This window comes from Spinacia oleracea, chromosome 4 (genome assembly GCF_020520425.1).
Source record: "Spinacia oleracea cultivar Varoflay chromosome 4, BTI_SOV_V1, whole genome shotgun sequence".
Taxonomy (NCBI): Eukaryota; Viridiplantae; Streptophyta; class Magnoliopsida; order Caryophyllales; family Amaranthaceae; genus Spinacia; species Spinacia oleracea.
The window spans coordinates 135,796,931-135,869,019 of record NC_079490.1 but is presented as its reverse complement, the minus strand read 5'-3'; the positions used below and the strand labels follow the sequence as shown (position 1 = coordinate 135,869,019).

At 39.9% G+C, this 72,089-nt stretch overlaps 2 protein-coding genes and 1 long non-coding RNA gene across 3 annotated transcripts; all 3 read left to right on the top strand.

Moving 5' to 3' along the window:
- Positions 1 to 34,603: 34,603 nt before the first annotated feature.
- On the top strand, positions 34,604 to 39,692 carry LOC110778322 (triacylglycerol lipase 1). Its single transcript, XM_021982889.2, has 9 exons — positions 34,604 to 34,972; positions 35,073 to 35,186; positions 35,828 to 35,968; positions 36,533 to 36,643; positions 36,772 to 36,915; positions 37,047 to 37,087; positions 37,170 to 37,246; positions 38,817 to 38,912; positions 39,151 to 39,692. Exons 1-9 carry the CDS (start codon positions 34,772 to 34,774, stop codon positions 39,471 to 39,473), a joined length of 1,248 nt encoding a protein of 415 aa, XP_021838581.1. The 5' UTR covers positions 34,604 to 34,771; the 3' UTR covers positions 39,474 to 39,692.
- On the top strand, positions 37,253 to 38,089 carry LOC130472570 (uncharacterized). Its single transcript, XR_008933143.1, has 2 exons — positions 37,253 to 37,902; positions 38,036 to 38,089. It is a non-coding gene; the product is annotated as an uncharacterized lncRNA (long non-coding RNA).
- A 2,082-nt stretch (positions 39,693 to 41,774) lies between the features above and the next one.
- On the top strand, positions 41,775 to 52,182 carry LOC130471924 (uncharacterized). The gene is made up of 4 exons (XM_056842281.1): positions 41,775 to 42,748; positions 42,838 to 43,837; positions 43,936 to 51,704; positions 51,851 to 52,182. Exons 1-3 carry the CDS (start codon positions 41,775 to 41,777, stop codon positions 44,581 to 44,583), a joined length of 2,622 nt encoding a protein of 873 aa, XP_056698259.1. The 3' UTR covers positions 44,584 to 51,704; positions 51,851 to 52,182.
- The last annotated feature ends 19,907 nt before the right edge of the window (positions 52,183 to 72,089 follow it).

The window sequence follows — 72,089 nt, the reverse complement described above, 5'->3', positions numbered from 1 at the left end:
AACCCAGACTGTGATCTGAAATCATCTTTGTCGGTTTGGAAACTTGCGTCCGTATAGCCTTTAACAATTAATTCATCATCTCCACCATAGACCAGGAAGTCATCTTTGTGCCTTTTCAGGTACTTCAGAATGTTCTTGGCAGCAGTCCAATGCGCCTCTCCTGGGTCTGACTGGTATCTGCTTGTAGCATTGAGTGCGTACGCAACATCCGGGCGTGTACATATCATAGCATACATTATTGAACCAATCAATGATGCATATGGAATCCCATTCATTCGTCTACGCTCATCAAGTGTTTTTGGGCACTGAGTCTTGCTTAGAGTCATTCCATGAGACATGGGTAGGTAGCCTCGCTTGGAGTCCGCCATCTTGAACCTATCAAGCACCTTATTGATATAAGTGCTTTGACTAAGTCCAATCATCCTTTTAGATCTATCTCTGTAAATCTTGATGCCCAATATGTACTGTGCTTCTCCTAGATCCTTCATCGAAAAACATTTCCCAAGCCAAATCTTGATAGAGTTCAACATAGGAATGTCATTTCCGATAAGTAATATGTCGTCGACATATAATACTAGGAAAGCAATTTTGCTCCCACTGACCTTCTTGTATACACAAGATTCGTCTGCGTTCTTGATGAAACCAAAGTCACTGACTGCTTCATCAAAACGTATATTCCAGCTCCTGGATGCCTGCTTCAATCCGTAGATTGACTTCTTTAGCTTGCATACCTTTTTAGCATTCTTTGGATCCTCAAAACCTTCAAGCTGTGTCATAAACACAGTTTCTGTTAAAACGCCGTTTAAGAAAGCAGTTTTGACATCCATCTGCCATATTTCGTAATCGTAATATGCAGCGATTGCTAACATTATCCGAATAGACTTTAGCATTGCAACTGGTGAAAAGGTTTTATCGTAATCCACACCGTGGACTTGCCTGTAACCTTTTGCAACCAATCTAGCTTTGAAAACTTCAAGTTTCCCATCCTTGTCCTTTTTCAGTTTGAAAACCCATTTGCTTCCAATGGCCTGGTAGCCATCTGGCAAATCGACCAAATCCCATACTTGGTTTTCAGACATGGAGTCTAATTCAGATTGCATGGCTTCTTGCCATTGCTTGGAGCTAGGGCTCGTCATAGCTTGTTTGTAAGTCGCAGGTTCATCACTTTCAAGTAATAGAACGTCATAGCTCTCGTTCGTCAAAATACCTAAGTACCTTTCCGGTTGAGATCTATATCTTTGCGATCTACGCGGGGTAACATTTCTAGATTGACCATGATTCTCACCAGATTCTTCTAAAGATCTCTGAGTTTCATCTTGAATGTCATCTTGAGCATTCTCTAGAGTTTGTTGTTCGACTCGAATTTCTTCGAGGTCTACTTTTCTCCCACTTGTCATTTTGGAAATGTGATCTTTCTCCAAAAAGACACCATCTCGAGCAACAAACAATTTGTTCTCAGATGTATTGTAGAAGTAATACCCCTTTGTTTCCTTTGGATAGCCCACAAGGATACATTTGTCAGATTTTGGATGAAGTTTGTCTGAAATTAATCGTTTGACGTATACTTCACATCCCCAAATCTTAAGAAAAGACACATTTGGAGGCTTTCCAAACCATAATTCGTATGGAGTCTTTTCGACAGCTTTAGACGGAGCTCTATTTATAGTGAGTGCAGCTGTATTTAGTGCATGTCCCCAAAATTCTAATGGAAGTTCGGCCTGACACATCATTGACCTGACCATGTCTAGCAAGGTTCTGTTCCTCCGTTCCGACACACCGTTCCATTGTGGTGTTCCAGGAGGAGTCAATTCTGATAGAATTCCACATTCTTTCAGATGGTCATCAAATTCATAGCTCAGATATTCACCGCCTCTATCAGACCGCAGTGCCTTAATCTTCTTGCCTAATTGATTCTCTACTTCACTCTGAAATTCCTTGAATTTGTCAAAGGATTCAGACTTATGCTTCATTAGGTAGACATAACCATACCTACTGAAGTCATCAGTGAAAGTGATAAAGTAGCTGAAACCACCTCTAGCATTTGTACTCATTGGTCCACATACATCTGTATGGATTAAACCCAATAGTTCATTTGCTCTTTCTCCAACTTTAGAGAAAGGTTGCTTTGTCATTTTGCCAAGTAAACATGATTCGCATTTACCATAATCCTCTAAGTCAAATGGTTCTAGAATTCCTTCCTTTTGAAGTCTTTCTAAGCGTTTCAAGTTTATATGGCCTAATCGACAATGCCACAGATAGGTGAGATCTGAATCATTCTTTTTGGCCTTTTTGGTATTTATGTTATATACTTGTTTGTCGTGATCTAATAAATAAAGTCCATTGACTAATCTAGCAGATCTATAAAACATCTCTTTAAAATAAAACGAACAACTATTGTCTTTTATTAAAAAGGAAAATCCCTTAGCATCTAAGCAAGAAACTGAAATGATGTTTTTAGTAAGACTTGGAACATGGAAACATTCTTCCAGTTCCAAAACTTGCCCGGAGGGCAACGACAAATAGTAAGTTCCTACAGCTAATGCAGCAATCCGTGCTCCATTTCCCACTCGTAGGTCGACTTCACCCTTGCTTAACTTTCTACTTCTTCTTAGTCCCTGTGGATTGGAACATAAGTGTGAGCCACAACCTGTATCTAATACCCAAGAAGTTGAATTAGCAAGTATACAGTCTATAACGAAAATACCTGAAGATGGAACGACTGTTCCGTTCTTCTGATCTTCCTTTAGCTTCAAGCAATCTCTCTTCCAATGCCCCTTCTTCTTGCAGTAGAAGCATTCGGATTCAGAAGTGGGTTGACTGACCTTCCTCTTTACAGATTTGGCGCCAGTTTGCTTAGTTGGGCTGGCCTTGTTGCCACCTTTCTTAGCATTCCTCTTCTTTCCAGATTTCTTGAACTTGCCCCCACGCACCATAAGCACATCCTGCTTATCACTTTTGAGCGTCTTTTCAGCGGTCTTCAGCATACCGTGAAGCTCAGTGAGCGTTTTGTCCAGACTATTCATACTGTAGTTCAGTTTGAACTGATCATACCCGCTATGAAGAGAATGGAGGATGGTGTCTATAGCCATTTCCTGAGAAAATTGCTGATCCAGCCGACTCATATTCTCAATGAGTCCAATCATTTTGAGAACATGTGGACTTACGGGCTCGCCTTTCTTAAGCTTGGTCTCAAGAATTTGCCTATGAGTCTCGAATCTTTCGACTCGAGCCAGATCTTGGAACATGTTCTTCAACTCACTGATGATTGTGAAAGCATCTGAGTTGATGAACGTTTTCTGTAGATCCGCACTCATGGTGGCGAGCATTAGACATTTCACATCCTTGTTGGCATCAATCCAACGATTGAGGGCTGCCTGAGTGACCCCGTCGCCCGTGGCTTCGGGCATCGCCTCTTCTAGGACGTACTCCTTTCCTTCCTGCATAAGAACTATTTGCAAGTTCCTTTGCCAGTCAAGGAAGTTTTTCCCGTTCAACCTCTCCTTTTCGAGAATTGATCGAATGTTGAATGAATTGTTGTTTGCCATATTAAAAACTACAATTGAAAAGAATAAACAAATAAATAACCATTCACAGTTTCTCTTAATAAACTTAAATTCTAGCATACATGCATAATTCAATGTTTATTAAGAATTTTATTCAAGTTATGTGTTCCGGCAGGTGTGAATAAAATGATTCCAAGATCCTAAAATCATTGAAGAACTAAGCACAGTTTGTCGACTTAATCCTAAAACATCTTAGGTAAGCAAAAGCCTTTTGCTAATAGTCTAGAAACTATTCTTGGTTGATAGGTAAGTCTAAGAACTTATTAGGTAAACCTATCGATTTTGCCACGACATAAAAGGACTCCTTACTTATATCGTTGAGTTTCACCAAAACTAACATGTACTCACAATTATTTGTGTACCTTGCCCCTTTAGGACCAATAAGTAACACCTCGCTGAGCGAAAACTATTACTAGATTGATGTAAAGGATATCCAAGCAAGTGTATATTTTGGCATGGCACCTTATAACTCAATTTTTTTAAGTTTGGAACTTAAGGCTCTTACTATGTTGGTTAGATTTTAAGTGAACTAAAATCCTTAATCATGCAACATAATCAAGCTTTTGATCTCATGCATTTTAAGACATATTTAAAAGCAATAAATAACTTAAAACATGCATAAGATAAATGTGATCTAGTATGGCCCGACTTCATCTTGAAGCTTTGACTTCAAAGTCCGTCTTGAAAATCTCCGTGGGAGGCACCATTTTCTTCAAATAGGATAAGCTATAACTAATTACAACTATTTGATGGTACGCAGACCATATTTGAATTGAAAAATAACTTTGGTACTTTAGACCAATTACATTCAAATTAATGGTACGCAGACCATATTTTCTATCCTATTTGGGCCATACTAGTCACTTCATAACCTGCAAAACAGTACATATACAATATATACCATTCACCCATTCATTATCATGAATGGCCCACATAGCTGGTTAGTAAAACACATTATGCATCACGTAAACATTTGCAGCAATTAATCAAGGGCACTAATAATCTACCAATTATTCAGTCCTTATTAATTCTAATCAAGTTGTTTTAACCTTAAGGATTTGTAGACCTAATCAAGAGTTTTATGACTAAAAGGGCTCCCACTTAAACCAATAAATTCATATGCTTTACTAATTTTAAACATAAAAATGTATTTCAAGTCTAACCGGAAACATACAAATTTAATTAAAATTTAAAGCTCATATAAATTTATAATTGAATCCAAAAAGTTTAATTTAATTTCAGTCGTATTTAAATTAATTCATGATTTTAATTTTAGTAAAATAATTAGAATAAATAAAATTTATTATAATTACAATATTCAAAATGAAAATCCAAGAAAATAATTTAAATTATTAATTTTAAAATTAATTAAAATTACGTAAACTGAAAAATTTCAAATTAAACATTCAAAACGATCTAATCGCAACGCAAACACCCTACGCATCGCACACCCATGGGCCGCACGCACACAGCCATCGCTGGCCATGTGCGCGCAGCCCATGCGCTCGTCGCATAGCTGCTGCATCTCCCATCGCAAGCCATCGCACAAGTGGTGCTCGCTGCGCGCGCGCCAGCGCTCGACGCACGCGAGGCATCGCTCGCTGTGCGCGCTCACCAGCGCTTGCTGCGCGCGCTCCAGCGCTTGATGCACGCGAGCCATCGCTCGCTGTGCGCGAGCAATTGCGCGCTGCGCGCGATCAGCGCTGGGCGCAGCGCTCGTGGCACGCGAGCTTGCGCTCGCTGCGCGCGAGGCAGTGCGCGTTGTGGCGCAGCTCGCTTGCTGCCCACACGCGACTGCCATGCCTTGCCTTCGCCCATGCCCATTCATCCATAGCTCGTGGCACACGACACAAGGCAGGGTTGCTGCCTTGTGCTCGTGCACCATGCCCTTGCTCATTGCATTCGTGCCGCACGGGCGACGAGCTCCCTTGCTCGTCGTCGCATGCCCGCACTATACAACACCCCTTAAGGGTAACACGAAGCGTCCATTGGTTTGTGCGTGCAAGTTATATGAACGAATCGCATAAAAATTTAAAATTTTTATTTAAAATTAATGACAAATTAATAAATAATATTAATTTCATAATTTTAGGGCGAAAAATCGAAAATTTATTATTCAATTGATTTCCGATTATCATGGATTCAAGCCTAGGTCATAAAATTTAAAATTTATCATAAATTTACAATTTTTATGGTGGTTTTTAATCATAGGTTTCTAATTAAATTATAATTAATTATGAAAATCAAATTAATTCTAAATTATTCTAATTTTCAACAAATTAATCATAATTACAAATTAGATTGCATAATTAACAAGGCTAGGCATTCAAACTTGTTAAACATATACAGTAGGTCAATCAAAAATTCAAGATTTATCAACAAGAATCGCAAATATTTAATTTAACATTTTAAATTTACGAAATTTTGCATTCGAAAAACTAAAACCTTCGAAAAGTCATAGTTAGGCTTCGAATTTGAGAATTCTGGGTTCGGCAGAAAAACACTATTTTTGTCAAAATTTTAGAATGCCTTTTACATGCGGAATTGACACAAAAATCACTCGATTTGGATGAGTAACGAAGAAACTGCCGAAAAACTGCGTACGTATAATTAAATAAACGCAATTTGCAATTAATTAACAATTACGAAAATTAATCACCCCTTTTAATTCTTGCAAATTTGTAATATTTAACCATGTTCATGCAATTTAGATTATGAAAATAATAAGAGGCTCGTGATACCACTGTTAGGTTATGATACATATGACAATTCATAAATCATGCAGAAACAACCATTAAGCCAGGAATACATATTATTTACACATAATCATATAGCATAGTTTAGATGCATACTCTTTGTTGCGTGCCTTCCCTAGCTGCGCCCGAACCGAACAAGAACAAGTCTTTAGGACTCCAAGTGTCGTCCCTCCGTAGATAGTCCACAGCACGTCCGGATCCGCCTTAAGATTGACCAACTAGAATCGCCCTTAAGGTACTAAAATTTTCGGCACTCTTAGGTAAGAAATATGACTGAATTTTTCTCTCAAAAACTCACTTTGAATACTTGAATTAATCTCTCAAAATATGTGACCCTAGGCACGTATTTATAGAGTTATGGAAAGGGAATTGGAATCCTAGTAGGATACGAATTAATTAAACTTAGAATCCTATAAGAACTCTAATTAATTAATTTATCCTTTTAGGAATAGGAATTTAATCATATACCAAATCCTAATAGCTTTAGGAATCGTGCATGAACACAAACACACACACACACGGCAGCCACGAGGGCCGCCCATGCGCGTGCGTGCGAGCAGCAGCCCACGCCACGAGGCCCACGCAGCCGTGGCGTTGGCGCGCGCTGGGCCTGCCTTGCGGTGGGCCTGGGCGCTGCCTTGGCTGGGCTTGTGGCGCGCGTTTGGCTTGCTGGGCGATGGCCCGACTTCGTGTTGGGCCTTCGTCCGGCAGGCCTCGTCCGATGCTAATTCGTACGATACGCTTCCGATTAAATTCCTGGTTCCGGAATTCATTTCCGATACGAACAATATTTAATATTTCCGATTCCGGAATCAATTTCCGTTTCGAACAAATATTTAATATTTCCGTTTCCGGAATTATTTTCCGATTCCGATAATATTTCCGATTCTGACAATATTTCCGTTTCCGGCAATATTTTCGATTCTGGCAATATTTCCATTTCCGATAATATTTTCCGATACGTACCATGTTTCCGTTTCCGGCAACATCTACGACTTGGATAATATTTATATTTCCGATACGATCCATATTTCCGTTTCCGGCAATATCATCGTTTCCGGAGTATTCATTTCTTGCCTGTGACGATCTCAGCTCCCACTGAAACCAAGATCCGTCGATTCCGAATATCCATAGATGGAGTATCTAATGCCATTAAATACTTGATCCGTTTACGTACTATTTGTGTGACCCTACGGGTTCAGTCAAGAGTAAGCTGTGGATTAATATCATTAATTTCACTTGAACTGAAGCGGCCTCTAGCTAGGCATTCAGTTCACTTGATCTCACTGAATTATTAACTTGTTAATTAATACTGAACCGCATTTATTAGACTTAACATAGAATGCATACTTGGACCAAGGGCATTATTTCCTTCAGCAACAAGGCCAGCCCAACTAAGAAAACTGGCGCCAAATCTGTAAAGAGGAAGGTCAGTCAACCCACTTCTGAATCCGAATGCTTCTACTGCAAGAAGAAGGGGCATTGGAAGAGAGATTGCTTGAAGCTAAAGGAAGATCAGAAGAACGGAACAGTCGTTCCATCTTCAGGTATTTTCGTTATAGACTGTATACTTGCTAATTCAACTTCTTGGGTATTAGATACAGGTTGTGGCTCACACTTATGTTCCAATCCACAGGGACTAAGAAGAAGTAGAAAGTTAAGCAAGGGTGAAGTCGACCTACGAGTGGGAAATGGAGCACAGATTGCTGCATTAGCTGTAGGAACTTATTATTTGTCGTTGCCCTCCGGGCTAGTTTTGGAACTGGAAGAGTGTTTCCATGTTCCAAGTCTTACTAAAAACATCATTTCAGTTTCTTGCTTAGATGCTAAGGGATTTTCCTTTTTAATAAAAGACAATAGTTGTTCGTTTTATTTTAAAGAGATGTTTTATGGATCTGCTAGATTAGTCAATGGACTTTATTTATTAGATCACGACAAACAAGTATATAACATAAATACCAAAAAGGCCAAAAAGGATGATTCAGATCTCACCTATCTGTGACATTGTCGATTAGGCCATATAAACTTGAAACGCTTAGAAAGACTTCAAAAGGAAGGAATTCTAGAACCATTTGACTTAGAGGATTATGGTAAATGCGAATCATGTTTACTTGGCAAAATGACAAAGCAACCTTTCTCTAAAGTTGGAGAAAGAGCAAATGAACTATTGGGTTTAATCCATACAGATGTATGTGGACCAATGAGTACAAATGCTAGAGGTGGTTTCAGCTACTTTATCACTTTCACTGATGACTTCAGTAGATATGGTTATGTCTACCTAATGAAGCATAAGTCTGAATCCTTTGACAAATTCAAGGAATTTCAGAGTGAAGTAGAGAATCAATTAGGAAAGAAGATTAAGGCACTGCGGTCTGATAGAGGCGGTGAATATATGAGCTATGAATTTGATGACCATCTGAAAGAATGTGGAATTCTATCAGAATTGACTCCTCCTGGAACACCACAATGGAACGGTGTGTCGGAACGGAGGAACATAACCTTGCTAGACATGGTCAGGTCAATGATGGGTCAGGCCAAACTTCCATTAGAATTTTGGGGACATGCACTAAATACAGCTGCACTCACTATAAATAGAGCTCCGTCTAAAGCTGTCGAAAAGACTCCATATGAATTATGGTTTGGAAAGCCTCCAAATGTGTCTTTTCTGAAGATTTGGGATGTGAAATATACGTCAAACGATTAATTTCAGACAAACTTCATCCAAAATCTGACAAATGTATCCTTGTGGGCTATCCAAAGGAAACAAAGGGGTATTACTTCTACAATACATCTGAGAACAAGGTGTTTGTTGCTCGAGATGGTGTCTTTTTGGAGAAAGATCACATTTCCAAAATGACAAGTGGGAGAAAAGTAGACCTCGAAGAAATTCGAGTCGAACAACAAACTCTAGAGAATGCTCAAGATGACATTCAGGATGAAACTCAGAGATCTTTAGAAGAATCTGGTGAGAATCATGGTCAATCTAGAAATGTTACCCCGCGTAGATCGCAAAGATGTAGATCTCAACCAGAAAGGTACTTAGGTATTTTGACGAACGAGAGCTATGACGTTCTATTACTTGAAAGTGATGAACCTGCGACTTACAAACAAGCTATGACGAGCCCTAGCTCCAAGCAATGGCAAGAAGCCATGCAATCCGAATTAGACTCCATGTCTGAAAACCAAGTATGGGATTTGGTCGATTTTCCAGATGGCTACCAAGCCATTGGAAGCAAATGGGTTTTCAAACTGAAAAAGGACAAGGATGGGAAACTTGAAGTTTTCAAAGCTAGATTGGTTGCAAAAGGTTACAGGCAAGTCCACGGTGTGGATTACGATGAAACCTTTTCACCAGTTGCAATGCTAAAGTCTATTCGGATAATGTTAGCAATCGCTGCATATTACGATTACGAAATATGGCAGATGGATGTCAAAACTGCTTTCTTAAACGGCGTTTTAACAGAAACTGTGTTTATAACACAGCCTGAAGGTTTTGAGGATCCAAAGAATGCTAAAAAGGTATGCAAGCTAAAGAAGTCAATCTACGGATTGAAGCAGGCATCCAGGAGCTGGAATATACGTTTTGATGAAGCAGTCAGTGACTTTGGTTTCATCAAGAACGCAGACGAATCTTGTGTATACAAGAAGGTCAGTGGGAGCAAAATTGCTTTCCTAGTATTATATGTCGACGACATATTACTTATCGGAAATGACATTCCTATGTTGAACTCTGTCAAGATTTGGCTTGGGAAATGTTTTTCGATGAAAGATCTAGGAGAAGCACAGTACATATTGGGCATCAAGATTTACAGAGATAGATCTAAAAAGATGATTGGACTTAGTCAAAGCACTTATATCAATAAGGTGCTTGATAGGTTCAAGATGGCGGACTCCAAGCGAGGCTACCTACCCATGTCTCATGGAATAACTCTAAGCAAGACTCAGTGCCCAAAAACACTTAATGAGCATAGACGAATGAATGGGATTCCATATGCATCATTGATTGGTTCAATAATGTATGCTATGATATGTACACGCCCGGATGTTGCGTACGCACTTAGTGCTACGAGCAGATACCAGTCAGACCCAGGAGAGGCACATTGGACTGCTGCCAAGAATATTCTGAAGTACCTGAAAAGGCACAAGGATGACTTCCTGGTCTATGGTGGAGATGATGAATTAATTGTTAAAGGCTATACGGACGCAAGTTTCCAAACCGACAAAGCTGATTTCAGATCACAGTCTGGGTTTGTCTTCTGCCTTAACGGGGGTGCAGTAAGCTGGAAAAGTGCTAAGCAAAGCACCATTGCGGATTCTACAACTGAAGCGGAGTACATTGCTGCACATGAAGCAGCAAAGGAAGCTATATGGCTAATGAAGTTCATAGGCGAATTTGGTGTAGTCCCCTCCATTAAAGGACCAATAGCCCTGTATTGTGATAATAACGGAGCTATTGCACAGGCAAAGGAGCCTAGACACCACCAGAGAGTCAAGCATGTACTTCGTAGATCTCACCTTCTACGAGAGTTCGTTGAAAGAAAAGAAGTCGAGATAAACAAGATTGGAACTGATGACAACATATCAGATCCATTGACTAAACCTCTGCCGCAGGCGAAGCACAACTCGCACACTGCAGCTATGTGAATCAAGCATATTGGAGAATGGCTTTGATGTCCCTGTTTAATGTTTTAAAGTTTTAGAGTTTAAATCTTTGTAAAACATTATTGGTTAATCATTCACAATAAATGAAAAGAATTCATTTTTCCATTTAATTAGTGGTTTATTAAATGATGAGTCCCTTCAATTTGACGATATATTCAAGATAGACTGTCAGGACCAGTCCTGTGACTAAGAAATGTCTATCAAGTGAACTTGAATTTCAAAGGTTGAAAATGGTCCCTAGTCGGAGTTTTCTATAAAATTGGACGCATAGAAAACGTTAGACGATTAGAATGCAAGATGACTAGTAGTTCTGTTTCTTGAACTATGTGGACATGGCAATGTCATAATCATTTGCATAGATACTTACTTTGGGAAGACTAGTATCGGACAAGACCTATGAAACTTTACTGTAAGAGATGAAAATCTGTCATAAGTAAATTTCATTAAAATTATTAGACACTAAATCCTCAATACCTGAGTGATTTGAGATTACTTGTTTGAGAACTGGTTGCTTTGACGTTGACCAACCGTCGCACCGTAAAAGGAGGCTATAAAGGCAACGCTCAGGTAATCACCTATCAAACGAAGTCTAATCTCAAGATCGCAAGATTGGGATTGTCCTCCCATAAATCGGGATGAGATGCTTAAAAGTTGTACAAGGCCACTCGGAGAGCTAGAAACTGTGAAATGCATGGCCGTGCTCGGATGAATCATAGGCTATGATTATCTGTTTATTTGATCAGTTGAACTCTGAAACCGAGGAACACCTTTGGACATAATAAGGATGACAACTCTTACCTTATGTTCAAGAGCAAGCATCGAGCGACAAAGGAATTAGGAAATGCACACTTGTCCCTGGGAGACTGAAGGAAATAATGCCCTTGGTCCAAGTATGCATTCTATGTTAAGTCTAATAAATGCGGTTCAGTATTAATTAACAAGTTAATAATTCAGTGAGATCAAGTGAGCTGAATGCCTAGCTAGAGGCCGCTTCAGTTCAAGTGGAATTAATGATATTAATCCACAGCTTACTCTTGAATGAACCCGTAGGGTCACACAAATAGTACGTAAACGGATCAAGTAATTAATGGCATTAAATACTCCATCTATGGATATTCGGAATCGACGGATCTTGGTTTCAGTGGGAGCTGAGATCGTCACAGGCAAGAAATGAATACTCCGGAAACGATGATATTGCCGGAAACGGAAATATGGATCGTATCGGAAATATAAATATTATCCAAGTCGTAGATGTTGCCGGGAACGGAAACATGGTACGTATCGGAAAATATTATCGGAAATGGAAATATTGCCGGAATCGGAAATATTGCCGGAAACGGAAATATTGTCAGAAACGGAAATATTATCGGAATCGGAAAATAATTCCGGAAACGGAAATATTAAAATATTTGTTCGAAACGGAAATTAATTCCGGAATCGGAAATATTAAATGTTGTTCGTATCGGAAATGAATTCCGGAATCGGGAATTTAATCGGAAGCGTATCGTACGAATTAGCATCGGACGAGGCCCGCTAGACGAAGGCCCAGCACGAAGCCAGGCCATCGCCCAGCGAGCCGCACGCAGCAACGCACGCCTCGACCAGGCCCAGCCAAGGGCGCGCGCGCGCACGCAGCACCGCACATGGGCTGTGCGCTTGTCGTGGGCCGCAAGGCCTGCGCGGGTGCACGGCTTGTACGATGCGTGTGCGGGAAATCCTAATTCTATTAGGATTCGTGCGAAGATTAAAATCCTAATCTTATTAGAATTGCTTTGTTATTTAGAGTCCTAATAAAGTTCTAATTAACAAATCCACATCCTAGTAGGATTACAATTCCTTTTCCATACCTCTATAAATAATGGCCTAGGGTCATTATTTATACATAAGTTTTCAAGTATTCAAAGCTAGGATTTTTAAGCAGAAAAATCAGCCATAACTCTTGCCCATTTAGCCGAAAATAAGTAGTACCTTAAGGGCGATTCTAGTTGGTCAATCTTAAGGCGGATCCAGACGTGCTGTGGACTATCTACGGAGGGACGACACTTGGAGTCCTAAAGACTTGTTCTTGTTCGGTTCGGGCGCAGCTAGGGAAGGCACGCAACAAAGAGTATGCATCTAAACTATGCTAAATGATTATGTGTAAATAATATGTTTTCCTGGCTTTATGGTTTTTCCGCATGATTTATGAATTGTCATATGTATCATAACCTAACAAGCCCAAGGTCTCACGGCGCCGCTTCGTACCACGCCCCTCCGAAGCACCCCCTTCAGAAGAAACCAGAAGGTCCGGCTGTTCAGCACCCTCCGCCGCCGAAGGGACATCCTCAGCAGCATCTGCAGCAGTGAGGTCCACGAGCACCCTCGGAGGAGTCTTCGGATCCTCCTCCAAACCAACAGCGTCAGCCCCCTCAGAAGCATGCACCTCGGCGGAGGCAATCGGAATATCATCCTCCTCCATCTCCACTTCAAGGGTGATGTCCTCAACGATCACCCCCAAAGGCTTCAGCGGCGAGGGAATGGTTGCCTCCTCGGCCAAGGGTTGGTCCACCTGCTCATTGGGCACCAACACAGCGACGCTCTTCAGCTTCTGGCCCGGAACAGGGATGAAGCGGCGCAAGTTCTCAGGAAGAACCATCTCTTTCTCTTGCCGAGCAAGATACCGTTCCCCTGCTTCAGCGAGACTAGGATCCGAGGCAACAACCTGTTGAATCCTCTCCTTAGTCAAAAAAGGTCGCTGACTCAAAAACTCGAGAACCTCGGGGCGGGGGGTTACCTTAGAGAAGTTCGAAGACTTCTTCTTCTTCCTCCTCGGAGACTTCTCCCTAGCAGCCGACTTCCCCTTCCGAGAAGCTTCGTCCTCCGAAGACTTCCGCTTTTTCAACCTCTGCGACTCCTGGAGAACACATGAAAGTAAGAATGCAAGAAAAACCCGCAGGAGAACGAAAAACGAGAAGTGGACACTCACCTCGGGAACAACGAAGGAAGGAGGAGACGAAGCAGATGAGATAACTGGGGCAGCAACTGTCGTCTCGGGACCCTGCACGAAGATAAAACGAGATGAGCCCCCACATCGGATAAAAGGCGGAATACCACACAAACAAACAGCAAGGAAGTTACCGGATCAGAAGTAGTTACCAGTTCAGGGAGAACAGTCTGTCTCGGAACCGCGTCACCAGGACGATCAGCAGACCAAGGGTCGGCCCGAACTTCGTCGATATGGGCCAAGGCGTGAGCCGAAAACCGGGCGTTCTCCAACCTCGGTTGCCGAGGGTTGCTAGCCTTGAAATCGTAAGGAGGACAGTTGGAAAGAATCTCCCCACCTTCCAACTTGTATCCCAACACCTCGGGATCAAGAGCGGCCTCACCAAATGCTGCACAAAGAAAAAGAAAAAAAGGTCAGTCACAAACCGGCCAAGGGAGAGGCGAACACCTCCGCCGAAGCACGATCTCAGCACGAGAATTCTCACCCCTATCGTAGATCCTACTGAGACCGGGAGCAGCAAGGATAGCCTCCCGAGTGATATAATGAAAATTAGGAAGCCAATGCATAGGCTCCCTAGTTCTCTTCGCTCGGAACCAATCCAACAGAGCTACGTGATCCGGATTTCCCAGATCCACGGGACCAACCCTCGACATCTCCGGGTCCACCCTCACGAACCACTTCGGCGGAAAATAGTAGTAAGGATGCTTCGGATCCACCGGCACTCGCACTAGAAGCCACTGCTTCTTCCAGTTGTGAACCGAGGAGACATAAGGAAACGCAGTTATGTACTGCGAATCCCCCTTCCGAAGCCTTTTGTTGTTGATCGACCACCAACCGTGCTCCGAGTTTTGGTTCTTCGCCAGCTCGTGTATTTCCTTGAAAACCTCGATAGAGGGAGGGTAACCGAGGAAATCGCACGTCCAGCGGTAAGAGATTATGTGACGCATGGACTTCGGCGTCAACTGAGCCAAAGAGATGTTGTACTCCTCCAACACGCGGGACACGAAGGGGTCCAAAGGGAACCTAAGCCCGTAATCAAAATGGTGGAGATACACCGCTATCCTGCCTGGAGGCGGCCTCGTCACCCGAGCATGTGGCTGAAGAGGAAGCTCGCACCAGTAGCCCAAGGCATACCGAATGCCGTATAGATCCTCGGCGAGCCGATCATAACGCTCCCGCCGAGCAGCAACCAACCACTCCCCCTCAACAGCAGTACCGTCAGGACCAGCAATCTCAGTAGGGTCGTTAAATAGAGCCGCGAGCTTACCCTCGGGATCCGCCTCCTCCCACCTCCTCGGAAAGAAAGGGCGAACCACAAATCGACCAGTGGCCCCAGTTCGTTGGCTCGACCCGGCTTGGGCTCCGCTTCCTGCACGTTCCTCAACCTCGGAAGGAGCATTCCTCACATCCTCCTCCGAACCACTAGAGGAGGACGCTATGTTGAATTTCCTCTTCCACCTTCCTCCGGCCATGGCAAGAACTTCGAGAAGGGGCAGAATGCCGAAGATACAGAGTGGGGAAATGAAAACAACAAAAAGGGGAAACAAATTACCTTTCTCGGAGCGGAAATAGCCGATAAGTCGAACTGAGTGAAAATCCAAAGCTGATTCTCGACGAATTCACGAAGATCTGAAGAAAACTCACAAGAAATGTCACCGGATTTCTGGGAAAGCTTGAGAGAGATTTGGGTGAATAAAGTTTTAAAATCTGGTTTGGGTCGAGTATTTATAGACCTTGGCACGAAAAACCGCCCAACTTCCGCTACATTTTGGACCGTACGATGAACACCGCATCTGAAGCGTCCTTTGGACACCTGTCCCACTAGCGCACGGATTCAAACGCCCCCTTTTGAAAAAAGAGGGGGAAATCTTTCCAACTTCTGATACATGGAAACCCGCCCATTTATTCCTAAATGGACCGGGTCTGGGGGGCATGTTGTTTGGGCCAATAAGTCCAAAGCCCAATGGCTCAATACAGCAGCATCAAACCCACAAGCACTACATTCCAAAAAGGCTATTCAGCCACCAATCAAGGCCCAAGGCTCACTTGCAATAAATGACCTAAGGGAATTTATTGTACAAACACTATAAATAAGCCGTCATGGCTCACATACCAAGGTATGTCCATTTCACGCCTTAAGACTACTCTTCTAGAGAACTTCTCTCTCTAGAATCCGAGCATTGTTCTTACTTAGGCATCGGAGGGGCTTTCCTCGGAAACACCCCCGAGGCTAGTAACTTGTTTATTGTGCAGGTTGATTTGGACACGACACATTCGAGCTAGCAAGATCTTCAACACACACAAAAATGGGCCTTCATTCGAAGCCCATTGTTTCATCCACTTCCACACCGGAACACATAAATTTGTATGAAATCTGTTAGAAAGTTATCACCAAATTTGAGCTTACATATATTCTCCAAATTAAAATTAGTTACTGATAAGTTTATCATTGCTCATTCGGTGTCTTGTTTATCAAACCAATTAAAACAAATAAGAGTACATAGATAAAACGGAAATTTCATGAATGAGTTTTGCCATAATTCAGAAAACGCCATCAAGTTTCAATAATTCATAAAATACCCCTCACAAATGAGTTAATCCCAAATACCCCTTCATGATGTCATCATCCCTAATTAATTCAATTAACATCTAATTACCCACCTGATTCCTAATTAACCCCCCATAATCCCTAATTACCCAATAACCCACCCATTTCTTTTTCTTTTCTCTCTCCCCTTCCTTCTTCCATTCACCCACCACCCACCTGAAGAATTCCACCGGAGTTTGATTTTTCAGCGAGGGAGAGGGTTTTTTTCCATGGCTGCCCCTCTTGATCAATTTCATTCTCGTCTCCTTCCCACCTCCCCTACAACCCACCACCGCCCCAATTCCTCTCACCTATCGCCGCCCACCAAATCCCCCAAAATCCAGTGGTATGGGCGGCGCAAAGGTGGAAGAGGCAGCTGTAGAGGGAGAGATCAAAGGGGTATGGGGCGACGAAGAGGAGAGAGACGACTTTCTTAAGGCGACCGGCTTCGGGATGAGAGAATTAATAATAAGGAAAGTCAATCATCTTATGATTTTGGAAATAATTGATTGCGATACATTAGTCAAAATTTCAATCAATCTGCCCTAAAACTTCAATAATATGAGCGGATAAATTATTATTCGTGCTTCGTGTGAAAGTATTACGGTAATGAGAATGTGGTAAATTTTATTTTTGATATTTAAGATTAAGTATAGGCTAGGTCCCGTCATGAAAAAGTATGTGACCAGGGGTCTCATGTCGTTATTCAACATTGAGCCTGTAAATGTTTGAAATAACCTTGTTAAATATATTAAATCAAGAGTTATCGTTTGTTATGCATATCCATATTCATTATATGACACAAATTCTTAAAAAGTTGATAGTATTATAATAATTTAATTGATAGTACATGTTCAACTATTATAAGATTTTCTATGTCGATTGGTTATCATATATACAATTCATGCAAAGATTTTTCTTTGGATTACAAATAATAAACGGTCAAAGGTAAATGTTCATTATACATTGTACACATCCATTATACGTAGTATGACAAAATTTCTAAACAAAACATGATACTCGATTATTTATGTTATAAGAGAGGAAAATCAGAGAGCGACATTTTTCATCACCACGTCAATTTGCCTCTCTTTTATTATAATATGGAGTACTCCCTCCATTGTTGAATATTAGTACTATTTGGAATCTTGTCACAATTCACAAATGAATAAAATCTTCTAATTTATTTCCAATATGTATTTCAAAACATATTCGTACAAGATTTTGTTTTGTTCGTCTCTATGTTTGGTTTAACAATATCAATTTTTTAATACTTTTTTAACGTAAGTATTTAGGAGAGATTTCCTTCAATATTGTTTAAAGAACGTCAAATTCCCAAAATGCGCCACTTTTTAACTTAATCCCACCATACCGTCCACGTCAGCATTAAAACCGGTCTTTTTTTTAACGAAGCGGCACTAAACCGCTATCTCAGGTAGCGGTTGACTTAAGTAAACCGCTATCTGAGATAGCGGTTTATAATCACTATTTATAAATGGTAAAAAAAAAATAACCGCGTTAAGTAGGGGTCGAACCTATGACCTTCTGCATAGGAAACAAACGCTCTATCCACTGGGCTACAGACACTAATGTTGGCAAGTTAAATTTGGTAATGTTTATAATTAATATTAAGAAATGGTTAAAAAGAAATAAGTGTGTCAGGTAGGGTTCGAACCCACAGCCTTCTGCTTAGAAACAACACGCTCTATCCACTGAGCTACAGACGCCATTGATGTCACAAGATGTTACTTCTAAGTTATATTTCTATTTAAACTGTAATTCATGTTAAAAATAATTTACAACTAAGCAAACCGCCATCTGAGATAGCGGTTTTGTTTTAATGCAAACCGCTATCTCAGATAGCGGTTTATAATATTAAACCGCCATCTGAGATGGCGGTTTGCTTTAAAACGAAACCGCTATCTCATATGGCGGTTCAATGCTAAACCGGAAAAAAAATTACTTCTCTTTCTCCCTTGCTTACGTGGACGGTATGGTGGGAAATAACTTAGAAAGTAACGTATTTAGGGAATTATTGGATCTTTATGCAATATTGAAGGAAATCGCTCCGTATTTAGAGAAATCTATACCTAGTAATTTAAAAAGCGAAACCATGTTTGATTACATGACACGTGTCACCACATTTGATTAGATGACACGTGTCATCCATTCTTTCCTCCATCAATTTGGTTTATTTATTTTGCTTTTTTCTTTGTTGTTTGATATATTATACAACTTCAATCGCCTCATTCCCTTCATCTTCCTCATACAAGTATACAACATCAATTCACCAATCTATTCATTCAACATTTTCCACTATATCTTCCCGATTAACACTCAATATTAATACACTATTTAATTTATGTATTCTTTCAACCTTTAAATTTTATCTCTATTTACCTCATATATTCTCTCTACAATCACAAGCTCAATAAAATTAGAACTTAAAAAGATAGACTAAACAACCACTATACGACCGCCCGTTCTTCGAACGGGCTCAAAAGCTAGTTTATGTTTAAATATTGAGTTGAAATGGGTGAAAAAGTCAACATATGACTAATATTTAAAAATAGAGGGAGTACATAGATATATATTTAAATTAACAAATCTATTGACATAAGTAAATAAGTACTTCGTAGTATGATCGATTATTATCATATAAATTAGAACATTTTAGGTAAAATATATGCGAATTATTTTAATTATTACACAATAGAGTAGTACATAGATTAGATTACGCAAGTTTTACACATTTTTAATAAAGTTACATAATTTGTTTAAAGTAGTGAAATATTAAAACATTACTCTTCTGTATTTTAAAAAGAAATACACTTTGATCGACACGTAATTTTAGGAGAGTGAGTTGAATTTATTAAAATAAGATGAAAGTAGGGTAGTGGGTGAATGAATTATTATAGTAAAATGATTAATTATGTGAGTAAGTATGAGTACCACAAGAAAGAGTGAACTATCTGTTTTTAAAACGGTCGTTTAAGGAAAGTGTATCTATTTTTAAAATACGGAGGGAGTTGTAGATACATAGTACATGCCTAAGAAAAATGCAATATATATTTTGAAAAAGTAAGTTATTTTATAGACTTAGCTATATATTTCATTTCAATTTTGTTTTACCTTATTTATCTAGATTGATATATTGTTATAAGAATGATTAAGTACATGTTGGTTTATTTTGATGAATTAAATACATTTTTTGTGCTAATTGATCATATGTTTATGTATTATTTATGTTAGGTTATGATACATATGATAATTCATAAATCATGCGGAAAAACCATAAAGCCAGGAAAACATATTATTTACACATAATCATTTAGCATAGAATAGATGCATACATGTTGTAGCGTGTCTTCCCTAGCTGCGCCCGAACCGAACAAGAACAAGTCTTTAGGACTCCGAATGTCGTCCCTCCGTAGATAGTCCACAGTACGTCCGGATCCGCCTCAAGTTAGACCAACTAGAATCGCCCTTAAGGTGCTTAGGAATTTCGGCTAGTGTTTGCAAGTGTATGGCTGATTTTTATTTCAAAAACTTACCCTTTGAATACTTCAATCGTACCCATAAATTGTGACCCTAGGCACCTATTTATAGGAGTATGGAAAAGGAATTGTAATCCTACTAGGATGTGGATTTGCTAATTAGAACTTTATTAGGACTCTAAATAACAAAGCAAATCTAATAGGTTTAGGATTTTAATCTTTGCACAAATCCTAATAGGATTAGGATTTCCCGCACAAGCATCGCACAAGCCGTGCACCCGCGCAAGCCTTGCGTCCCACGACAGGCGCACAGCCCACGCTGCTGTGCTGCGCGCGCGCGCCCTTGGCTGCGTGCGTTGGTGCCTACGGCTCGCTGGGCGATGGCCTGGCTTCGTGTTGGGCCTTCGTCTAGCGGGCCTCGTCCGATGCTAATTCGTACGATACGCTTCCGATTAAATTCCCGATTCCGGAATTCATTTCCGATACGAACAATATTTAATATTTCCGATTCCGGAATTAATTTCCGATTCGAACAAATATTTAATATTTCCGTTTCCGGAATTATTTTCCGATTCCGATTATATTTCCGATTCTGACAATATTTCCGTTTCCGGCAATATTTCCGATTCCTGCAATATTTCCATTTCCGATAATATTTTCCGATACGTACCATGTTTCCGTTTCCGGCAACATCTACGACTTGGATAATATTTATATTTCCGATACGATCCATATTTCCGTTTCCGGCAATATCATCGTTTCCGGAGTATTCATTTCTTGCTTGTGACGATCTCAGCTCCCACTGAAACCAAGATCCGTCGATTCCGAATATCCATAGATAGAGTATTTAATGCCATTAAATACTTGATCCGTTTACGTACTATTTGTGTGACCCTACGGGTTCAGTCAAGAGTAAGTTGTGGATTAATATCATTAATTCCACTTGAACTGAAGCGGCCTCTAGCTAGGCATTCAGCTCACTTGATCTCACTGAATTATTAACTTGTTAATTAATACTGAACCGCATTTATTAGACTTAACATAGAATGCATACTTGGACCAAGGGCATTATTTCCTTCAGTCTCCCACTTGTCCTTAGGGACAAGTGTGCATTTCCTAATTCCTTTGTCGCTCGATGCTTGCTCTTGAACATAAGGTAAGAGTTGTCATCCTTATTATGTCCAGAGGTATTTCTCGGTTTCAGAGTTCAACTGATCAAATTAACAGATAATCATAGCCTATGATTCATCCGAGCACGGCCATGCATTTCACAGTTTCTAGCTCTCCGAGTGGCCTTGTACAACTTTTAAGCATCTCATCCTGATTTATGGGAGGACAATCCCAATCTTGCGATCTTGAGATTAGACTTCGTTTGATAGGTGATTACCTGAGCGTTGCCTTTATAGCCTCCTTTTATGGTGCGACGGTTGGTCAACGTCAAAGCAACCAGTTCTCAAACAAGTAATCTCAAATCACTCAGGTATTGAGGATTTAGTGTCTAATAATTTTATTGAAATTTACTTATGACAGATTTTCATCTCTTACAGTAAAGTTTCATAGGTCTGTCCGATACTAGTCTTCCCAAAGTAAGTATCTATGCAAATGATTATGACATTGCCATGTCCACATAGTTCAAGAAACAGAACTACTAGTCATCTTGCATTCTAGTCGTCTAACGTTTTCTATGCGTCCAATTTTATAGAAGACTCCGACTAGGGACCATTTTCAACCTTTGACATTCAAGTTCACTTGATAGACATTTCTTAGTCACAGGACTGGTCCTGACAGTCTATCTTGAATATATCGTCAAATTGAAGGGACTCATCATTTAATAAACCACAAATTAAATGGAAAAATGAATTCTATTCATTTATTGTGAATGATTAACCAATAATTTTTTTACAAAGATTTAAACTCTAAAACTTTAAAACATTAAACAAGGATATCAAAGCCATTCTCCAATATGCTTGATTCCCATAGCTGCAGTGTGCGAGTTGTGCTTCGCCTGCGGTAGAGGTTTAGTCAATGGATCTGATATGTTGTCATCAGTTCCAATCTTGCTTATCTCGACTTCTTTTCTTTCAACGAACTCTCGTAGAAGGTGAAATCTACGAAGTACATGCTTGACTCTCTGGTGGTGTCTAGGCTCCTTTGCCTGTACAATAGCTCCGTTATTATCACAATACAGGGCTATTGGTCCTTTAATGGAGGGGACTACACCAAGTTCGCCTATGAACTTCCTTAGCCATATAGCTTCCTTTGCTGCTTCATCTGCAGCAATGTACTCCGCTTCAGTTGTAGAATTCGCAATGGTGCTTTGCTTAGCACTTTTCCAGCTTACTGCACCTCCGTTGAGGCAGAAGACAAACCCAGACTGTGATCTGAAATCATCTTTGTCGGTTTGGAAACTTGCGTCCGTATAGCCTTTAACAATTAATTCATCATCTCCACCATAGACCAAGAAGTCATCTTTGTGCCTTTTCAGGTACTTCAGAATATTCTTGGCAGCAGTCCAATGCGCCTCTCCTAGGTCTGACTGGTATCTGCTCGTAGCACTGAGTGCGTACGCAATATCCGGGCGTGTACATATCATAGCATACATTATTGAACCAATCAATGATGCATATGGAATCCCATTCATTCGTCTACGCTTATCAAGTGTTTTTGGGCACTGAGTCTTGCTTAGAGTTATTCCATGAGACATGGGTAGGTAGCCTCGCTTGGAGTCTGCCATCTTGAACCTATCAAGCACCTATTGATATAAGTGTTTTGACTAAGTCCAATCATCTTTTTAGATCTATCTCTGTAAATCTTAATGCCCAATATGTACTGTGCTTCTCCTAGATCCTTCATCGAAAAACATTTCCCAAGCCAAATCTTGACAGAGTTCAACATAGGAATGTCATTTCCGATAAGTAATATGTCGTCGACATATAATACTAGAAAAGCAATTTTTCTCCCACTGACCTTCTTGTATACACAAGATTCGTCTGCGTTCTTGATGAAACCAAAGTCACTGACTGCTTTATTAAAACGTATATTCCAGCTCCTGGATGCCTGCTTCAATCCGTAGATTGATTTCTTTAGCTTGCATACCTTTTTAGCATTCTTTGGATCCTCAAAACCTTCAGGCTGTGTCATGAACACAGTTTCTGTTAAAACGCCGTTTAAGAAAGCAGTTTTGACATCCATCTGCCATATTTTGTAATCGTAGTATGCAGCGATTGCTAACATTATCCGAATAGACTTTAGCATTGCAACTGGTGAAAAGGTTTCATCGTAATCCACGCCGTGGACTTTCCTGTAACCTTTTGCAACCAATCTAGCTTTGAAAACTACAAGTTTCCCATCCTTGTCCTTTTTCAGTTTGAAAACCCATTTTCTTCCAATGGCTTGGTAGCCATCTGGCAAATCGACCAAATCCCATACTTGGTTTTCAGACATGGAGTCTAATTCAGATTGCATGGCTTCTTGCCATTGCTTGGAGCTAGGGCTCGTAATAGCTTGTTTGTAAGTCGCAGGTTCATCACTTTCAAGTAATAGAACGTCATAGCTCTCGTTCGTCAAAATACCTAAGTACCTTTCCGGTTGAGATCTATATCTTTGCGATCTATGCGGGGTAACATTTCTAGATTGACCATGATTCTCACCAGATACTTCTAAAGATCTCTGAGTTTCATCCTGAATGTCATCTTGAGCATTCTCTAGAGTTTGTTGTTCGACTCGAATTTCTTCGAGGTCTACTTTTCTCCCACTTGTCATTTTGGAAATGTGATCTTTCTCCAAAAAGACACCATCTCGAGCAACAAACACCTTGTTCTCAGATGTATTGTAGAAGTAATACCCCTTTGTTTCCTTTGGATAGCCCACAAGGATACATTTGTCGGATTTCGGATGAAGTTTGTCTGAAATTAATCGTTTGACGTATACTTCACATCCCCAAATCTTAAGAAACGATGCATTTGGAGGCTTTCCAAACCATAACTCATATGGAGTCTTTTCGACAGCTTTAGACGGAGCTCTATTTATAGTGAGTGCAGCTGTATTTAGTGCATGTCCCCAAAATTCTAATGGAAGTTCGGCCTGACCCATCATTGACCTGACCATGTCTAGCAAGGTTCTGTTCCTCCGTTCCGATACACCGTTCCATTGTGGTGTTCCAGGAGGAATCAATTCTGATAGAATTCCACATTCTTTCAGATGGTCATCAAATTCATAGCTCAGATATTCACCGCCTCTATCAGACCGCAGTGCCTGAATCTTCTTGCCTAATTGATTCTCTACTTCACTCTGAAATTCCTTGAATTTGTCAAAGGATTCAGACTTATGCTTCATTAGGTAGACATAACCATATCTACTGAAGTCATCAGTGAAAGTGATAAAGTAGCTGAAACCACCTCTAGCATTTGTACTCATTGGTCCACATACATCTGTATGGATTAAACCCAATAGTTCAGTTGCTCTTTCTCCAACTTTAGAGAAAGGTTGCTTTGTCATTTTGCCAAGTAAACATGATTCGCATTTACCATAATCCTCTAAGTCAAATGGTTCTAGAATTCCTTCCTTTTGAAGTCTTTCTAAGCGTTTCAAGTTTATATGGCCTAATCGACAATGCCACAGATAGGTGAGATCTGAATCATCCTCTTTGGCCTTTTTGGTATTTATGTTATAAACTTGTTTGTCGTGATCTAATAAATAAAGTCCATTGACTAATCTAGCAGATCCATAAAACATCTCTTTAAAATAAAACGAACAACTATTGTCTTTTATTAAAAAGGAAAATCCCTTAGCATCTAAGCAAGAAACTGAAATGATGTTTTTAGTAAGACTTGGAACATGGAAACATTCTTCCAGTTCCAAAACTTGCCCGGAGGGCAACGACAAATAATAAGTTCCTACAACTAATGCAGCAATCCGTGCTCCATTTCCCACTCGTAGGTCGACTTCACCCTTGCTTAACTTTCTACTTCTTCTTAGTCCCTGTGGATTGGAACATAAGTGTGAGCCAAAACCTGTATCTAATACCCAAGAAGTTGAATTAGCAAGTATACAGTCTATAACGAAAATACCTGAAGATGGAACGACTGTTCCATTCTTCTGATCTTCCTTTAGCTTTGGACATTCTCTTTTGTAATTGCCTATTCCATCACAATAAAGACAGCTTGATGTGGACTTGTCCTGCTTTGATTTAGCATTGCCCTTGGACTTTCCACTTTTCTTGAACGGTCTCCCTCTAGCCTTGAGTAAATCTTTGGCTTCACAGTCTAGTATTATCTCAGCCTTTCTGACAAGGTGAACAAATTCTGCAACTGTTTCTTCTCTTGGTTCACTTAGGTATAGTTGCTTGAAGCGACCAAACCCACTGTGTAGTGAATTGAGCAACATAGAGACTGCCATCCTTTCGCTTATTGGTGTTCCTAGTAGACTTAGGCGATCAAAGAATGAACGCATAAGATCCACATGGAACCTCAGTGGGACGCCTACCCTCTGTTTAGTGCGAAGGAGCTGAACATGTGTTTCTTGGACTTCCATCCTATAACACCTGTTGGGAGAACTAACCTTTAGACCAGACATTGATTCAATCAACTCATGGACGTTCAGATCCCTGTCCTCCGTGCTTCCACGACAGATATCCCTCAGATTCTTGATGAGCGTAAAAGGTTCATAGGCTACAAACCTTCTAGCCCAATCATCAGGGATATTGTTCAGCATGAGACTCATAACCTTTTTGAGATCCGCATCCCAGGCGAAAAATCTGTCAGGGGTCATGTCTCTGGCATAGTAGCTTGGAATGGGATGTAATAGTACATACTCAAGTCCATTGAGTCTGACTATTTCAACTAGCTTAGCTTCCCATTCAAGAAAATTTGCTAGGTTCAGCTTGACCATAAGCTCAGAACCTATGATGATGTTTTGATTGTTGTTTGCCATAGTTAAAACTACAATTGAAAAGAATAAACAAATAAATAACCATTCACAGTTTCTCTTAATAAACTTAAATTCTAGCATACATGCATAATTCAATGTTCATTAAGCATTTTATTCAAGTTATGTGTTCCGGCAGGTGTGAATAAAATGATTCCAAGATCCTAAAATCATTGAAGAATTAAGCACAGTTTGTCGACTTAATCCTAAAACATCTTAGGTAAGCAAAAGCCTTTTGCTAATAGTCTAGAAACTATTCTTGGTTGATAGGTACGTCTAAGAACTTATTAGGTAAACCTATCGATTTTGCCACGACATAAAAGGACTCCTTACTTATATCGTTGAGTTTCACCAAAACTAACATGTACTCACAATTATTTGTGTACCTTGCCCCTTTAGGACCAATAAGTAACACCTCGCTGAGCGAAAACTATTACTAGATTGATGTAAGGATATCCAAGCAAGTGTATATTTTGGCATGGCACCTTTTAACTCAATTTTTAAGTTTGGAACTTAAGGCTCTTATTATGTTGGTTAGATTTTAAGTGAACTAAAATCCTTAATCATGCAACATAATCAAGCTTTGATCTCATGCATATTTAAGACATATTTAAAAGCAATAAATAACTTAAAACATGCATAAGATAAATGTGATCTAGTATGGCCCGACTTCATCTTGAAGCTTCAACTTCAAAGCCCGTCTTGAAAATCTCCGTGGGAGGCACCATTTTCTTCAAATAGGATAAGCTATAATTAAAACTAATTACAACTATTTGATGGTACGCATACCATATTTGAATTGAAAAACAATTTTGGTACTTTAGACCAATTACATTCAAATTAATGGTACGCAGACCATATTTTCTATCCTATTTGGGCCATACTAGTCACTTCATAACCTACAAAACAGTACATATACAATACATACCATTCACCCATTCATTATCATGAATGGCCCACATAGTTGGTTAGTAAAACACATTATGCATCACATAAATATTTGCAGCAATTAATCAAGGGCACCAATAATCTATCAATTATTCAGTCCTTATTAATTCTAATCAAGTTGTTTTAACCTTAAGGATTTGTAGACCTAATCAAGAGATTATGACTAAAAGGGCTCCCACTTAAACTAATAAATTCATATGCTTTACTAATTTTAAACATAAAAATGTATTTCTAGTCTAACCGGAAACATACAAATTTAATTAAAATTTAAAGCTCATATAAATTTATAATTGAATCCGCTTATTTAATTTATTTTTCAGTCGTATTTAAATTAATTTATGATTTTAATTTTAGTAAAATAATTAGAATAAATAAAATTTATTATAATTATAATATTCAAAATTTAAAATCCAAGAAAACAATTTAAATTATTAATTTTAAAATTAATTAAAATTACGAAAACTGAAAATTTCAAATTAAAATTTTAAAACGATCTAATCGTAACGCAACAACCCCACGCAACGCATAGCCATGGGCCACACGCACACAGCCATTGCTGGCCATGTGCGCGCAGCCCATGCGCTGCGTCGCATCGCTGCTGCTCACCATCGCAAGGCGCGCGCCAGCGCTCGTCGCAACAAGCACGCTGCTCACCATCGTTGGGCGCAGGCGCTCGTCGCACGCGCACGCTGCTCACCATTGCTGGGCGCAGCGCCAGCGCTCGTCGCAACAAGCATGCTGCTCACCATCGCTGGGCGCAGCGCTCGTCGCACGCGCACGCGACGCAGTGCGCGCTGTGGCGCAGCTCGCTTGCTGCCCACACGCGACTACTCGTGCCTTGCTCTCGCCCTTGCCCATGCGCCCATCGCACACAGCCCACGACACAAGGCAGGGCTGCTGCCTTGTGCTCGTGCACCATGCCCTTGCTCGCTGCATTCGTACCGCATGGGCGACGAGCTCCCTTGCTCGTCGTCGCATGCCCGCACTATACAACACCCCTTAAGGGTAACACGTAGCGTCCATTGCTTTGTGCGTGCAAGTTATATGACCGAATCGCATAAAATTAAAAATTTTATTTTCAAAATTAATGACAAATTAATAAATTATATTAATTTCATAATTTTAGGGCGAAAAATCGAAAATTTATTAATTTATTGATTTCCGATTAACATGGATTCAAGTCTAGGTCATAAAAATTTAAAATTTAACATAAATTTACAATTTTTATGGTGGTTTTTAATCATAGGTATCTAATTAAATTATAACTAATTATGAAAATCAAATTAATTCTAAATTATTCCAATTTTCAACAAATTAATCATAATTACGAATTAGATTGCATAATTAACAAGGCTAGGCATTCAAACTTGTTAAACATATACAGTAGGTCAATCAAAAATTCAAGATTTATCAACAAGAATCGCAAATATTTAATTTAACATCTTAAATTTACGAAATTTTGCATTCGAAAAACTAAAACCTCCGAAAAGTCATAGTTAAGCTTCGAATTTGAGAATTCTGGGTTCGGCCGAAAAATCCTTTTATTGTCAAAATTTTAGAATGCCTTTTACATGCGGAATTGACACAAAAATCACTCGATTTGGATGAGTAACGAAGAAACTGCCGAAAAACTGCGTACGACGTATAATTAAATAAACGCAATTTGCAATTAATTAACAATTACGAAAATTAATCACCCCTTTTAATTCTTGCAAATTAGTAATATTTAACCATGTTTATGCAATTTAGATTATGAAAATAATAAGAGGCTCGTGATACCACTGTTAGGTTATGATACATATGACAATTCATAAATCATGCGGAAAAACCATAAAGCCAGGAAAGCATATTATTTACACATAATCATTTAGCATAGAATAGAATAGATGCATACATGTTGTAGCGTGCCTTCCCTAGCTGCGCCCGAACCGAACAAGAACAAGTCTTTAGGACTCCGAATGTCGTCCCTCCGTAGATAGTCCACAGTACGTCCGGATCCGCCTCAAGTTAGACCAACTAGAATCGCCCTTAAGGTGCTTAGGAATTTCGGCTAGTGTTTGCAAGTGTATGGCTGATTTTTATTTCAAAAACTTACCCTTTGAATACTTCAATCGTACCCATAAATTGTGACCCTAGGCACCTATTTATAGGAGTATGGAAAAGGAATTGTAATCCTACTAGGATGTGGATTTGCTAATTAGAACTTTATTAGGACTCTAAATAACAAAGCAAATCTAATAGGTTTAGGATTTTAATCTTTGCACAAATCCTAATAGGATTAGGATTTCCCGCACAAGCATCGCACAAGCCGTGCACCCGCGCAAGCCTTGCGGCCCACGACAGGCGCACAGCCCACGCTGCTGTGCTGCGCGCGCGCGCCCTTGGCTGCGTGCGTTGGTGCCTGCGGCTCGCTGGGCGATGGCCTGGCTTCGTGCTGGGCCTTCGTCTAGCGGGCCTCGTCCGATGCTAATTCGTACGATACGCTTCCGATTAAATTCCCGATTCCGGAATTCATTTCCGATACGAACAATATTTAATATTTCCGATTCCGGAATTAATTTCCGATTCGAACAAATATTTAATATTTCCGTTTCCGGAATTATTTTCCGATTCCGATTATATTTCCGATTCTGACAATATTTCCGTTTCCGGCAATATTTCCGATTTCGGCAATATTTCCATTTCCGATAATATTTTCCGATACGTACCATGTTTCCGTTTCCGGCAACATCTACGACTTGGATAATATTTATATTTCCGATACGATCCATATTTCCGTTTCCGGCAATATCATCGTTTCCGGAGTATTCATTTCTTGCTTGTGACGATCTCAGCTCCCACTGAAACCAAGATCCGTCGATTCCGAATATCCATAGATAGAGTATTTAATGCCATTAAATACTTGATCCGTTTACGTACTATTTGTGTGACCCTACGGGTTCAGTCAAGAGTAAGTTGTGGATTAATATCATTAATTCCACTTGAACTGAAGCGGCCTCTAGCTAGGCATTCAGCTCACTTGATCTCACTGAATTATTAACTTGTTAATTAATACTGAACCGCATTTATTAGACTTAACATAGAATGCATACTTGGACCAAGGGCATTATTTCCTTCAATTTAATTGTGTTAAAATAAGAATTTCTCAACCGTGTACTGAATATATTATAAATAAGTTAGTCCATATTTTATGGAATGAGTTTCCGTATTTCTTATTTATATGATGGTATATCTAAATCGAGATTTCATATCGTTGGCTAAATGTCTAAACAATAGTAATGTTTCTTTTCATAAAAAGATAATCTTAAGTTGGTTATATTTATTATGAAAGTATAGAAAAGATAATTTACAAAATATTTCCCATTTGTAGAGTGCTTTTTTAAAAGGAAAATAGAATCAAATATCCTTATGAGGTGAAAGTTAACAAAATAATTATAGAATGTTTTATTTTTTATAATTTTTTTTATATCTAAAAGAGAGGTCAATCAATGAGTGACATTTGTCATCACCACATTGATTTCCTCTCTTTTAGTATAATATACTAGTATAGTACCCGTGCGATGCACGGTTTATTATAATCAGAATAAAGCTTACATATATTCTTCTAATTAAAAATAATGATGGATGTATAGATATTTATTGCCTCATTCTCTATCTTAATAAAAAGAACAATATAACAGACATAAATAAAATTAATTTCATCTTTGTTCATCTCATTTGTCATACATAAAGTTATGCTAATCCAACCTTTACTCCGATGGTCATATCCACCATCGAACTCATTACCCGATTACTAACACGTACGGAGTACTCGACCATCTACTTTTAATTTATTCAGTTAGAGATAACTTCAAGGCGGGACGGGAGCGGGATGGTCCCTCCACGTCTGTACCCACCAAAAATTTCATCTCCATCCACGCCACACACGATGGGTATGGTACTCATCCCTATCTAAATCCTTGCCTCGCGAGTGCAAAATAAAATACATCCTCGCTCCAACACCCACCCCTAAAACCTATGATTTTTCTTTGAGTGTTTGGCGCACAATTGGGTTGTAATTAGTTGAAAAATAATAAACAAATCATTATAATATGTAGGTTTATAGTGAAAAATGTTGATATATACATAATCCTTAGATGAAAAGTCAGCGACACGTACGGTGCAATCTAAAATCCATCACCTCCCTTCACTCGATGTAAATACGTCTTTATCTTCGTCACTTACCAAGCTTTTCTACATCCCCTCCCTCTTGGGCTGGTTGCAGGGGGGTCTCTCACATACCCTCAACATTGACAATCTGACATCCCTATATTTTGTTAATAATCCACCTTATCTTCCCATTTAACTTTTATATATATTGATATATATCAATAATATTGATAAAAATATATATTTTAAAGTGACTATACATATAGGATGGGAAGAGTGTTTCAAAGCCAATAAATCAAAACACGCACCATCACCAAATTAGGTACATGCTATCCTTAATTACTTATACCCGTCCATCAACATCAATTATCTATTTATTATTCAATATTAGTCAACTATCTATGTTTATTTTCATTTTCAGCCGAATCTAAAATCCAAACTAACCCCATCACCAGGTTGTGATCTACGGTTTACGTAACAAAATGTTAATTTTGGATCAAATTTTATATAAAAGTGATGTTACAATCCTTTACATTAACATATTGACAATAATATTTTTTGTAAACATATTTATAATAATTCTTTATAATATAAAATACTACAATATAAACCCTTTTATATAAGATACTTATATACCATTATAAAGTCTCTTGTGGAGTTATAAAATTTAAAAGTATCTTTGCCACACTGCCCAAAAGAAGTACGTCCACCCACTACATTCGACCAAAGATTCATTTTACCAACCACCAATCTATAGATGTGTAAATATGTAGTAGGCGAGTTTGGAACCCCAAACTCAACCCTCCCATATATATCACCCACTGTAAGATACTTATAAACCCTTGTAAGATACTTATATACCATTATAAAGTCTCTTGTGGAGTTACAAACTTTAAAATTATATCTTCCCCACTGCCCCAAAAGAAGTCCACTCATTGTATTCGACCAAAGATTCATTTTACCAACCATTTTAGAACATATTTTACTTTTAAAATAGTTTGATATTAATTACACACTTAGCTTATGTAAAAAAAAAAAAAGATATTAATTACACATACCATTGACATTGTATGTCATGATTGCAAATTGACGCATATAAATGTCTTTCTATATATGCATATTTAGATGGTCAATAGTATACTCCTCTGTCCCTTAATATTCGCACCGATTTCCTTTTCGGGTCGTCCCTTAATACTTGCACCACTTCTGTAAATGGAAATCTTTACCAATATTATATTATTTCTCACACTTACCTACTAACCCACCCACACCCCTATTCCCTACAAAAAATCATTTAAAAATTCACACCTATCACTCACCACTCCTCACCTTTTACACATTTCCGATCAACTACATTAAAAAAATACTTCACTTTCAACTAACACCCATTAAATTCCAATGTCTTAAACTCCGCACCGGTCAAACCGGTGCGAGTATTAAGGGACGGAGGGAGTATTAAATTTGATCATAATTCTCCATATACGAATACTAAATCAAAAAGCTGCTATATATGTATATGACTATGACATACTTCGAATACTGCACTTGTATCACTAATATTAATTTTACTGGAGACTGCATCATATATCTTATAATATATGATAAACGACATTAATAAAAAAAAATCCGCACACCAATATGTTAACACTTTGATTGTGATATTCATCATGATATGTATACATACGGTCGGAGTATATAAATTACTACGTATATAATTTCCAATTTCATGGCTTAAGTAATCAATTAACATTTTCATCTTTGCAAGTTAATTTGCCATAATTTATTATATAATAGCGTAGATAATCGAAACATCATTCATGCAATAATTACTCAAGCCTCTGATTACGTGCATAAATATATGTCTATATATTTTGCATAATATTTTTAGCTAAGTCAAAATAATATAATGACATGGATATGTTTTAATTAAATAACATATAGTCATCTTTTTAGGTATAAAAAAGATTATTTAGCAAAATATATGAATCTTTAAGAATGGAATTATTGGTAATTTGCAATTTTACTACTTACCTAATATTTTAGGATATTTATTATCAACATAATCTTTAAGTTTTATAATGGCAATCAATAATATCTTCTCTGATTCATTCTAAATATGACAGAATAAATTTAGACTTATATTTTTTCTAAAAATTAAAAGAGAGGCCAATTAATGAGTGACATTTGTCATCACCACATTAATTTGCTCTCTTTTAGTATATTATATAGATAGATGTAAAGAGCTTAATCTACCTCGTCATTAAATATGGGTGACTATGAGAAGGTTACCCATGTTCCTTCTTTCGATTTCATAGGTTACCCATGTTCCTTCTTTCGATTTCATAGTTTCATACAAACACACATGAGTAGCATTAAGCATGGTGCATTAATGATGAGGAAGTCTCAATATATATATGATATGCGTAACAACACACATATCAGATTAAAATACAAAATTAAAAAAAGACAAAAAAAAATGTTGACAACTTTTTTAAAAAAACAAATCTTTTTATGTTTACTTTATGAATTGATTATGAATACGAAAAAAATGAAGAAATTATACTTCATCCGTTCGGAAATATCGCATCATAGTTAACTTTTACTCCTCTAACCATTATTTTGACTTTTAATAACTCAAATCGTGTGCAAGTAAAAATTATAAAAAATTAATACTTAGAAAATATATGTCGATACGAATCTAACATGACCCTACATGACTAAAATTTCCTTATGTACGAATTATAAAATGGTCAAAGTCATACTGTGAATAGTGTAAAAAACAAATGGTGCGATATTTTCGGAACGGATGAATACCCTTTTTAAAGAATGATACGGAGTACTTGTTTTAAAAGAAATGGTCATTTTTCTCTCCACTTTGTCACTTTCTCTCTCTACTATCGTCTCTTTCTCTCTCTTATTTTTCTGTTCTAATTTTTGTATTTTGTCATTTAGTATTTTATCCTTACCTTTTACTTTTTTCCCCTAGTTTGTTCTGTTGTGAGTGATATATCAAACATGCACTTCACCTACCTCAATTCATGAGAGGAAGTATAAATCAATGTCTGATATGTATTTCACAAATACATATCACCTACTAAACGGCAAAATAGGGATAAGACAAACGCTAAAGGAAAAAATCAATTTTTTTTAAATGGTATCCGATTTTGGAAAATGGCATCTGATCTTTGCAAAATGGCACATGCTTTCATTTTTGTCTTATCTCTATTTTGTCGTTTAGTAAGATGATATGTATCTTAAAATACATATCAGATATTGGCCTCTCCGCCCTCCCTTCATGACGCCCTTATCAAACTTCTAATTGATCAAATTCTTTAGTGAGCATTCCTCCATAATACTTTCATACACGTTTTTCGTGTTCCTATATCACCACCCCAAATAGGTGCACACGTGATGTAAGGTGGGCCGGGCCGGTGGCCAAGCAACCCGACCCGTATGTACAAATAGACATACCGATTTCACCTAAGGAGTCACTAAATAAACCACGTGATGAACAGCGCGTCCCTCCTTCCTTCAAACTTCAAAGTCACACCTTAATCAATACGGAGTACCACGTCACAATTAAAAACCCGCTACTTAGATTCCGGCACGCAATCTCCTTCCTCTTATTCTCTCTCTCTCCTCCCATCTCATCTCATCTCGGCGCCCTGCTTGGCTCATTCGTCGGAAAATTAGCGTCGAAGATGACACCACTCACCTTCGCACTCGCGCTAATCTCACTCACACTCCTTTTTCCTTCTTCCTTCTTCATCTCCGCCTCCGCCTCCGCTTCCGCCGTCGTCAATTCTTCCGCTTCCGACCTCCTCCTTCACCATCAGTTGCGCGGCGGAAGCCTCTGTCATCAGCTCATAATTCCCTCCGGATACCCTTGCTCCGAACACTCCGTACTTTCTCTCTCATACTCCTTCCCTCTCTTTTGATTCCTCCGCCATTTTCCATAAATTTTGACGTTTTTTTTCCCGGTGGTGGAATTTTGGGAATTAGGTTCAAACGAAGGACGGATATATACTGGCTCTTCAGCGTGTGTCGTCTCCCTCTTCGGATAAAATAAGGTTGCGACGAGGTCCTCCTGTACTTCTTCAACATGGACTTTTCATGGTAATATTTTCCCCTTTTTTTATAATTTCTGTTTTTATTCCTAATATTGCTAAACTAGGTTATTTTTCTTCTTTTGTTCGCATGTTTATTGCTGTTTTGAAATTTCTGAAATTGAATTCCATTCATGTTGTTGTAAAAAGAAAATTGAGTGATTTAGTAGTGGATTAATTTTACTCATTCAACAATTGTAAACCTTATGCAACTTTCACTTTGTAATGTTGCATTAATCTTGCTATCTACTTAACTGAATTGCTACTCCCTCCGTCCCGTTTTAATGGGTCATATTTGGGTAGAGGTCATTTTTAAGGAATTGGCTCGAAATACCATAATTATTATCCTTGGTAATCTATACAATTGTTGAGAACAATCTTCCCATAAGTATATGAGACGAGCAATTTAAGACATGAAATGTGACTTATTATTTTGGGACATCCCAAAGTTGAAACTTGGCTTATAGAGGTGGGACGGAGGGAAATACTACATTGAGTTGTTTTTGGTGTGCTCTTTACTTACTATAGTAACCAATTTGAAGGCAAGTACTTTTTCCCTTGGCAATTGTTTCAGAACACATGTATTAAGTGGGAAAGTTGGTATTACATATCAGTTTAATTATGTTCGCCGTCTTCTAATTGTGTAAACAGGCAGGTGATGCTTGGTTTTTGAACTCAAAGGAAGAATCTTTGGGATACATTCTCGCTGATCGTGGCTTTGATGTGTGGGTTGGTAATGTGAGAGGAACACGGTGGAGTCAGGGACATGTATCTCTTTCAAAGAGAAGTAAGGTATGTAGGGTGTTTCATTATTGATTTTCTGATACACTTAGGTTGGGTCACGGATCTTCTTTTTAGATGCAGTAGATATTTTGAATTGATTGATGCTTGTTAGTGCTTTTAGTTATGACATGATCAGTTAGGTAAGAAAAACATCGATCTTTTCTATCAGTTATTTGTTTGATACCATCCAACGTGATGTATAATAACAATCAATTTCAAAATGCGTGAAACAATGAAATGTCGCTGATCGTGTTTCCTTGCACCAAGGAGCAGATGCATTTAGAATCTCGTGATATAAATCTCCGGTCACTTACAATTCTGGATTTTAACATAATTAGTGTGAGCCGCTTTTGAAATTTGTGTACAAATGTAGAAGTAAACTACTATTAGTACCTGAAACTATATGCCATCTTGATATGATTGATGTCATGAATATGGCCTGGCAGACAGTTGAGCCAGGAACCTTGCTTTTGTGTCTTAAATTTTTTAAGAAGAAAACTTAGCAATTAAAATTATTCCATATCTTTTGTTGTGCTGGGATCATGCTCATTGTAGCTTCTGCTGTAATTATAGGAATATTGGGACTGGAGCTGGGAGGAACTGGCTCTGTTTGATCTTGCAGAAATGATTGAGTATATATATGAGGAGACGAGCTCAAAGTTATTTGTTGTTGGGCATTCACAGGTGATAATTCTTTGGGATTTTCTTAGCCACTACCTAACCCTCTTTGAGTTCTCATGAACGTTGTAGTATGGCTGTGCATATGCATTGATTTTCTGTTTGCTAAACGATGAATAATTATTCAAGCACAGGGAACAATAATGTCTTTGGCTGCTTTCACTCAGCCAGACATAGTGAATAAGGTGGAAGCTGCTGCTCTTCTTTCTCCAATATCATACTTGGGGCATGTTAGTGCACCACTTGTTCTTCGGATGGTAAAAATGTACCTTGACAAGGTACTTTTTTTGTTTGTACTTCTATTATAGTATTTTATGTAGACTCCAGTTTATTGTTGGATGGGAAGATTTCACGTCTCATGGTTCTCATGCTTTTTTTTTGTTAATTCAATATGTGGGTGAGTGTGCAGATGATAATCGCAATGGGCTTTCATCAACTTAACTTTTGGAGGTAAAAGTATTTCCTTAGCACTGGCTTGCTTTGAGTCTGAGGTTATGTGTATTGACCCTAGAAGGTGCATGTAATGCTGTAGTGATGCAGGAATTCAGCTTTTGGATTCTGTATGCGATGGCCATCTAGACTGTGATGACATGTTGGCTTCTATAACCGGTAAGAATTCACATACTTTATCTCCTCTGATTATCGTATCATCTCTTAATTCATACTGAAGGTATCTTTTCTTTGCTTAAGGTTGTTAGTGAAGAAATCAAATTATCATTGAGTTGATTTTTGTGTTTTGTCCTTCAATATTATTTTTGTGTTTGGGAATGATGGATTTATTGACCCCATAGTTTCCATAGTGCATCTCTTCCCTTCTTTTGCAACTTAAGATTTTCAAGCACTAAGAGCATCAATCATAGTGTTTTTATGCTTGTCACGGTTCCTTCTGTCGCCTCGTATATCAGCTCCCCCCCCCCCCCCCACCCCCCCCACCCTTTTAAAAAGGCAAGATGCTCTTCCTTTTCTCTTGTAACTGTAAGCACTAAAAGCATCAATCATAGTGGTCCTTACGCTTGTCATGGTTCCTTATGCACCCTTTATCTCAGCCCCTTTGGCTTTCCCTTCACCAACACCCCCCACCCCCCTGCCAAAAAGCAAGATATTTATCCTTTTCTCTTGTGCATACAACTAGCTCTTTTTCTTTTATGGGTATTTTAGTTCCCATCCAGGGATTACCTTGATGACTTGACATGTTCAGCTCTCATAGTGCTTTATCAAATATACAGTCTCTCACTAGGTCACCCATATTCCTGCTTGCCAGTTATGTAAGTTTTAATGCTTGTCATTTTACAAACTGCTCATCATATTATCTTAGGGTTGGTATCTCTCAGCAAAGACGCTTCCATCTCTTTTGCATGTTTTCTTATTTGCATGGCTACTTTTATCTATGTGGTGCAGCTTGACTTGGTTGTCTCAAAGAGCTTATTGCCTTCTCCATCTCCCCGTTGAAGGTACTTGACCAGTTGTCTAATTGATGCAAAAGACATCTTTTGCAAATGAAACAATCAGTGAAAAGCTTTCCGCGTTTGAGTGATTTTGCTGTCCAAGTAGTTATAAAGCTTTTCTTTTTGCATAATGGTTTTCGGACAGGATGGTGGACTGATGCCTTTCAATCTCTATATGAGCGCATAGGACTGCAAAGAATTTTCACCTGTTTTTTGGGTTCTATGGCTGTGCCATTTATCTGATTAGGTTGCATACTAGCTAAATTTTAACTGTCTGGGCCCATCCTAAAGTAGTAGCCTGCACTGGGTTTGCACTTACACTGATGCTGTTCGGTTTTGTAGATGATCCAACTGTCCAACCCTTAATGAATCATTATTTGATGGCTTTTATGAACCTTTTCAGGTTCTCTTGTCGTCCACTGAAAATAAGTTCTGCAATTGCTTACGCCTTTTGCCTGTTAGGCATCATATTGTCACCATCTAGAAGTTATATGCTCACCACCTTTCATGAATGCATATAAAATTTAGCTTGGCAAATTGGTGATTGTTATCATGGATCATAATTGGTACTTAAACATATTCTGGGAGCACTTCATGTCAACTTTATCCTTCAATGGTTTGCCTTACAGTTCCATTGTTCATGTGCTCTGTCATTGCATTTCTTTGGTTTTTATATGGTGTAAACATTTTCTTCATTAGGTATAATTCTATAGAAGTATTGAAACATTTTGCAGGAAAGAATTGCTGCTTTAATACCTCAAGGGTGGATTTTTACCTTGAATACGAGCCCCATCCCTCATCAGCCAAAAATATAAACCATCTCTTTCAAAGTAAGTGCTGTGAAACAGTGAAAGTTGCATATTTGCGTTTTCCTTTTTCTACGTTTTCACTTCCATTTCTTTGCAAAATAAATTTGAAGTCTAGCCTATTGTCTCCACAAGTCCATTTGTACCTTCCCATTGTTGAGTTGAGTAAACTGAAAATGAAAGAATGTTATGAAGGCGTCAAAATATATAGATTCTTTGCAGAGTTGACATTGTGTTTATATTTCTGAATTTCTGTTTTCAGTGATCCGCCAGGGTACATTTGCCAGGTTTGACTATGGGATGTTAAAAAATATGAGACTTTATGGGTCATTCAGACCACCCAAATTTGATCTTAGCCTTGTACCTGAGTCATTGCCACTGTGGATGGCTTACGGGGGTAATGATGCCTTAGCTGATGTGACAGATGTACAACGCACTATCAAGGAATTGCCATGCAAGAAAGAGGTTCTTTATCTCGATAGTTATGGCCATGTTGATTTCCTCTTGAGTGTGAAAGGAAAGGAAGATGTATATGAACAGATGATTGAGTTTTTCAGTGCATGGGGGAAATCGAGCAGCTTGTAAGGGGCTGCTGTATTATGTATATTCTGTAAATTTTATTGCAACACTATATTTATATCTTTGGGAGCAGAAGATGACATAGAATGTAAGTTTCTCATTTCCCTTTCCCCCAAGTCCTCAGTTGAGTGAGGTCATAAATTGAAACAAGTTAGACAAGCAACTCTGACCGGCTTCACGCTTTTAGTTTAATCATTGGTTTGACTTATTGTGCCAATGTCTCTATACTTGCAGGATCATACACAGATCTACTATCCTCTGGCACTCTGTAGACTGTAGTAGGATTGATCAAGTTTGCTTTATGTGCTTTGGATGATATTGAATATTTACAGCATCTGAGACAACTAGGAACTAGGAAGCATGGAGCAGGATGCTGTAAGCTTACTTTTGCATTAATGAGTCTGTTACCTGCATGACAAAAAAAAAGGTTCTCTTATGTTCTAGTGTTGTTTGATTGTATATATCCGTGTATGTATTTGTTCCGAGTGTGGAACCGGGAGGATGTTCCGAAGTACCTTGGCCCTGTCAAGCAGAGCAAACGTGAGCTAACCTCGGGGGTTTAACCGAGGAAACCCCCTCCGATGCCTAAGTCAGCAAATAGATAAGAAGTCTTTAGAGAGGGAATATAGAGAGAAGGTGGAGCAAGTACCGTGTGTAAGAATGTGTCCCATCATGAATGATGTGGGTGCTATTTATAGGCGTACTATTCTGTACTTTGGCCTACTTAGATGCCGCCACGTGTATGACGGCGATGTACTTTATTCCTTGTCGTTGTCGTTTAGCCTGCAGGTCCTTTCTTGGACTGATGCAGCCTTGCCTAGCTCTGCTCTGTGTCTTTACACGTGATCTGGGGAGGTTTGATCTGCCTGGGCTGCATATACTTGGCTTGGGGTTTAGAGTCTTTCTTTGACTTGGGTGTGCCCTGGGTGTCAGGGTTTGCTCTGTTGTTGATGTTCTGTCCTCTCTGGATATGATCCCGTACAACTAGTCCCTCAAGAGTAGAGCTGACCTTTTAAGTCAGGTCTGCTCTTCTGTCCTTGATCTGGATGTGACCCCGTACAACTAGTCCCTCAAGAGTAGAGCTGACCTTTTAAGTCAGGTCTGCTCTTCTGTCCTTGATCTGGACTCTTTGGGGCTGCAATGCTTGTTTTGTTGATTTTTTGCTTTTGTTCTGGCTGTGTACTTTCTTGCTACCAGTCCCTCCAGAGTAGATTTTTTTTTTTTTTTTTTTTTTTTTTTTTTTTTTTTTTTGGGCGGGCTTTCCTTGAGGTGAATGGTAAGAAATCTTTGGGGATTTTAACCGGCTTTTCCTCGTGCCACGCGTTGCCCATCTGAAGAGTCAATCGGAATCGTCGCTCAATCTGGACCGTCTTTCATTATGATTAAGTTTGGTTGTATTGAGGTCTACACGTGTCCTTGATCCTGCTTGTGCAACTGTATCGTTGCTCGCATCTTAGCCGTTCTTCTTTGGCTTTTAAAAGGAAAAGGTAACTTCCTTCCTTCTTCATCTTTATTTCTTACCTTCTCTCTCCTTGGTGTTTCTGAGAAAAAACACTCGAGTGCTCTCATTTTCCGTTGCTTGTTGTTTGCAAAAGTCTTCTCAAAATTCGATCTTTTGCACATTTTTGTGTTTGCCGTCGCTTTTCCGGTCGATTGCTAGTGTTCTTGTTGCTTGTGGTGGTCATTTGTCCCTCGTGTTTTCGTTTGCCATTTCGCGAAGGGAGGTTTTCGTTGCTGTGTTCCTTTTGATTCTAACTCTATCTTCTTTTTCCGGTGAGTTTCTATTTTTTGCTGTTTTTTCGATTCTTTTGCACGACTTTTGTTTGTTGTTCGCTTGATTTTAGTGTCTTTGGGGTTTCAATTTCTGGTATTTTTCGCCATTGTTAAGTCGTTTTTTGAACTTCCGCCATTGTTGAGTAGCTTTCCCCCTTTTTTTTTTTTTTTTTTTTTGTTATTTACTTTTGTGCCCTTTTCCCTTGTCCTGTGACTTTCAGTTCATAATGTCTGATGCATCTGATAGCCAAAACCTTAGTAGCTCAGGCGCTAAAAGCGTTTCCTCTGCTTCCTATGTTACCTCTTCTCCCTCCTCTGTCTCTTTATCTTCTGATGAGGAGACTCGGGCTTCTGCTGAGCACAGAACCAAATCAATGCATGATGTTTTGTCTCACTCTGTGCCTGCTGTGATTCCTTTGTCCTCTGACGATGAATCCTCTGGGGAGGAGCCGCCCCCCCCCAGATGCGGGTGATTCTGGGTGTCCTGACTCTACGGCCGACCTGTCCCCATCTTTACGTCAAACTCTTAGGGAGATGCGCCATGATTATCTGTCGCGGATAGTTAGGATAAATCCGCCGTCCAATGTCCCCCCAGGGCTTGATGTTCAGCCTCTGTCTGAACAGGCCTGGTTAGATGATTTTGAGCAGCTTGCTGGAGCTAATGAGTCTGAACTGTCTTTGCGTGTTTACAGACGCCGGGAATCTATTTTTCGTTCTATGATGGCCAACCATGTCACTATTTCTGTGGGTGGGCAAGCTGGTGGGGAGGATATTTTGGCCCAGGTGAATGAGATGAGGCCTTTTCCGAACTACGTGGAAGAGAATGTCGTTCCTGGGGATTCGACGCCCTTCCTTTCTGAGGCCTCTGCTTTTGGTCCCTTACACGCGAAGCTGAACACTAAGTGGACTGATGATGCGCGAAAAGAGAATCATGCTGTTGTTGGTAAAGAGTTTTATGGTCTGCCTGATGGTTATCGACTCATCGTGCCAGACGATGATGCTCGGATTACTCATCCACCAGAGGGGTGCATAGGTGTTTATGCCTATAGTCTGGATTTTGGTCTGCGCTTTCCTCTGGATCCTACCCTGGTGAAGATTCTTCGTGCTTTTAACGTTTGCTTAGCTCAGCTCCATCCCTTCGCTGTTCGTACTTTGATCAGCTATATTTGGGTCTGTCGGTTTTTGGAGTTTCCCGGGACCCTTTCTCTCTGTAAGCGAGTCCATCATCTGCGCAACAGCGGTACTGGGAACAAGATTGGTTGGTTTTCCATCTATTGCAATCGTGGAAGATTGACCTGCCATGGGATGCCTACCGGTCAAAAGGAATGGAAGGATAGGTTTTACTGGCTCGCTGTCCCTGCTGACTTTCCTGTTGCTCGGGGCTTTGTTCGACCTCGGACTCGGCTAGAGGGAGTCGAGATTTTGGATGGTGCTGTCTTGGAGGAGAGGGCTTTTGAGCATTTTTCATCTGAGCCCAAGCTTAATGCTGCTGGTAAAGAGGTTGGGCGGTTGCCTCGTGTTTGGCTTCCGCATTCAAGTTATGTTCTGCGGAATGACGTGCTGTCCGCTATGTTTCTTTGTTCTACTCACCCTCAAGGTTAGTTCTGCGTTACTTTCTCACTTCATGTTTTCTTTTCTCTTTGTGCGAGTTGTTTTTTCTCTTCCTTACGTTTTTTTTATTTTTTTTTTATTTTTTTTATTTTTTAGGTCGTCAATTCTTGAATCTTGAGGAATTGGGTGTTCGGGCTGATGGTTCTTTCATCTGCACTGCTCCCCCAGATCCTGCTGCGAATGGGTATCAAATTTTGGCTGACCAAATAGAGGGCAGCAGGAGAAGTTCTACACGCCGATCTGGTCGGGGTGGCGGTTCTGGGATCGTTCCCAGAGTGTCTCGGGTGGTCTCCTCTACAAACACTGGCTCTGCGAGCACCCCTATTCGCCGAGGGCAGACCTCTCGCGGAGCTTCCCATCGTGGTGCTCTGTCAGCCTCTCGTCGTGGCCGAGCTGATTTCGAGGCTGGGCTCGAGGCTCCGACAGAGGATGCAGGCCATGATTTTGGGGAAGTGGCTGGTGAGGTATGTGACCAGCCAGGTCGTTCGGGCTCTGCGTCGGAACCTGTGGATATCGAAGCTGAGGAGCCGCCTTTTGTTCAGCGTCCTGGGAAACAACCTAGGCTTGATGGTGGAGCTGAGTTACTTCGGGCCTCCCCTTCTGCGGCTGATCCCCATCGTAGCAACACTTCTGGTAGCTCTTTTCGACAGTTTCTGGAGCACGAGCTTCAAGGAAGTGATCTGGCTGCTGATGATCTTGACCTGCATATCACGGGTCGGCATAAGGAGTTTGTTGAGAAAGAATTTCTCGACATTCGTCCCCAGGCCGACCCTGAGCTGGCTGCTATCTTCTCTGGTCCTTCTGCTTCGGATCGTACTTTTGCCCCGCGCTGGGATGTGTCCGAATCAGAGAGCTTATATGGGAACTACCCAGAGAAAGGCGGGACGCTTGCCCTGAGGATGTTAAGAGGTTTGCAGTTGCCCAGCGACCTGCCCAAAGAGCGTTTGTATACTCCTGGGGCGAATGCCTGCCAGAAGGTCATGGAGGTATACTTGGTTTACTTCTCTTCTCCTTTGGTACATTGGTTCGTTTTCTTTTGTTATGCACTAACTTATAATGCTTGTCTCTTTTTCTATGTTCTTAGTGTGGCAACGCTGTTCGTGAGTTGACAGAAGTTTTCATAGTTTACCAGAAACGACTTGCTGCCAACGTTGCTCACATGGAGGCCCAGAAGAAGAGAATTGAGGAGCTAACTGCTGATCTGGAGTTATCATCGACCTGTCTCACTTCGGCTAATGATCAATTGAAGATTGTTACTGAAGAGCGTGATCAGCTGCAGGCTAGCTTTTCCCAGGCCCAAATTGATCTGGTCACCGGACAGCAGAAAATTGAGACTCTTCAGCAAGACTTTCTCTCTGTTGAGCAGTCTCATGATAATGAGATGGCCCAACTGCAGAACTCCATCGAAGATCAACTTGCGGCTGCCATTCGCGACTTCCGTCGGTCAGATGAGCAGTATGCTCTGCGCACTCAGAGCTATGATGGCGGGTGGAAGGCTGCTTCGCTAATAGTGCAAGAAAAGCATCCTGATCTTGACTGGTCTCCTATCGAAGCTGCTTGGTTGGCTGGGCTCCATGTTGAACTTCTGAGAAAGAAGAGGGAGGCCGAGCAAGCGTCTCTGGCTGCAGGCGGTGTGGTGCCAGAGGATGATGGGGTGCCTGATCATTGTGTTGAAAATGTTCACCCTGGGGAATTGCCTCTGTCTGATGCTGAAGATGATGTTGGGCAATAATGGCACAGGCGGCTGTCCCCATGTTCATCTTGCACTACCTCAGCCAATGCATAGTTTATTTCTTTTGGTAGTTTTTGTCCTCCCTGCGTGGAGAGTAAGAATTTGTTTCTGGGAATAATATTTATCGTTTTTAGTTTTGATCAACAATGGCCATTTTTGTAGGGCTGTACATTGCATAAGTTTTTGAGGTATAGCCGCCGGTCCCATTGTTTGTTAACTCGTCGTGCCTATGCTGCGTTTTACCTTGTTGCTTTTTGCTTGCTATTTTTTACTGTTTTGTTTCCCCCATATTTCCATTTGGCCTGCTTTGCATGCTTGATTGCCCTGGCTTTGGCCAGGGCAAAACTCAAAAAGTATTTCTATATTCGCCTCGACCTGTTTTGGACTGTGTATTGTTGAATTGTCCTGGCTTTGGCCAGGACAAAAACCGAGAAGTGTTTTCAAATTTGCTCCAGCCTACTTTGGGCTGCGTATCATTGAATTGTCCTGGTCTTGGCCAGGACAAAACTCAAGAAGTATCTTCATATTTATTTCAGCCTACTTTGGCTGTGTATTATTGAATTGTCCTGGCTTTGGCCAGGACAAAGCTCAAGAAGTATCTTCATATTTATTCCAGCCTACTTTGGCTGCGCATTATTGAATTGCCCTGGCTAGAAGTATCTTCATATTTATTCCAGCCTACTTTGGCTGCGTATTATTGAATTGTCCTGGCTTTGGCCAGGACAAAACTCGCGAAACGTTTTCGCTTAAATCTCGTTGAGAAAAAACTTACCCAATAACTTGGTTGATCAGACCAAGTTATTCGTGGGTAGCGTTTCTCTCCGAGTTTTAGCCGTTTACCTTTTATTTTTCCAAGAGACCTGACGCGCTTTCTTCTCATCGAAGGTAGTTGGGCCAATTTTTATTATGCTTGTAAGCGTGGAAAGTTACAAAAGAAAAGAGATTCACTTTGGCTTCTATTGCCTTGTTATAATATTAACTTCTTGTGTCTATACATAGTATTTCTTTAGCATGTTGGCGTTCCAGCTGTCTTCAATTCTCTTCCTTCCATCGTCATTAGATGGTACGAGCCTGGGGCTACTTCTTTTGTGATCTGGTAAGGTCCTTCCCAATTGGCAGTGAATTTTCCCTCTGCCTTTCCCTTTCCAGTGGCAGCTGTTCTTCTGAGGACCAGATCCCCCACCTGCATGGGTCTGTGCTTTACCCTCTTGTTGTATGCCCTGCTCATTTTTTCTTTGTTTGCTGCCAACTTGAGCTCTGCTTGCAGCCTGACTTCTGGTAAGAAATCTAATGCTTCCCTCATACGCTGCTCGTTAGTGCCTTCCTCATAATACTGCACTCTAAAGCTAGGTAGACCCACTTCGACAGGCAGGACCGCCTCAGCCCCAAAAGCTAGTTTGTAAGGACTTTCTCCTGTTGCTTCTTTTTCAGTGGTCCTGTTGGACCACAAGATCTCTGGAATGAGGTCGGCCCATGCACCCTTAAAATCTTCTACCTTCTTTCGCAGTGCTCCCAGGATTTGTTTATTTGCTGCCTCTGCCTGACCATTGCTCTGGGGATGGCACACAGATGCGTATGCGAATTTTATTCTTAGTTCAGCGCAGTAATCCTTTATCGGAGTGCAGTCGAACTGCGTTCCATGATCGAAGACCAAACTTTCTGGGATGCCGAACCTTGTCACAATGTTCTTCCAGATGAAATCCTTCATCCGCTTGGCTGTTATGCTTTTAGTGGGCTCTGCCTCAATCCACTTAGTGAAATAGTCAACTGCCACGATCAGGAATTTCCTTCCCCCGCTTGCTGCTGTGAATGGTCCCAGAATATCCATTCCCCACTGGGCAAATGGTATGGGGTTGATGATTGGCTGTAAGTCATTAGAGGGTTGGTTGATCACTGGGGCGAATTTTTGGCATTTGTCGCACTTTTTAACATATGCTTGAGAATCACTTACCATGGTTGGCCAATAATATCCTGCTCTGAGAGCTTTCAAGGCTAATGTCCTGCCACCTATGTGGTTTCCACATATTCCCTCGTGTATTTCCTCAATGACTCGTTGTGACTCCTCTGTTGATATACATCTCAGCAGAGGCAATGAAAATGATTTCTTGTACAGTTTACCCTGGTAAATGACGAACCAATGCTCGTTTCGTTTTACTTTTTTCTGCTCCTGCTCTGCTGTGGGAAGGTCCCTTCCCAGCTTGTATGAGACTATACTATCATACCACTGTGGCTCAGTGTCAATGAAGTTGACTGCAGGCTTTTTGTCAATGCTCTTTTCATCCTGGACCTCTACCATCACTGTTCTTTCCAAGTCCTGTAGCGTCGAACTTGCTAATTTGGATAGGGCGTCTGCTTGACTGTTCTCTGCCCTGGGAACCAGTTGAATCTCAAAGCTTTCTAGCTGGGCTACTGCTTCTTTCATCAAGGCCAAGTACCTCTGCATAGATGGTTCTCTGGCTTCATATTCACCTCTATATTGGCTGGCCACCAGCTGTGAATCGGTTTTGAGCACTATTTTCTTAGCATCTGCTGCTTTACACATCTGGATTCCTGCGATTGCCGCCTCATACTCTGCTTCGTTATTTGAAGCTTTGAATTTAAATTTTATAGCATATTCGAAAATGTTGCCTTCTGGTGACACCATTATGATACCTGCACCCGATCCTGTGACTGCGGCGGAGCCGTCTACTGAGATCTGCCAAGTCCCCAATGGTTCTTCCTCCTCCTCGTATGATGCCTCTGCAATGAAATCTGCCAGTGCCTGTGCTTTTATGGCGGTTCTAGGTTTGTACTCGATGTCATATTCTGAGAGTTCCACTGCCCATTTCAGGAGTCTACCAGAGGTATCTAGTCTCTGCAATGACTTCTCTAAAGGCTGGTTAGTTAACACTTGCACTTTATGTGCGTCAAAGTATGGTTTCAACTTTCTGGCAGCTATCATGATGGCGAAGGCCATTTTTTCAATCAGGGGGTACCTCTGTTCTGCTGGGTTGAGGATGTGGCTGACAAAGTAGACTGGCTGCTGGATTTTATCCTTCTCGACTACCAGAGCTGCTGCTACAGTTTTCTTGGAGGCAGAGATGTATAGCTGTAATATGTCCCCCACTTCTGGTCTGGCTATGGTTGGGAGGCTTTTCAAATGGTTCTTCACCCCCTTGAATGCTTTCTCCTGCTCTTCTCCCCATTTAAATGTTTTGTTTCCCTTTAGCACCTGGAAAAAGGGGAGAGACTTATCCGCGGACTTGCTGATGAACCTGGTGAGTGCTGCCATTTCCCAGTCAACCTCTGGATGTCTCGTATGTTTCTTGGTTCTGGTAGGTTGAGTATGGCCTCTACTTTTTCTGGATTGGCATCAATTCCTCTTTCACTGACCAGGAATCCCAAAAATTTTCCGGACTTAACACCGAACACGCATTTCTTTGGGTTTAACTTCATACCAAATTGCCTCAACGTTGCAAAAGTTTCCTTCAGATCCTTAATGTGATCGCCCTCCTTTTTGCTCTTGACTATGGAGTCATCTACATACACCTCCACGTTTCGGCCCTTTTGTCCTGCGAATATTTTGTCTACCAGTTTCTGGTATGTGGCCCCTGCATTCTTTAGACCAAACGGCATAGCCCTGTAGTTGTAAACTCCCGCGTCTGTGATGAAGGCGGCTTTTTTCCGGTCTGATTCTAACAAACTGATCTGGTGATAGCCCGAAAAGGCATCCATGAAACTCAGCAGGGCATGCCCGCTGGTGGAATCCACCAGTTGATCTATTCTGGGTAGCGGGTAACAATCCTTCGGACAAGCCCTGTTTAGGTCTGTGAAGTCTACGCACATCCTCCATTGACCATTTGCTTTCTTTACCATCACGACATTAGCCAACCATTCCGGGTAGTCACACTCTTCTATGAATTTGGCTGCTAACAGTTTGCTGATCTCTTCCTGGATGGCTACATTCTTCTCTGTCGAAAAAGTTCTCTTCTTCTGTTTTACTGGTCTGACTTCTCTGTTAACATTCAACCTGTGGACCATGACGTTGGGATCAATCCCTGGCATTTCGTCGGCAGAGAAGGCAAATATGTCCGCGTGCTCTCGCAACAGATCTATGATATTTACCCTCAGGGAAAGGTCTATGTCTGTGCCAATTCGGACTGTTCTGTCCTCTACTCCTTCTTCCAGCTCTATCTCTTCTGTTTCTTCTGCTGGGGCTGGTTTTAACAGTCCTTCTTCACGATGCTCAAAATTCTCCATGTCCAGTAGTGCGTCTTTTTTACGCTCTGCTCTCTTTCTCTTTCTGGACAAGGGAATGTCTGCCTCTGCCAGGGGTGGAGGTCTGGGTGGTTGTTTCATGGCTGTGTGGTAGCATCTCTTAGCCTGCTCTTGGTTTCCCTTGACCTTAGCTGATCTGTTATCATTCGTTGTGTACATCATGGTGAGGTGATAAGTAGACACCACTGCTCCTGCATCATGGATGAATGGTCTGCCCAGAATGGCGTTGTATGCTGTGGGTACCTTCACTATCATGAAATCAACCATGACATCCTTGATATCTTTCCCCTGCCCAATTTGGACAGGTAGGCTAACTATTCCTTCTGGTATCACTGTTGCCCCTGTGAAACCAATTACTGGGTAGCTAACTGGTTTTACGTGCTTTTCGTCAATCTGCAGCTCTTGGAAAGCTGGCCAGAATAGAATATTTGCAGAGCTTCCTCCGTCTATCAGGATTCGATGGATTTTTCTGTTAGCCACATCCAGAGCTAACACCATTGGGTCATCATGGGGATAAATTATGCCCTTACAATCATCTTCTGTAAAAGTGCACTGTGAGATTTTTGGAGGGGCAGGCCATTTTCCTGAGTTATGGTAATTAACCTGGTGTTTAAATTCGTTCACACTGGCCTTAGCGCCGCTGGCTGTAGTACCAGCGTAAACTGGTCCTCCTGTTATGACCAGTATATCATTCGACCTCTTCTGATCTGCTGGGTGGTTCTGCTTTTGCTCTGTCTTTCTGTTATCAAATCGATCCTCATCATCCCTGTTTTCGTAGGTCCTGCTGTATGAGCTCTTTGCCTTAAATTGTGTTAGGTACCCCCTTCGGATCAGGTCCTCAATGTTATCTTTCAGGTGAGTGCATTCCTCTGTGAGATAACCATGATCCTTGTGAAAATCACAGTACTTCTTCGTGTCCCTGTATTTGTTGTACATTTTCGGTGGTCTCTGCCATTTCTCATCCTCCTTGCTGATAGCAAAAATCTGGGTTCTGGATGCAACCAGAGGAGTGTATTCGTTGAATTTGCCTCGCTTTTCAGTTCTGAACTCACTACCCCTTCCTCTGACCTGCCCGTGCCAATCTTTTCTGGGCTGCTGATTTTCTCTTTTGTCTGGGTATTCTTTCTTGTACGGCTCTTTTCTGCTCTGACTACCGTAATTGTTCTCACTTGCTACATATCGTCGTGAGGTTGCTCTGCCAATCTCTTCACTTTTTATAAACTCATTTGCCTTCCCCAGTACCTCTGCCAGGGTTGTGAATGACTTTCTGCCCAGATAGCTCTTGAATTCTCCATCCCGTAGACCAGTCATCATAGCCGGGACTGCTACCTCTTGTTGTAACTTGGGTATATTCGATGCCTCCATATTGAATCTGGATATGTACTCCCTCAGAGATTCCTGAGGTCCTTGGATGACTGACATCAGCTCCCCTGTCATCCTTTCTCTGGCAATGTTTGCCACATATTGGGTGCGAAACAAGATGGCTAACTGCCGGAAAGAGGTTATAGTGCCCTTGGGTATTCTACCGAACCAGCTCTGTGCTATCCCCTCCAGAGTGGAAGGGAAGACCTTACACCACATAGAGTCTGTGTTGGTATACAGCATCATGTGTCCTCCAAAGGCAGAGAGGTGATTCGTTGGGTCTGACTTTCCGGAATATTTGCAGGTGGGCATTTTTATCTTTTCCATTTTTTCCGAGAGTATCTCATCACAGAAGGGGGAATTATCAGGCTTAACTATTGCTCGGGTGGGATTTGGCATACCTGACCCGGAGTGGTGTCTCTGGCTGGGTGCTTGTTCGGTCCTTGCTCTGGGTTGAGCTCTGCTAGGCGTGATACTTTCTGCCTCATATTCTTGGCTGTCAGCCCCTTCCATCTCCTGCTGCAGATTCCTCCTCCAGACGTTCGGACTGTTTTGGGGTCTGGGACGTTTTCTCCTCTGCTCAACCTCAACCTCTGGGGCTGTCCTCATGACCTGGGCTTGTGGTGTTGTCTAAGTAAGGAAGGTCAGGACTTCTATGGCTGTGCGCATCTGGTCGGGTGAGAATTGTGCCCCCAACCGTGCTAGTGAGGCACTGGTTGGAACTGGGATGCCCGGCCCTGGCTAGGGGTTGCCATAGCTCTGGGTTGTGGTGTCTCTCTTGGCGGACCAAGACTCTGAGGCATGCCGAACAAAGGTACGTTTGTGGTTCTCTGGTTGTTTCTTGAGGTGGGTGGTTCTATCTGTTTGACTATCGGTTCGCTTGACTCAGTCATTTTGTGAGAGGGTAGGTCTTTTAAAGGCAAGGTCTGGGAAGTCCCCTCCTTCTAGCGCCACTTGTTCCGAGTGTGGAACCGGGAGGATGTTCCGAAGTACCTTGGCCCTGTCAAGCAGAGCAAACGTGAGCTAACCTCGGGGGTTTAACCGAGGAAACCCCCTCCGATGCCTAAGTCAGCAAATAGATAAGAAGTCTTTAGAGAGGGAATATAGAGAGAAGGTGGAGCAAGTACCGTGTGTAAGAATGTGTCCCATCATGAATGATGTGGGTGCTATTTATAGGCGTACTATTCTGTACTTTGGCCTACTTAGATGCCGCCACGTGTATGACGGCGATGTACTTTATTCCTTGTCGTTGTCGTTTAGCCTGCAGGTCCTTTCTTGGACTGATGCAGCCTTGCCTAGCTCTGCTCTGTGTCTTTACACGTGATCTGGGGAGGTAGGGCTGCATATACTTGGCTTGGGGTTTAGAGTCTTTCTTTGACTTGGGTGTGCCCTGGGTGTCAGGGTTTGCTCTGTTGTTGATGTTCTGTCCTCTCTGGATATGTTCTGTAAATTTTATTGCAACACTATATTTATATCTTTGGGAGCAGAAGATGACATAGAATGTAAGTTTCTCATTTCCCTTTCCCCCAAGTCCTCAGTTGAGTGAGGTCATAAATTGAAACAAGTTAGACAAGCAACTCTGACCGGCTTCACGCTTTTAGTTTAATCATTGGTTTGACTTATTGTGCCAATGTCTCTATACTTGCAGGATCATTCACAGATCTACTATCCTCTGGCACTCTGTAGACTGTAGTAGGATTGATCAAGTTTGCTTTATGTGCTTTGGATGATATTGAATATTTACAGCATCTGAGACAACTAGGAACTAGGAAGCATGGAGCAGGATGCTGTAAGCTTACTTTTGCATTAATGAGTCTGTTACCTGCATGACAAAAAAAAGGTTCTCTTATGTTCTAGTGTTGTTTGATTGTATATATCCGTGTATGTATTAATATTGTATCCATTACTACTCTGAAGAATGTAAGAATACTTACCATGTTCTGGAATGATAAGAAACTACGGAGTTACTACCTTGTGCAAGTATTGCAGAAATTTTACTTGAACTTGTTATGGTATCTATGTTACCTTGTCAGATCTTAGACACTCGGACATAGATATGAACACTTCAACACTACATTTTGGACCAAGATCATGCAATAGTTGTGTCGGACACTTGGACAGGTACTGATGTACCGTGTCCGATATGGTTATCTGAGCCCAGATAACGCTTTCTGATATTACACCCAAAATATGTCGCTGAACATAATAGTATAATACTATAATTGTTTTATTGAACATCATGGACTAGCTGTATAGAAGGACCTCTATTGATAATCTTTATTTTTGGTACTTCGCAAGGTTTTATTTTTGAGGGCATTTCGCCATATTGGCCAGTTGGCCTTAATGAGTTTTTGGATAAACACTGCAGCTCAGCCCAAACAATGACCCAACAACTCCTTACACCAATAGGCCCATAAGACAAGTGGTTAGTAACAATGGTAAATTCGAACCAGGGTGATGGTTCTTCAGTGGCCCCTTTTTCATCTCATGTTTGTACAAAAAAAAACGTATTGTTTAGTCAAGAATGTAAGCCTCCTGATAATAATTGAGATGCTAATGCTGGTCTAATGTCATGTTTACGGACCCATTTGATAGATGTTACACCATAACAACTTGAGGCTGTCAACAAAAATAAATAAATTACACAACTTGACAAGAATGGTTCCAGCATGTTTGAATCATATTCGGCCATCTTGATTGGCCCAAACATCATATTGTAACATATAACATGTAACATCTAGTCTCTAGACTTTAGAGGACATGCTGGTGAATGGTGGCCATATATCATATATGCTCTTCCATGGACCTCGGTGAGGCGGCATGCTGTTATGTGTGAGCAAACACATCACATCGTCAAATATGTACTATTTTATTAGAAAAGGAGTACCATTTCGTAAAACAGAGTGTCATTTCGATAAAAACATGTACCATTTTGTTAAAAAATAGTACAATTTCATTAAAAATAAAGTACCATTTCAATTAAAATATGTACCATTTCATTGATTTTTTTTTACTGTTACGTTTTTGTAAAAAAATATAACAGACTGCGATTTTGTCTTCCTACCTTCAAAGCGGCTTGGATATGAATAGTATAGACATGTGTAGGCGTGTAGCACTAAATAGGCTCATCCACGCAGTTGCATCATTTTGGTTCGTGACCGTTGTTTCCTCGTATATAGGGAAGGATTTTTCTTCGGGTTTAGGACTTTAGGTTTCCTCCGTTCTTATTTAGATGACACGGTTTGAATTTAACACTATTTATACACTATCATTTGATCGGGCTTTGTTACTTATGCGTAAGTAAAATATGATCATGTGAGATTCTTGTTAGAATCGTCTTGATAAATATTTTCAAAATATCAATTTTTTATAATTTTTTCTTTTTACAAAATTAAAGATATTAATGATGAAAAATATGCATCGACAAATATGAATAAAGAATTGTGTCAACTAAATAAGAAAGGATGAACCGATGAAGTATTAGTTAGAGTAATAATATACATTTAAAAATGTAACAAAGTAAAGAGATTGAGTGAACTTTTATAGAGTAAAGAGATTGAATTTTCAAACCACGACCCATATAAGTATTTTGGTCAAGTTCTGCCACCTATCGTATTAAAAAAAATGATAATTTGCATCCAAAATTTTAATACAAAATTTTCCTTAAAAACAAAATCAAAATTATAAAACAAATTAAAAGTTAATTTACATACTTTTTGAAAAGTTGATGTTATTTGTCAATCTTTATCAGTGGAGATAATGAGCAATAACAAAAGATGAAAAGGATATAAACAGTTTTACCAAAAAGATCACAAAAATGTAGACAATTGTTGAGCCATTTACCCAGACGGACGAACCTGAATTGTAATATTCCTAAAGATTCCCTTCTTTCGTTCATCCAAATCTTATTTTTTATATAAAGAATTAGTGTTCAAGTTGCCAAACTTTGTTAGCTAGCCATTACTTTCATTAGCCAAATACTTCCATTATTATGCCAAATGCTTTAATTTCCAAATTTTGATTTGGATATTATACCGACTTATCCAAGTCACATCCATTTCCTCTTACTTGTACTCCTACGTCATACTATACATTTTCTAGAACGTCGAGTTTTCCAACATGTTAGTGGTATACCAACTTTTTTAATTTTATTTTTAAAAAAAACGTCTATAAACTACAATTTTCGAATATCTAATTATAAAGATCTCTCGTAAGTATTTGTGCTCCTGCAGGGTCGCTAATTATCTTACATAGAAAAGACCAAAAAGGTCAAAAGGGTAGTCGGCTAACATATAATATTGGTTATATTACTCAACCAGTTCATCTATCACCAATTAATTTTAGAATATGACTCTATCAGATTCGTTTGTGGTAGTGGGCTCAACTTGGCCCTGAACGGAGTTTACCAATCCTTCGATATGTATAATTTTTTCCCGTATCCGAAAGAAAACTGTTTCTGTTCTGTGTTATTCTATTTATTATATGCATGCCCTCACACTTAATTATCACTTGCATGCAAAGGTGCAAAATGAAACAACTTCATAAACAGCTAACACAAATTCTTATTTACATGGGGTGTACGATAAATATTGTACACCAAAGTTAAAGTTGACGTATGCTTAAAAGTTATCCTTATACATATAAAAGTTATCTACTTTTTATTAATAAAAAATTTCATTTTAATAAAAAACATTTCTTCAAAATCACTAATAATGTATAAAATTAATCATTTAACACTTTAAAACGTTTATTTATTAACTTCTTTTTAATAATATAAAAGTTAGAGAAAAATGAGTAAAAGTTAAAGAAAATTAGGTAAAAGTTATATTGGTGCACAATAAATTTATTGTACACCTTGTGCATGCAAGACCTTTTGAACAACTAAACAAGGATTTAAGTACTAACGTAAATGAGAAATATTTTTTTTTGGTCTCAAACAAATATCAACGGCTATGTACGTGTAAGTAAGGTTTGTGTCAACTGTAGGAGTGGTGAGAATTAAAGTGATAAAACATATTATGGATGGGGAAAAATATAATGTTGTGTTGTGTTATTTGTGAGCATACGCCTCTATTTATAATACAAACTAGATTTTTTACTTTTTGGAGGTTTCCTAACTCATATAGACTTCTATATTGTATCATATTGCTTAGTTATAACATAATTCTACTACATACGATATTCTATCATCGATAACTACGTTATCCCCAATACCCTCCCGCAATCAGAACGACAGTTTCACGAACGTTGAGATTGAAGAAATAAAAAAAATGTCATATGCTTGTCCTGTCGTGTCAAGAAGTCCTGTCGTTTCATACAAGGAAAAAGTATGTCATATGCCTATCTTATCGTGTCAGGAATCCTGTCATCTAGAATAACTACGGTATCTCCAATATAAAGTTTAATAGTTTGAGAGAAGACACGTATGAGCACCCCATACTAAAAGTGGTACATGACAGACGTACTCAAATGGACCAATCCAAAAGAAAATTGAGACAATTTTTAAGGGTTGGGGGGACAAATAGATATACTTGAAGAAGCGCACTTCAAACTGCAGTATATCATGATTCATGATGAACGAACCTTGGATGTAATATGTTCAGAAACTTGTGAACTAGGGTTGTCATGTTGTACAAAACAAGAGGCCACGTTTTTTGAAGGATAACAACGCAACACTGCAGAATTCAATCCAACATTATCTTGCTTTGGTAACATCCTAATTAAGCAGATATTGACACAACAATAGCTTCACAGAATCGATCATCTCGATCACAGGTTGCACTTGTACTCGGTGTGATTCTTGTCAAAGGACAAACTCAACCAAAATCTTAAGCTGATGGTTGAAGTTCCAATATTAGTTTTATACTCTATCACGCACCTCACATGAAAGCCCTTTCGGCTTGAAGTGTGGATGCAACATAGGTCTCCTCATACCCAGCGCGAAATATTTCACTTTGAAAGATACCATGTCAAAGGACCAACTCAACCAAAAGCTTAAGCTGATGGTTGAAGCCCCAAGATTAGTTTTATACTCTATTAATTCTGTTTCCCTGTTTCATTCTCTCATGTATATCGGTTTTGCCGTTTCATGGTCCATATCATGTTTCGTGTCAACTTGAAACAGGCTGAGAATTCTTGACACTAGCTTAGTAAACGCGTCGTCAAAAACTTATTTACTCGCATGTATGGAGATATGTTAAAATCAATTTCGTTTAGATGATCTATACTAGTTTATGAAGGGAAAAAAAAATCATTTTCTTGTTTATAAACTCATATATAGATGCGTTAATCATTTTGATCATATTAACTCACTAATTGGTAAGCATGCGAGGAAGTGTTGATCAAGTCAAAATTAAAGTTGCCAAACGGCTACACCGGCACACGATTCAGCCCGGCACAAAGTCCTTAAATGGGCCTAAGGCCCGTTTTGCAAAACTTGAGACAGCACGAGGTTACTCCGTACTACATACTACCTTCGTTTCATAAAGTTCTTTATAGTTACTATTTGCACGGACTCCAATGTAATATTTAACTACTAATATATTCAATTTCATATGTGAAAAAATTATAAAAAATTGATATTCTGAAAATGAATAACGAGACCAATCTAATAAGATCTTATATGTAACATTTTGATGTATATAATAGTAAGAATTTACGGTCAAAGTTTTCATACTTTGGACACATTTTCCAAAGCGTAAAGAACTTTCTGAAACGGAGGTAGTACTACATAGTAGATGATACGAAGTATTTCAAAAGAAAGTTGTATGACTTATGAGGGCTATGTTCTTGGAGTGGGCACCAGTGGCGGAGCCAGAAATTTTTTTTTGGATGTCGGCAGTGACGTTCCCAGGATTTTTAGAGTATTGTATCGGGTGATCCTCCACAACACACAATATATTACTAAAAAAAATGTCGTCCTTAAATTAATCAATATTCAATTTACAATCGTACAAAAATTATTACAATTATTCTCTACGGTTTTCATATGTGTGGTGAAAACTGAAAAGAATAACTTAAATTAGGAGAGTGAAATTCAAAAATCTAAGAGACCAGTTATTTCTAAAGACTGCTCTCTTAAGATAATCCCCCTATAGGTATTCAAAACTCTTAAAGAACGGTTGTTTCTAATGTCTGTTCTCTTAAGATTATCTCATTAGTGTACTGATCTCTTACGTGTGGGGCGGGTGTTTTTAAGTGTAACCTAAGAGATCGGTTCTCTATAATACCTGGGCTCTTAGCTCTCAGCTATAAGTTTTTTTTGGGGGGTCGGTGGACCCCATGCACCTACCTAGCTCCGCCACAGGGAGTGGCATACTATCATGATCTAGTGCCACCTTTAACTAAAAACAATCGAAACATAAGTTACTAGCATGATCCAGTGTCGGCTTTAGCCACAAAACAATCTTGCTTTTTAATTTGTAATTTGTATTGTCTTATGGCTCATTTGCACACAAAAAACATCAAAATCGTAGCAATTTGTATTCTTGTATTATAAAAATACCTATAGGAAATATAAAAATGGTAACAAATGCAAGTTGGAGGAATATGTTTCCTTGACCTATAATAAGCATGAATTCCCCAATAATTTAGTACCATTCTAATGCTAATTGCGAGCCCCCAACTTCCAAGCTTAAATTAAATTGCTGGTAAATGGTCCCAATCATTGTCGAAGAAATGGGTAAGCAAGAGAATTGGTCTGCAATTCTATATTTTCATGCTAGTATTAATAGGTCTATTATTGTACATATAAATATATGTGCTAAATTAAAGATATGGACTTTCTTGTGAGTTGTTAACGTGCCTAATTCAAAAGGACAACTTCTTAATCAATTTGAACATTTCAACATAACCCGAGTCGCTACTTATTCTACATTGCACATTTGCACCCCTATAGCTCCATTTAAGACTCAAAATTAGACGAGTAATTTTCATTTTTTGTAAGATAACATGTCCTTCTAAAATATGAACCTATTTCGGTGAACCCGATCCAGGTTACTGTGCTAAATCTTATATTTATGGTGAGTTGGAGGGGAGTTTGGAATGGAGTTTGTAGTCAGATTCTTGGGATAATGTAGTAAAAGACTAATCAAGTCTTGAGGTGGGTTTGAAAATCCAAGACTCAGTTAAAACTTCATTTTTTTCTCCAACCAAATCAAATCAAGCTACATCATTACACTTAATTTATCCTACTCAGGCCATGATCGAAAAAACTAGCGATAGCGGGTAGCTGTTGGAGTAGCGGGTATCGGTCAATAATAGCGGGTAACGGTTAGTTGTCAAAGTAGCGGGTTACTAGTATGCAACGGTTGAAATTGTAAAATACAATAAAAACAACACTTAAAACTTATTATAATTTTATCAAACACTATCCGCTACCATCAAACGTTACTATTTTTAACGTTTTGACAAAAGCTACCCAACCGCTAACCGCTACCTCACTCGCTGCTTCACCAAACACTTATAAATTTTACAAGTAGCGTTTTGAATAGCTCAAAATGCTACCCGCTACCTCAAACGCTACCGCCGAATACACCCTTAATTATGTTTTTTTAGGAGTTTAGTTGAGTCTGGAGTGAGTTTGTAGATAATGTGCAAAACAAGGAGAGTCTAATGTGAATCTAAATAAAGAAAAAGTAGATAAAAATGAGCGGTTTAATACTTTAATGTGATAGAGTATGAAATTTGGTTTTAGTATGAGGGATAACTTGCCCTTCCTTCGAAGTTAAGGGGAAGATAAAGGGATCCCCCATCCTCAAAGAGTCAAAGTGTGTCCGATGAGAATTGAATCTCAAACTTTAAGTTGCATGGGTGATGGGGCCATGGAAGTTGGGATCCTATTACATGTATACTAGGTGTACAAGATATTATAACCATACTTTTCTATTAGTTGAAATGACATATTTATTGTCTTTCATTCTCATTTTTTAGTGAGTTTGATGATATGTCAACAAATTAATGGTGGTGTACAAGATAATCTTATACAATAGGTGTATATATTGCCTTTTCCGAAAAGTTGATTTTCCTGGAAGATAATCTTAGTAATTTGAGTAACTGCGTAACAATAACATGATAATCATTTGAGTTAATTAATTGGGGTTTTCTTTCCTTTTTTTTAACTTGAGCTTATTTTTTTTTTTTAAGTCATGCATACTTACATGGATTCCTTCAAAATGATATATTCCACCGCATATTTTTGGGAAGTAATAAATGAATGTGATCTGATAATTGATGAGGTTTCTGTTGGCCTTCCATGTTGTCACATGCATTTTCCAGCCCATCCATATCATGTCACTAATTTTGTATCACAAACAAACACCGGTGATACGAATTCGGGGCGAGTTTTGGGTGGATAGGTTTCAGTCCCCCCAATTGTTGTTGCGGGGGATTGAACACCGGTGCTCCCTATTAAGTTCAGCCTCAATTACCACTGAACCAACAAACAATTGATACAAACAAAATAATATAACTAATGGATCAAAACCATTTTAATAAAATAACTACGTACATTTACATTGTTAAGAGTCACTTGTTACATTTACATTGTTAACATGACCATTAATTCTGTTTAAATGATAGTTGAAAACATGAGCTATAATGAGGTCAAGTGGCTTTTTGACTGGTTTATAACCACTGCGTGTACTAACAACAAACTTTGTTGACAAAAAATATTTGATCAGACTGTCTAAACGAATACAAGACGGATCCTTATCCATTACTAGGTCTGGTTATCGGGCGGGGCGGGTCAGGGTCGGTGCGGGTCAAAAGAGGGTCGGGTATTGAAAGGGTCATTTTTAGAGGGTCGATAATGGGCGGGTCAAAAGCGGGTCGCGGGTCAATAGCGGGTCATTATTGGGCGGGTCAATAAACGAGCAATGAAAAATGAAAAACAAAAGAGCCATGTGCAAGTACAAGTAAATACGAAGCTATGCATGTAATTTTTTGTATCATTACTATTTTTATTTTCAAAATAATTGTAGTATAAGTTTGACCCTATAATGACCCTGTCCAATAAAGGCCCTGTCCAATAAAGGCCCTGTCCAATAAAAGCCCTATTAACTTGACCCTAACCCTATATCCATTGGACTACCCTGTCCAATAACCAGGTGTATCCATTACCACCTATATATCTTCTCAAAATACTTGATTACAGAGGTCCCTAATTCATTAGATGCAATATATCTAGAACAGTCAATAATTCATACTTATCGGTAGATGCAATATATCTAGAACACTCAAGATAGAATTCATAATTTGAAGTGACCAAATCAGAAATAAATGTCACTCAATTCAATAAGAAATTAGTTGGTGGTGAAATTTCAAACCATGATCAAATCCTCGATCGTGAAATGATATGTGCTACTCCTTCTGTCCCGGAATACTCGCAACAGTTTGACTGGACACGCTTATCAATGCACAATTTTGACCATCAATATCTTCAATTATATATTATAAAAATTTATAAAATATTAATATTTTGCAAATATATATATATATTAAGATGAAACCATCAATATATTATATTTTAACACTTATTTTCATATACTATAAATAAAATATGGTCAAAGTGGATCATGTGAATAGTGCAAAAAGTCAAACCGTTACGAGTATTCTGGGACGGAGGGAGTATCTTCTAAGTGACATAATTGTTATAAATTTAATACTTCGTACAAATTACTTGTGGCCATGTACTCATAACCTACCATTTGATATGGCATTCTACCGACGTGCAAGGAGAAAAGGGAGCACGTCTTTTTATTCTTTACTAGAACTTGTAGTCTAGTCGATAAGTATACCACTCGTACGCCACTTTCAATTAGCCCGTACTAAATAGTTAAATACAATTATTATACATGTAGGGGTTCTGTTAGTAAAGCCAGACCTAAGGCGGCAGAGCAAAGTCACCATTTCAGACTAGACCAAAATCATAGATAAGGTCGAAAGGATAAGACCAAGTAGTATTGGTCTGGCAGACAAAGGCCCTAAGGCCTAAGGCAGACCATGCCTCGCAGACAATGTAGGTCCAAAGAAAGACATGTAGGCTAAGCAACAAAAGCAAGCACATCGCCGTCATACTGCGTGGCGACATCTGTTAGGCCAAAGTACATAATAGTACGCATCAATACCATCCACATCATTTATGATGGGACACGTTATATTCTCGATACTTGCTCCACCTTCTCTCTACTTTCTCTCTAAAGATTTATTACATACTGTATCTGCTGACTTAAGCATCGAAGGGGATTTCCTTGGTAAAACCCCAAGGTTAGCTTACGTTTGTTCTGCTTGACAGGACAAGGCTCATCCAGAACGTTCTCCTAACTCCATACTCGGAACAATACAATACTATAGGCGATATATAATCCTCTATAATCTTGAGTGTTAATTACTTCTCAATATGATTGGTCTATCGAGTATTAAAGAACTTGTCAATATATTACGTACAACATTGAGTTATTGATGTAACCAATCAACTAATTAAACTATTAAAGGGAAGATTGGAGATCGATAATGGGACTACCTGTATCCTTAAATTACATCGGACTTGTGATTAAACTTTGGACAAATTAACTTGAAAATTGTATTATGAGTTCAAATACTATTCCGCAATAATCAAATTTATACATTAACCGACAACGGAACATAATATACGTGGTTGTGTGTTGAGCTCGTGCAAAGTGAAGAAACTAAAATGATTTTGGGAGAAATATGCAGAAAGCAGTAGAGAGAAACTTGATTTAGAAACAATCGAAATGAATTGCTTAAGTTATAAGCAAGACATGAGGGTATAAATACAAGTCAGCATATTGTTTCTAACTAACTGACGACAGAATTCAGTTAGGAGATATATTAAAATAATAATAAAAAATAAATATCTCCTATACTCCCCCTTCAAGGTGGACCTTGGATAAGAGGCCAAGCTTGGCAGCTAACACATGGTGATGAGAGGAAGCTATAGGTTTAGTAAGCAAGTCTGCCAGTTGATGGGAACTAGAAACATGGGAAGTTTTGATGAAACCAGCTGCCACTTGCTCCCTTATGTAATGCATTTCTCTCTTGAGATGCTTAGTCTTATCATGATAAACTGGATTGTGTGCAAGGTGCTCAGCTGAAGTATTATCACAATGAAGAGTGATTGGTAGGGGAACATTAACTTTGAGATCCTCCAGAAGAACTTGCATCCAAACCAATTCACTTGCAGTGGCTGACATGCTCCTGTATTCCGCTTCAGCAGAGGATTTGCTGACACTCTTTTGCTTCTTGGTCTTCCAAGAAACAAGATTAGAGCCAAGAAATACAGCATATGCACTAAGAGATCTACTGCTGTACTGACAAGAACTCCAGTCATCATCACTGTAAGCAGAAAGCTGCAGATCACAAGCAGAAGAATACCATAGACCATGATCCAAAGTGCCCTTGAGATATTTAAGAACATGTAAGGCAGCACGCAAATGTGGTACCCTAGGAGAGTGCACAAATTGACTCAAATGTTGAACACTATAAGAGAGATATGGTCTTGTGATGCTTAAGTACAATAATCTTCCAACAAGTCTCCTGTAAATGTCTGGTTCATCTAGAACATGACCAACTTCAGTGGATAGTTTTAGTCCACAAGATAGAGGAGCAGGAGCAGGTTCACAATTTAACATACCAGCATCAGCAAGTATGTCATTGATATATTTCTTTTGGGAGAGAAAAATACCCGGATCAGTTATGTGAATCTCAATGCCTAAAAAATAGGCCAACTGACCCAAATCCTTGATTGTAAAGGCTTGATCCAAAGCAGTTTTGACATCCTCCATTTGAGACAAAGATGTTCTAGTTAACAGAATATCATCAACATAAACTAAAAGTACCAAAAACTCACCATCAAGGCTTCTTGTAAACAAAGAGTAATCTTGTGTGGATTGCTGAAAGTTTAACACCTTCAGAAATTTGCTAAGCTCTTTGTTCCATTGTCTTGAGGCTTGTTTGAGGCCATAAATGGACCTTTTAAGTTTGCAGACTTCACCAGGTTTAGCCTTTGTATAGCCAGCAGGAGGCTTCATGTACACTTCTTCTTCTAAGAAACCATGCAAGAAGGCATTATTCACATCAAGTTGACATAAATTCCACCCTTTTGCAGCAGCTAAGGCTATAACTATTCTCACAGTGGCTAACTTGGCAACAGGAGAAAAAGTTTGAGTGAAATCTCTGCCTTCAACTTGTTGATAACCAATAGCAACCAATCTTGCTTTGTGCTTATCAATGGAGTAATATGGATTTAGTTTGGTTCTATACTCCCATTTAGAGCCTATTGCCTTCTTGTCCTCAAGTAAAGGAACTAAATCCCAAGTATCATTGCTCTCAAGAGCAACAATTTCTTTTTCCATGGCTTGTATCCAATTATCATCATCTTTATCTTGATGATAAGTTTTGGGATCATTGGGAGAAGAAAATACAGAGAAGGCAAGAGAATCCCAAGTATCAAAGTTATCCAAAGCCAATCCCAACAACCAATCATCATCAGTTGGAATAGAAAGTTCTTCTGTATGAGGCAAAGAAGATGCAACAGAAAAGGAGAGTGACTCACTGGAATGTGATTCAGGAGGATCTCTATGAGGAATATAACCTCCAACAAAGTTCTTTAGAACAACAGAAGGTTTGATAGGTCTAGTGGATTGTCTTTGCTCATGAACAACAATTTCATTTGGTGTAATAACATGATGAGAAGAAGGAGAGGAATCAGAATTAACAGAATCAGAAACAGATGCTGCAGAATTAGAAGGTGTGGATTGAATGAAAAGTATAGGAGAGTTTTGTGGGGAAACAGTCAGAGACTCATTGTGAGAAGTAGGTGAAGGAACAAGAGAAGAATTATGAGAATGAGTGGAAGAAATAGCAATTTGGCAAGATTCAGTACTGAAGTCAACCAATGGAGGATTAGGAACACCAGAAGCAATTATATCAGAAGACAATTTGAATGGAAAAATTGTCTCAAAAAATATCACATCCCTAGAAACAAATACTTTGTGAGTGTCAAGATCATATAACTTGAAGGCCTTATAACCAATAGGATAACCAATGAACAAACACCTTCTAGTCCTAGAATCAAACTTATCTCTGTGAATATGAGAGTTGTAAGCAAAACAAAGTGATCCAAAAACCCTGAGATTGTCATAAGTAGGCTGAGTGTTAAACATAGTTTCAAATGGTGTTTTACCATTCAAAACCTTGGAGGGAATCTTGTTGATAAGATGAGTAGCAGTGAGGATGCATTCACCCCGGAACTTTTTAGGAAGACCTGCATGAAACATTAATGCTCTGGCAATTTCCAGCAAACTTCTATGTTTTCTCTCAACTCTACCATTTTGTTGAGGAACATAAGGAACACTCTTTTGAAGCAAAATTCCTTTACTAGCAAACATGCTTCTGCAGGACTCTTTAACTATTTCAGTACCATTATCAGTTCTAATTTTCTTAATCCTAGTATTGAATTGAGTTTCAATCATTGAAAGAAACTCAGATACAACTTTCTGAACCTGTAACTTGTTGTGAATCAAATATGTCCAAGTGATTCTGCTATGATCATCAACTATGGTCAAGAAATATGAAGTTCCATCAAAGTTTCTTATTCTATATGAACCCCAAAGATCAATATGTATTAAATCAAAGCATGCAGTAGCTCTGCTATCACTCACAGAAAAGGGAAGTTTATGATGTTTAGAACTATAACAAGCTTCACAGTTATACTCAGTAACACCTTTGCAAAATTCAGCATTCACATCTTTCATTTTTGACAAATAGGGATGTCCAACCTAGCATGTAACAGATCCAGATGATTTCTAGAATCACCATTGGATTGAGAAATACTAGTAGCAGTTTTATTAGGCAATCTATGTACATCAACCAAATTATCAACATTGTTACAACTTGGCAGCTGAGAGGATATACCTTAAGTGACATCAACTGTAGTCTTGACAAAATAGTAGAGTCCATTTGTCCTTTTTCAAGCACCAACTATCTTGGAATTAGAAGGGTCCTGGAAAATGTATCCAGTTCTTGTAAATGTTACAATAGTACCAGTGTGTTCAATCAATCTCCCAATAGAAAGCAGATTATGTTTAAAACCTTTCACTAGCAACACATCATGCAAGGTCAGATCATCACTCAATATAGTATCACCCAATTTCTCAACCGTCATCTGATTCCATCAGGCAAACCAACTTTAATAGGCTGAATAAGAACTCTGATGTTGATCAATATACTCTCATCATAGGTCATATGATCACAAGCACCAGAATCAACTATCCATACATGATCAAGACTGCATTTAGTTGTAGCACAATTAAAAGAATGAGAAATTGTACCTGCATAGTTTGCATAAGAACAACTGGCTGCATTATTGTCACCATTTTGTGGTTGTTGTCCTTTCATCACCTTCATAACTTCCTGACAAATAGCATTAAGCATTGCATTATTCAACACACCAACATCTCCAGCAACATTACCAAGAGGATCATCATTGATATCATTTGCAGAATTGACATGAGCACCAAATCTGGCACCATTGAAACTACTGGCTTTGGATGCCTTGATGGAGTTATACCAATCAGGATAACCAATTATCTTGAAACACTGATCTACAGTGTGTCCTTTTCCTTTACAATGAGACAAGTCCTGTTCAGTTTTTCTTACTTTAAATCTTTCCAGTCTTTCTTCCCATGATTCCCAGTATATTGCTGAACCTGATTACTCTTGTAAGATTGTGCATCCATAGCACTACTACTTACAGCACTGTATTCAGCAGCAGTATTACTCACTTCTTTCTGTTTCTCAATTTGCTGTGTAATAGAAAATACTCTATTCAGGTTGGGCATAGGATCCATAGCCAACACATTAGCGATGGTACTGTCAAAACCTCCATTCAAACCAAGCAAGAACTTCATCATCTTGTCTTCTTCTTCGAATTCAGCCACTTTCTTCAAAAACTGGCAACTACATGCCAACATTACACCACAAGTACAAGTAGGAAAAGCTCTTAAAGTCTGCATTTCATCCCACAGCTTCTTCAGTTTACTGTAATATGACACTATAGTCATATTTTCTTGAGTCAAATTCTTTATTTCCTTCTTTAACTGATAGATCAATGGACCATTAGATTGTCCAAATCTTTCAGTCAATTCAAGCCACAGATCAGCAGCATTATCAATGTAACCAAAATCATCAGCCAAAATCGTGGTTCATAGAACTCAGAATCCAGCTCACAACCATGAAATCAGCTCGTTTCCATTTCATGTAATCCTTATGATTAACAGCAGGTTTTGTCAATTCACCATTTATGAAACCTTCCTTATTCTTAGCTATCAAAGCTCTCTTCACATTTCTACTCCAGCGAACAAAATTCACACCAGAAAATGGAATTGCAACTAAAGTAGAAGTAGGATTATCTGAACTAGCTATGAAGTAAGGATCAAACTTATTGTTGTTACCTCCAGAATTTGATTGAGTGCTATCATCGTCATTACTTTCAATCTCCATTTTTCAGTAATCAAATCTTATAAGAATCAGTTTCAATCGATTTTGTGCAAGAAATTTCGCAACAAAAATTCAGCAATCCTTCAATTTCAGATACTCTCAGCTCAGCAAATCACGATCAAAGAATGATTTCTCTAATCTGAGAAGACCTCGATCTCTTACTAGAGATTTTGCTCTGATACCATGAAGAAACTAAAATGATTTTGGGAGAAATATGCAGAAAGCAGTAGAGAGAAACTTGATTTAGAAACAATCGAAATGAATTTCTTAAGTTATAAGCAAGACATGAGGGTATAAATACAAGTCAGCATATTGTTTCTAACTAACTGATAACAGAATTCAGTTAGGAGATATATTAAAATAATAATAAAAAATAAATATTTCCTATACAAAGTTTCCGAAATAATGTGCACGAACAACCCATGGCACATTGGCGTGCCTCTCATGCCCTTCCGGACTTACAACAGACTCGGTGCTATATTAGGTCAATTTTATATCCGGCTTAGACAACATGTGTTCCAGCCAAACCCACATCCATGCTAAATCATATAGAAAAGGATAACGCATTTGATGTGGGTAAAAATACCCTCGCTTACGTGGCCCAATTGCCGCAAGACACGTGGAACTCCCTGACTAGTTGGCCGCCTATTGGGCTGCCACTTAGGAGTCACCATGTGCTCATGGGTGACTGGCCTAATTATGCCAACCACTTTAAGGCCCATGGCCCATAGGGAGTTATGATGGTGACACATGTCACCATCTTACACACCAACCAATCATATGAGCTCACCTTAGGGTTTCCCCCAAAAGGGGGGACTATAAATATTCCCATTTCCCAAGAAATGGACACACAATTCTAGATAGAGAAACATTCTACTACTTACTTTAATGCTTTATGTTTATTAATTACATCCTCCCAAAAACCCGTGTCTTACTTAAGCATCGGAGGGAATATTTCTTTGGGAATATTCTTGTTTTGTAGGTACGCTGCCGACGTGGACTGGACTTGACACTACGTGGAACCTGATACCTCCTCGTCATCATCCAAGGAAAAACTCCCACAACATTTGGCGCCGTCTGTGGGGAGGTAAGGTAACATGGTAGACGTCCAGCACTTCGGAGACGCACCCATCAGTCGAAACGAAAATGACGAAACCGCAATCAATGGTGATTGTCCTCCTCGAGGGAGGGACGACAGAAGCCACCAGTCTGTAGGGCAGGACGGTCATCCTGAACCTCCTCCTGAGTCGCAACCCGAGCAGGTTCAAGTGAAAAATGAGACGGGTCAACCTTTGTTTCCTCTAGGCGGCCACTTGAGGGTTGATGCCGACACAGTTATGGAGGAGAACCCAGACTTGCCGGTGTCTGCTGGGCAGCTTAAAGATATCCTAGCTGGATTCAAAGCACAGATGGACACCCTACAAGATGAGATCAAGATTATCCGTTCTCAGTCTCAGGGGACGGGAATTCCATTCTTTAACGGACTCACTCGGTCTAATGTCTGGCGGCAAGACCAAGCACGAAATGACGATCATGACAGACGCTTTGACAGAACAAGAACTTCCTTCCAGCCCATAGCTCCGCGTCGGATCCTGCCAACTTCTCGGCCTGAACCTGGACCGTCCCGAAGAGTACCGATCATTCAGCTAGATAGGCCTCAAGAAACTGAGCTGTCAGATACAGGTTCCACTCCTGTCATGCAAGATTCACCCCTCGCTGCCCCTTCGCGCCGTCTCACCAGGACTCATGTCAGCCGAGCGGACAGCGAGCGGCGTAGAACATCCCAGAATAGAAGGCAAGATCCAGTATGCCATATTCAACAAGGGGTAGCCGGCATTATCCTTGATTACACTACCCCATTCTGCGCTGATATCATGAATGCTCCCAAGGAGCCTAAAGTAAAACCACCTGCTATTGACGCCTATGATGGCACGTCTGATCCTGATGTACACCTCTTGGCCTATCGGCATCATATGTATGTCCAGGGCACTACTGATGCAACATGGTGCAAATACTTCCCGTCCACTCTGAAAGGAGTTGCCTCCAAATGGTTCGAGAAGTTGCCTGCGGGAACGATCAACACAAATGCCGAATTGGAGATGTTATTTTCAGCAAGATTTATGGCTTATAAAGAAGAGAAAAAGACGAGTATGCATTTGGGTCGAATACAGCAAGGAAAAGACGAATCTTTGCGAAGCTATGTTCGACGTTTCAATTCGAAATCAGGACAGATTCCAGACCTGCCCGACGGGGTGGCGTTTGATAATTTCTTTAGGGGACTTAAGAAGGGGTCCTTCAAGTTCGATCTGGTGAAGAAGAGCGTGAGAACAATGGCTGATGCTTTGAGGATGAGGCCGAATCCTTTATTCATGCCACTGAAATCTGTTCGGTCCCCAAGGAGTCTAAGGGAGCAGAGATTGCAGACCACTCCCAGCGGAAGGACAAATCGGAGAAAAAGTCCAACCGTCCGAATGGGACGTGGGCCATTGAAAAGAAAGGATATCAAGCAAACGCCTCCCAAGGACAGAAGAGGGGACGCCCCTACGACAAAGAGAGGTTTGAGTATAACACTGACTTATACACAATATTGCTGGACGTCAGTGATAGGTATGAGATTGATCGGCCGTTCCCAATGAAGTCGCCGGTGGAAACGCGGGACAGCTCTCTCTACTGTAAATTCCACTGTGATGTGGGACATGAAACTAAAGATTGCAAGAGTTTGCGTAGGGCCCTTGATGGGTTTGCCGCCAAGGGATTCTTGAAGCCGTATCTCAGCTCGAGCGCAGGAGGAAGTGGTAAAAAGTTCTACAAGAAAAGCAAGTCACCGTCATACCGACGTGATGACAATGACACTGATCCAGAGATTGTAGCCGTCATCTCAGGAGGTTTAGCCGCTGGGGGACCAACCATGAGAGGTCAAAAAGACTATGCAAGCCGGTTGGGACAGGTCATGTTGTCTGGAAAAGCCCCAGTTGACCATTTCCCTAAAGTGGAGATTTGTGAGTCTGACAGGGGCAAGATCGCCACTCCGCATGACGACCCCTTGGTCATTGAATTGAAGGTGGCAAACCTCAAGGTAAGGCGTATTTTAGTAGACACGGGGAGTTCGTCAGACATTATCAGCACAGCTTGTCTAAGTCGTCTTGAGCATGATCCAAAGACAATTGAGAAAATACATTATCCTATCATTGGATTCGGAGGCGGCATAATCCACCCATAGGGGATAATCACTCCGCCCCTACGAGTTGGAGGCCGGCATCAAAGCAAGAACTTGAACGTCTTCTTTCTAATTGTAAAGGACCTCACTACTTACAATATCATACTGGGTCGTCCGACTTTGAATCAGGCCAAGGCAGTGGTCGTCACTCATCTTATGCTCATGAAGTATATCTGTGATAAAGGTCAGGTCGGCACAATTCATGGTGATCAACAGCTAGCAAGAGATTGTTACCTCACTACGCTAAGTCCCGAGGCTTGGGGGAAAACTAACGAAGCCAGAGCAAGCTCAAAAAGAAAACTAGATGAGATGGAGGAGAAAGTCAAGAAGGAGACCTTTACCATTGCCACGGCTCACATGGAAACTAGGCGGCCTGAGCCGATTGGTGGACATTATGAAATCATCCTTGATGAAGCCCGTCCAGATAGGACGGATCCAGTAGGGGTCTCTCCTGACGACCATCTTGGGGCACATTTAGTCACTCTCCTGAGGGAATTCCGGGACATTTTTGCTTTTGCTGTGGAGGAGATGTCGGGCATTGATCCAAGCATAGCTGTACACAAGCTCAATGTAGATGAGTCCTTAAAACCTGTTCGTCAGAAGAAGATAAATCATGGGGAAGCAAGAAACAAAGCTGCAGCCGAAGAAGTGCAGAAGTTGTTGGAGGCTGGGTTCATTTGGCCAAGTCAATATCCAGATTGGGTGGCAAATGTAGTGTTGGTGCCGAAGCCCAACAAATCCTGGAGAATGTGTGTGGACTATACAGATCTAAACAAGGCTTGCCCAAAAGACAGCTTCCCTCTACCCAAGATAGACCGGTTGGTTGATTCAACGGCTGGCCATGCTTTGATGTCTTTCATGGACGCATACTCGGGCTTTCACCAAATTCCTTTGTGGCCAGACGACGTCATTTGTTTCTGAGCAAGGCCTATACTGTTACAAAGTGATGCCGTTCGGTTTAAAGAATGCTCCAGCCACATTTCAACGTCTAGTCAACACTGTCTTCTCTTGTCAGTTAGGACGAAACATCGAAGCTTACATTGATGATATGATAGTAAAAAGCAAGCAACGCGAAGACCACTTGGCTGACTTAAGAGAAACTTTTGAGACGCTCCGAAAATATCAGATGAGGTTGAATCCAAAGAAGTGTGTTTTTGGGGTAACGGCTGGGAAGTTCTTGGGATTCCTTATTGATGAAAGAGGAATCGAGGCCAATCCTGATAAAGTATAGGCAGTAATAGATATGACGTCGCCAAAATCAGTCAAGGAAGTCCAACGCCTGACGGGATGTCTAGCGGCCCTGGGGCGGTTCTTATCAAGGGCAGGTGACAAGTGTCATTACTTCTTCGGCACAATCAAGAAAAAGAGCAAATTTGAATGGACTGAGGCGGCAGAAACTGCCTTCGTCCGATTAAAGGAACACCTCCACACCTTACCTCGGCTTGTCAGCCCTCTTCAGGGGGAAACTTTGTATGTATATTTGGCCATTTCCAAGTGGTCCTTGAGTGCTGTCTTGCTAACTGAAAGGGAGGGAGTGCAACTCCCCGTCTATTTTGTGAGCCATGTCCTGCAAAACGCTGAATTAAGATATTCTCCAATTGAGAAGTTCGCACTTGCGCTGTTTATGGCCAGCAAGAAGCTGCGCCCTTATTTTCTGGCACACAAACTAGTGGTATACACAGACCAGCCTTTGAAACAACCTCTTACTAAGCTAGACGCTGCTGGACGAATGCTGAAGTGGGAAATTGATCTGAATGCATTTGATATCTCATATGAGCCTCGAAAAGCTATCAAGGGACAAGCATTTGCTGATTTCATTGCAGAAATGACGAGGCCGAATTTTGAAAAGAATGTGGCGACTCGCTGGACAGTCTATGTAGATGGCTCGTCAACCCAGAACGGGTGTGGAGCCGGCATAATATGTCAGTCTCCTGAAGGAGACAAGTATGAGTATGCCATGAGATTCAATTTCCAAACATCCAACAATGAGGAAGAATATGAAGCTGTATTAGCCGGCATAAAAATGTGCAAAGCCGCTGGAGCTCAAGAGATACTTGCCTTCTCCGACTCTCAGCTCATTGTGAGCCAAGTAAATGGGGACTATGAGGCAAGGGACCCTAACATGATCAAATATATGCAAGTTGTGCATCAA

Bases quoted from the DNA above. Each gene is read 5' to 3' on its own strand.
- LOC110778322 (XM_021982889.2), top strand. From the start codon at position 34,772: ATGACACCACTCACCTTCGCACTCGCGCTAATCTCACTCACACTCCTT. The intron at 36,644-36,771 runs GTGATAATTCTT...ATTCAAGCACAG, and splicing joins TTGTTGTTGGGCATTCACAG to GGAACAATAATGTCTTTGGC. The intron at 37,088-37,169 runs GTAAAAGTATTT...GTAATGCTGTAG, and splicing joins CATCAACTTAACTTTTGGAG to TGATGCAGGAATTCAGCTTT.
- LOC130471924 (XM_056842281.1), top strand. From the start codon at position 41,775: ATGCGCCATGATTATCTGTCGCGGATAGTTAGGATAAATCCGCCGTCC. The intron at 42,749-42,837 runs GTTGCCTCGTGT...CTCACCCTCAAG, and splicing joins GCTGGTAAAGAGGTTGGGCG to GTTAGTTCTGCGTTACTTTC. The intron at 43,838-43,935 runs GTATACTTGGTT...CTATGTTCTTAG, and splicing joins CCTGCCAGAAGGTCATGGAG to TGTGGCAACGCTGTTCGTGA.